Source organism: Hordeum vulgare, chromosome 5H (assembly GCF_904849725.1).
Source record: "Hordeum vulgare subsp. vulgare chromosome 5H, MorexV3_pseudomolecules_assembly, whole genome shotgun sequence".
Lineage (NCBI taxonomy): Eukaryota > Viridiplantae > Streptophyta > Magnoliopsida > Poales > Poaceae > Hordeum > Hordeum vulgare.
In genome coordinates, this window is record NC_058522.1 from 460,336,328 (window position 1) to 460,408,416 (window position 72,089).

Genomic DNA, 72,089 nt, shown 5'->3' on the forward strand with positions numbered 1-72,089 from the left:
GATTTAACTATGAACTACATACGAAGTAAAATGAATGAATCTATATTTTAAAGTATGTCTATATACATTCATATATACTCCATAGCAAAAAAAAAAATCATCCCTCCCTACTAATAAAACACCTATTGCTTATGTGGTACGTCATTAAAATTGCCTTCAAAATTCTCTAATATTACCCACCAATGCCATTTATAAGTTATAAAAAACGTTTTGCAGGGAATCCTCGCATGGGCCGGCCCAAGTATAGGGACCAGCTATACTACGCTCTGCTCGCTGGAAAATAAACAGCACGCCCATTTAGGCCAGCCCATGGGCAGCGGCCTGTTTTTTTAGTTTTTTAATTATTATTTATCTGTTCTTTGTTATTTTTCTAATTCAAATAAATCAAAAAAACTTTCGAAATTAAAAAAATACATAAATGTTTGCGAATTCAAAAATTGTTCGGGATTTTTGAAAAAATGTTTGCATACGTAATTTTGAAGAAAACATTCGTGAATAAAAAAAAGTCTATCATTTTTAGCAATTTCTTTAATGCAATTAAAAAATGTTGGATAGTTCAAAAAATGAATTATTCGGCAATTCACAAGAAAATACTTGAAAACAGTTTGTAATATAAAATATTATTTGGAATTTTAAAAAAGTTTATAACTAGTAAAAAATGTTCTCGATTTTAAAAATGTTCCCGAATTTGTAAAAATGTTCACGAATGATCGAATGTATGCAGTTCAAGAGTAATGCTTCTGAGTCTTTCAGATTATATACCTGAGTGAATTTTGAAGAATTAATTGTCATGGTGGATCGGAATATTATACTATATTTTAAAAAATGTTTCTTGAAATTCAGAATCATTCTTTGAGTTACCAAGTTTTTGACAACCATGATATTTTTAAAAAAATATGAACATTGTTTCAACTTGTGAATTGTGAATAAAATTGAGAAAAGAAATATTTTCTTGCATTTGTGGACAAGTTTTCAAAATCATGCGATGAGATATGAACATAATATGGTCATTGTCATTGAAGATGGCGGTTTTTTTTCTCCTGTTGTGACGCACGGGCCCTTTTGCTAGTTTATATTAAAAAACGGAGAGACTGCATAGCAAAAAAAATGAAATACTTATATTAAAAAACGTAGAGAGTATATCACATTGTTTCTCAGGTTATCTAATTAATTAAAAAAATCTCACTTGTGAACTTATCTGCACAGGCATCATCTAATGTGTATGTATTGCTTGGCTGGGTTAAAAAAAAATTGAAAACTCGCTAGAAGGAGGGCTTGAACCTCCGACCTTGTGGTTAACAGCCACACGCTCTAGCCAACTGAGCTATTCCAGCTTTTGTTGCTTTCTTATGTTGAAAATATTTTTATAGCTAAGTTTTGTTATTTTGCATGATTTGCAAAGTTTACCATTCAACATTGACGACATAGAGACAAGCAACGCCGTGGCTCTTTCGAGAGTTCGTGGCCCTCTTGAAGTTTATGGTTATACATTCGATGCTTTTGATATGTAAGATTTAGATATCTTGCAACCTCTCTAATACCAGTTTTTCTGGCCTTCTTATTGTTGCTGCTGCCTCATTCTGGTTTGAATCCCTCTAGTTAATGAAATGGCTGCCCCTTTTCAGTGGAAAGAGGAGAGTAAAAAGAGGGAGATGAAAAAGTAAGTTTGTGATGGGGTCCAAGGCTGAATTGGCGAGCACATCTGGACAGTGGGCCGCGGACATTTGATGACTTCCGTTGGATGGCAAACAAATAAAATCCGGTCCAAACATTAAGGGGGTATTTGGTGATCCATGTTGAAGTTGCCCTAATAACAAAGTTAACAATTGAGAAAGAGCTAAGGAAAAGGAGGCAAGGCTGGTCCTGCAATTCGTGATGTCTGGCTTCTGAAGAGTGAGACGTTGTAAAAGCGTTCGGCCCGTACAATTCCGGCGACTAATTGGCTTGTTTTTTGGGCCAAATCAGACCTCGTATAGCCACCCCGGCCCGTAAAACGTTTACAGTGGCCCGGAAAAACACCCCTAAGTATATTAACGGGTTTGCGGCCGCTATATGGGGCGAAACCCTATTCCCCCATCGTCGTAATCCCCCCTTTCCCCTCCGATTCTCGCCGCCGGCAACCCAAATCCTCCGCCCCACTCCGCTACCGCCGACAGATCCGTCACCATGTGGCATGGGATGTCGGCGGTGGTGAGGACCCCGAGCGGAAGCACTGCATCACCACCGATGCGCCGAAGAAGTGGTCCGCCCGGCGGTACACCAACCGGGGCCTTGAGCCGGTGTCGTCCCTCCTCCACCCCGAGACGGAGGAGTGTGACAGAAGGCAGGCTCGGCTCTCCTCTAGCGCGAGCAATTTCGCTGCGTCGGCTAGCTTGCGTATGCCGCTCCTGCCGGTGAAGAGGGAACAGGAGGAGCTTCCGTCGCTCCGCACGATGAAGAGGGAGGTGGAGGCGGAGCGCTGGCATCGTCGAGCCGAAGGATCCCCCCTACCTATGCGGACGCCATCGAGGCGGCCATCCTCGCGCACAGTGCACGGGAGGAGGAGGCGCAGGGCCGCCGTCGGGGCAAGGAACTCGACGCCTTGTTGTACGAGTAAGGGCTTGCGAAGGCGCACGATTTTGACGACAACATGGCCGCGTGGCGCCGCGAAGGATGCCATCTTCGTCAACCTCACCTTCGACGATGACATTTGATGATCTCCGCCGCCGCATCCGATCTACTATATGTAGAAATGAACTATGTATGGATGCACCTAGTTCTACTGCTTCACGGCAAATTTTATTTTCAAATTTTAAAGGTCCATTTGAGGTTTCTGTTCTGCCGCAGCTACTTTTGGCCCTTAATTATCCGAGGGAAACCGCGAACTAAGGGGATCTGCTAGAGATGCTCTAAGGCAGACGGTATAGCCAGAACTGCAACGACATAGCCATAGGTTGGCTCATGATGACAATGGCTAATTGACCGTATCAGGGTGTTTTTTTTTCTTTCTTTTTGCTAATTTGTATGTAAGTTAAACTTTGTGTCTTGTTCTCTTTCTAATAGAATGGGCAGAGCTCATTTTTCGAATGAGAATGAGCAGAGCTCCTGCTGACCATTCAAAAGAAAAACCAACATCTTGTTACAGCACTGATAAACATAAGCAGATGGCAAGAAGATCAAAGAAGAGAAGAACATTGCTATGTGCCATCGCCCCGTGTGGATTATCTCTGCAACAAATTATTCATTGGAAAGCAAAAATAGCTAGTAGAGAAGCCGGACGGTACTTTGGAAAGAGAAATACACACTGCTACATAAATAAAAATGGCAAAAAATAGGAACACTGCTATAAGGTCTCAACTAATGGCCAGGAAAATACTACTCCCTCCGTCCTAAAATGTAAGACGTTTTTTACATTTTGGGACGGAGGGAGTAAGTAGTTACTTCACATGTCTTCATCGCTTCTTCTTTCTGTGTCCTCCGTATATATTGGCAAGCTTGCTACTCCGGCGCCATCATCGCCACTTCAAATGCAACACAAAAGTTAAGTAGATGAAGTAAGAATTCAATATACAAGCAAGCTAAAGAAAGACAAAATGCTGGCACAGATAACTAGTACTCCCTCCGTTCATTATATAAGAGCGTCTTTTGACGCTAGTGTAGAAAACACTCTTATATCGTGGGACGGAGGAAGTACTATTTAAACATGCCTTACTTTGAAGGGTGAATCAGTACATTTACCTTGCTGAACTTGAGTGTCGGCTTGTTGGGATTCATGCCGAGCGCTTCTCCTATTGCAGCCTCCGCAGCCTCCACCTCCCCGGGCTCGGGCTTGGACCACCTCCCAACATACACGTGCTCAAGCGAAGAGACGTTCTCCAGGCCGAAACCCAAATCGCCAAACTGATCCAGCGTATGCCGCACCGAGAACCGTAGCTTAAGGGTTTGGAGCTTCTGTGTGGCTCCCTGGGCAAACCGCAGCTCCATGACACGACTGGCGATCTTGAGGGTCGTTAGACAATGGAATGGATGGCCACTGTCGATCACCAACCTATCTTGTCTCTCTTGTGTGTGCTCGACGACCCATATGTCAAGATAACTCAACGCTGGTATGCTCCCAAGGACTCGAAGGTCCTCCACTCGCAGTGTTCTTAGGCCATGGATTACAAGGAATGAGAGGCAGGACAGAGAGGACATCCATCTTGGCAGTGCACAGTTGATGTTGTTGATCAGATGAATGGTCTGAATGTACCGAGGCCGCGGCGACAAATAGTCACTTCCGGAGTCTATGCCGAGATGGGCACCGATTATCTTTATCGTTTTAAGATTGACCAGATTCGAGAGACACCGGCAGAAAGGTCCCTCGTAGCTCTCGTTCCATTCATCAAAACTGATAAGAAGGTTTCTCAGTTTCGTCAGCTTCCCTACATCATGGAGCATCGATGCAGACGTGATAGTGGGGATAACTGGAAAATCTTGCAGAGATTTTAGACCCCCAAACTGATCTGGCAGCTTGGTCCACCTGTCAATATGCAGGTACACTAGTTGCGTTAGCCGAACAAATTCTGGCGGCAACGCTTCTATTCCAGTCTGACTTATGTCCAGTACCTGCAAGAACTGCAGATTCCCAATCTCTTCTGGGATCTCAGTTATGGATGTATTGCACAACCGTAAATACCTCAAGTGAAGCAGATTGCATATAATCTTGACATGATGGTTATCCACATCCAGACAGTAACTTAAATCCAATGCACGTATGACTGGAAAGCTTGAGAGGGCTGGAAGTAAATTGATATCTTGCCCAAATACAGAAAGTGATCTTACATGAGACAAGCCCATGGTTGCCAGCCTTTTTAAATCATCTTCATTCCTGGTTTGTACAGACAGTCGATGTATCTTACTTGATGTAGACACAGGCTGCAGACCACCTACTGTTGTTAGGAAGTTCTCTTCGCTTGAAAGGGAAGTGATGAGGTCAAGCACCATATCATGCACACGACAAGAACTCACTTTATTATCAGACCCAATATCTACAGGTTGAATCAAGCTTTTGTTAATAAGCTGAGCAAGGTATTCCTCTCCTACTTCATACAAGTTCTTCCCATGTTCTTCCTGAACAAAACCTTCACCAATCCATTGCCATATTAAATCTTCAGCTACAACGGTATAACCCTCTGGATACACACTGATAAACAATAAACATGTCTTTAGATGTGCAGGTAGGTCATAGTAACTGACTGACAATATCCTTCTCATGTCCTGCATATCAGAACTATCTTGTGGCCCGGAACCCATAGATTGGTACACCTTGGACCAATCATTTCCTCTTTTAGTAGCTAACATACTAGCTGTTGTCATGATAGCTAATGGTACTCCACCACATCTCTTTAGAATGTTCTCAGATACTTCAGCTAATTGAATCGGAGGATTTTCAACACCAAATATCCTTTGGTGGAATAACTTTCTTGAGTCGATAGGAGAAAGAGGCTTTAGGTCATAAACACTACCAACTTGTTTGGCAACATCAAAAATACGAGTTGTTGTGATTATTCTACTTCCACATCTGTTCTCAATGAAAGCATGTCTGGTTGTCTTCCATACAGAAATGTTCCATATGTCATCAATCACAATGAAATACCTACAAAAGGATACCAAAGGACCATACATTAGCAATCCATATATGAACTTCTCTTTTGACAAGCGCACACAAGTGAAAGCGTATCAACAGGAAAGGAAATAACTTAGTTCTGATGTAATGTCGGTATATAGTCAACATCTAATTGCTCACATATGAGAACCGAGTTAGAACAAAAGAAATTACGAATATCGGAAATAATGAAGATAGAAACTGAGGACAGACAGCATATGGGCTGCCTTGAATTGGATCCAATTGTTTACGGTTAAACTAAACCTCATTAGTACTCAAGGGGATATAATTATTTAGAAAAGAATATTAGTAAAGGATCATAATTTAAGAATGCTAAGAACACTAAAACCTGTGACATGCTTATTTGGGTGATATACTTATTGACTGAATATCTTTGATGAGAAAAGAAGTCAAGCAAATAATAGAAATATCTACTACTCCCTCCCCATAATATAAGATGTTATTACAACCAATCTATGAGAACATTGGTTGTAATAACATCTTATATTATAGGACGGAGGGAGTAACAACTTATGTAACATGGACTAGCTCTGTAAAACCTTTTAAGCCTAGTTCAACTCCTGTTATTCAAACCATTAAAAACTGCACTGAAGTTTAAAATTGAAGTTCAGATATGAAAGTTTTAACATACAAAGTAGAATTTTAATTTCTTATATCTTTATTTCTACAGGAACTTGAACCAAAGACCTCCTGAAGTTGTTCCACTGCTAGGAACATGGACCGCACCCAAAACTGGATATCAGTTGAGCAAGCATCGATGACATGCTAAACTCATAAAGTTTAACAAGTTAAATGGTAAAGTTGATGCTTAGATTCGTACCTCTTGTTTAGAAGAAAATCCCTTAGCTCGCCGATGAGTTGTGCTTCACCCCACATCGCTTCATTGATGCTACTATACCTGTGCTTGTCAAGTTGATGAAGAATGTTTTTGAAAATCTTCTCCATGTTCGGATTAAGAGACACGGAAACAAAAGCCCCGCAATCGAATTGTGATTTAAGCTTCTGATACACCGCATTAGCAAGAGTTGTCTTGCCTAACCCCCCGAAACCAACAATGGAGACAATCTTGAGCTGCTGCTTCGACGCCTCGTCCACCTCCTCGGTCATCGTCTCGACTAGCTCTCGGATCTTCTCTTCGGTGCCGACGAGCTCCGTCTCCGTTTTGTAGAGAGCCGACAGGCGAAGGCTATCAACGCTTGTGACGACAGGCTGTTCAACAGCCTTGTCAACCTTATACCTATCGCGCCGTGCGCTGACCTCCGTGATGCGGCTCTTGATGTGCCTGACCTCGGTGCCGATCTTGTGGCGCGTCTTGGCCCTCGTCAACAGGTCGATGCCCCTGTGGATGAAACCCATGAAGCTCTGCGCCTTCTCCTCCGCACGGCCGTCGAGATGCACCATGAATCTGTCGACGCTGTCCTCGATTTCGTACGACAGGTCCTTGACGTCCCTGGCCCAAAGCCTGACGAGTTTACTAGGGGGGTGGTCAACCGGGGCCTCTGAAACCTCGACGAGAGCGGCCTCCATCCTCTCCAGCTCGGCAGTGAGGAACAGGATCTCGCCCCTCACCTTCCTGTGCAGGTTGTACTCCTCCTTGAGCATGCTGCCCAGCTTGGGCAGGAGGGTGCTCATGGCCCCCGTCACGATCTCCATCCTCGATTGCTAGCTCGCGCTGGGCTGTGCGCCGGCGGCTCTCCGGGAGCACCTCCCTGCTCGGCTTCAGAGCTCAGAGTTCGGAGGGGAAGCTGCAAAATCCGAGGACGAAAACCCGAAATCAAACCATGGGGATAGGAGTATAGGCGCAACGGGCAACACGGAGATCGAAACCACCGGACCTGTGGCAAGTCAAGCGGAGGCGGCGACTCCTGGGAAGCTCACCGGCCTGCTGGCGAAGCTATCGGCGACGAAGCCACACACTGCAGCACCAGGATGGATGGATGGATGGATGGGTGGGAGGATGCGGGGAATGGCAATAAATGGCGCCACATCACCGGAGGAAGTCGACCCGCAGGCCGCAGTGGAGACGCGCGCGCGAGCAGTGCCGGCCGACGGCGACCGCATGGTGCGATCTGCCAGCCCACGCCACCGGCGCGGGGTCCAGTCCTGGGGCCCACCCAGTGAACCATGTCCCAAAGTCGGACAAATAGTCAAGTTTTTTCTTTCTTCGCTAGGTGGAAACACGAGAAAATAGTCGTGACGGAGAAAGCCCCCAGATCGAGCGCTGCTGAACCGTCTGATCTCTTCGCCCTTTCTTTCCCGACGAGCACCGGATCCCCGCGCGTTGCTGGCTTGCTGCCCGTCTCAACCATTTTCCTCGTCGTTGCGTCGTCATCGTCGGATCCCCGCCAAGCACGGCCATGGCTGACACGGCGCCTCTGCCGGTTGCATATCTTCCTCATGTGGTTGTAACATCGGGTGCGAGAGAAATTTTCAGGGTCATAGTTGAATATGTCTAAGAGTATCTATAGTCGAAGGTCTCAAACCCGTCTTAAACGTCCAAACAGATGACCTAATCATATTCGATCACAAAAAAGCAATCCAGACACGCTCTTCAAATGGACCTCAAGCATCTGGCCTTACCGAAATTCGATATATCCATCCCAAGGCGAGGATATGGGGCGCCCAAGCACGTTTGGACGTGTCCGTCATGCCGGACTAACGAAGGGGTCCTACGCGAAGTCGGCCGAAAACCGGACGGTCCGACGTACAACACCTTCGATGTGGGTGTGAACGCCATGTGACACCACGTCGGCTCGCCGTCCGAGGCCAAATCCAGCTATTTAACCGGTTGGCGTCCCCTAACCCTAGCCAAATCCACCTCCCTCTCCGTACCGCCAGCTCGAGCCCATCCACATCCTATCTTCCACTCCGCTGTTCATCCCACGTTGCCCGGCTTCGCAATCGCCCGACAGAAGAAGACTACACAAGAAATGCTCAAGTCGGAACGCCGCTTCCAGATCGAGGAGCAAAACCGGACGAGGCGTTCCGCCCTCATCACTGTCGGCCTGCCTACGGACTCGTCAGATCCGGAGTAAAAGAAGGAGGAGCAGCAGCAATATCCAGTTCCAATGAAGGACATGAATACGAGGAGGGACCTGGCTCCGGCTACGGGCTTCAACATGGAAGACGCGGAGGTGGAGTTCGCGGTCGCCCAAGCGGACGAGATGATGGAGTAGCATGCCATGCTATAGTCCATCTAGGATGAGGCCTATGTGGAGGCAAACCGGCACTTCATCCTGCAGGAGCGGGCGGCGAACGATGCTCTTTGTGTCGAACTCGACTCGGAGGCAGAGGAAGATGTAGAGAAAGCGGAGGCGGGGTAGCCTGAGCTGCAGCTGCCATCCATGTACCCGGAGCCGGGCACGAAGATAGCGGGCATCTCCAATGAGGATTAGGATAGTATAGAATAGTTGATCTACGTGCATGCTTTTATATGGATTTATGGTTTATCATATGAGGTATCTGAATGCAGATCATCAAATTTAAGACTTAAGATGTCAGTGTCCATGGATGCACGAGACAGTCTCCGATATCAGTTTTGCAAAGCCCTAATTTAGATACTCTAAGAGCATTTACAACCGTATTTGATAAATCCGACCACTCAAACGCATGCACAGTCCTCAAATAATGCATTTTACAACCGGTTGCCTTAAATTAGAAACTTCAAATCTATATTATTACATACAACATAAACCTAATACAAGCGGAGCTCATCTAATTCCGCCATGTCCATGCCCAGCAGCCAGCTTCGCCCCTTGTAGTGTCGGTCCGGTCACCGGTGAAGTAGAGTAGGACATGGAACACTAGCCGGCTCACGAGAGTCGAGCTCCTACCGTCTCCCATGCCTTACTCTTCCTCGTCGGAGCTCGTAACCCTGAAAGGAGAAGATGTCCATCATGATGTGGTTGCGGCGCCCGCCCGGTGCATTGTACGGAACGCGGAGAATGTGACTCCACCTCTCCAACGTCCATCGCCGCAATGGCTCCCGTCGCCTCCCATGTCTGATGCATGGCATAGTGGGCACTCCGCGCCATGATAGCGTCTGAGGACGCCCATGGTGCATCCTCGGCGCGCCAACAGAGGGGTTGCACGTCTGCCACAACGTTCGGACGCCAGATGGACCGCACCGTCTTCGGTGAGGCAGCGACGCCGGATCCAAGCATCGGTTGTGCTGATTCAATAGATTCCCGATGTTGTGAGTCCGAGTGTTGCCGTCGGGCGACCGCCTCCCGGGAACGGCGAAGCGCAAGCCGGACGACCATCTCCTCCTCGGGGTCGCGTGGGATGAGCTCGTGATAGATGGATCTGGAGATGAAGGACTCGGATCCGCTGCCCACCATGCCGAAGAAGTCCGGAGATCGCCAAAAATGAACTTGGGTGGCGTGTGGGAGTGGAGAGAAGGAAAGTAAAGTAGCTAGGGTTTGATCCGATGAGGGGATGAAGACAAATATATATAGGGTCAATGCGGACCATCGCGGACTAGACTGACGTGACGGGCATGCCCGAACGCCCCATATCCACCGCTCGAATGGCCCGTCGAGGCGTTTCAGACAGATATAAGGAGTCCGGCTGTAGATGCTCTACAACCGGAACTTGCAAATTTGGCCCCTCAAACTCCCACGGACATGACCGATCAGTGACCGGGCGTGTCCATTTTAAACCCTACTTTTTTTGTCTGCGCAGCCGCACCTCTCATATTTTTCCTCATATGTCCGATCACTTGTACGTGACTGGTGAAGAAGAAAAAAAGCGAAAAAAATGAATAAAGAAATAGAAAAGATGATCCGGGATGGGATCACATCCTACGTGACGGATTGACCAGGCGTGCGCGGATGCGTCTAAAAGGATTAACATCGTCCTCGTATCCCGAATATTTGAAACAAGTTTAAGAGGTTGGGTTGCTTTACCAATCACATTTTTATCACGTCCATTCCGCCGTTTCTGGCGGCACCGGGGCCGGGATTGCGCAAGTACCAAGGCAGGGCGTTTGCCGTGCGCGAGTACCAATCGAAGCCTCCTCGGTCGCGTTGACACGCATCCGCGCCGAGATGCTGCTGGACTGAGATCCCGTGCCCCGCTCAAGGCAGGGCACGCTGTGCCCTGAGGCCCACGATCCACCATCTGCTCCCCATCCGACGGACTACAGCGAGTCAACGAAAAATAGGACCAACCTGCTCGATCCGAAACGAAGCGACAGTGATCCGGGAACTGTCGTGGAGCTGTGCCGTCGTCGCCGCCGTGGGAAAGGGCGCCATGGGATCTCCGACAGCGGCCACTGGATAAACGGCGCTGACAATCCCCTCCGCCCCACGTCGTCTTCTCATCCCCGCCCCGCTCCGACGAGCTCCGACGATCGCTCCGCCCTCCCGCCCTGCTCCGACAACCGCGTCCGCCCTCCCGCCCCGCTCCGACGAGCTCCGACGACCACGTCCCCTCAAGGCTGGCGTCCCCTTCCTCTGTTCCACGCGCGACGACGCGAGGCGAGCTGCTGGTCCCGTCGCCAAGGGGAAGGGAGACGAGCTCCTCCGGCTGCTCCTCCAGGACATGTCTGTACAACACACTAACAGCAAATTCAGTTAGCAGTTAGCACCGGACAACTCCAGGATACAAAATTCAGTAAAATGAAAATAGAGACAGCATCAATAAAGTGTTTAATCTGCAGAATTTAGTACCGAAAATGAACTGAAGAAGAGTTGAACTGGGGCATTCGTTATACAATCAATTAGAAAATAAAATCAAAATGAATTGAACAATGTACAAACTTTGAGCATTAGTAACTCAAATTTGGCAACAACAATCTGTTCTTACATAATCCTTGAAGTACATAAATTAGGCCAATCTACTTGCACACTTAGGCCACGAAAGACTATAGTCAGCCCCCAAAATCCAAAATACTATAGTCATCTTTGTCCAAAATACTAGTCAAAATGTCCAAAATACCATCTAACAAGCTTATACATGTTAGAACAGATCTTCATCATAAAAACCACCAGGGGGAGCCATCAACAGTTGTGTGTAACTGATATTTGCTTGAGGTTGTACACCATCATCCTTCTCCACTCTTACTTGAGGCTGTGCACCATCATTTTTCTTTTGTTGCTATCATGAAAATTCCATTATTTAGTCTAGGAATGAGTGGTAACAATATATCATGTATAGATGGGAACATACCTTTGCTGCTTTTTTTGGGATGAGGCACCTTTAGTTAGTTTGCGCTTCCCCCTGAGTAACTTATCAAGCCAACCTTTCTTTCTCCTCAAGTTTTTTGATTGAACCTCCTTTTTCTTGAGCTTTGCGGCACTAAGAAACTCACTAGTTAGTTGCACATTTGGGTCAATATTTTCTTGGTCATCACATGGCTTGTTCGTAGCATCCATAGTTGCATTGAGTTTCTCCTCTAGTTGTGGACCAACGCTATCACGCCCAAGATGCGACCCTATCCTCAATTTGGCACGAAGGCCTCGTCAGGGATAGAAGCGCATCTTGTCGTGTCGCAAGAATGGATATCGTTACAAGTACATGTACTGAAAAGAAGAGATATATATACAGAGTTGGCTTACACTCGCCACAAGCTACATTAGAGTCACATCAGTACATTACATAAACATCAAGAGTAAGAGCAGGGTCCGACTACAGACGAAAACAAACGAGAAAAATAAGAACGACGTCCATCCTTGCTATCCCAGGCTGCCGGCCTGGAACCCATCCTAGATCGATGATGATGAAGAAGAAGAAGAAGCAACTTCAAATGAACAATCAACGCGCTCGCGTCAAGTAACCTTTACCTGTACCTGCAACTGGTGTTGTAGTAATCTGTGAGCCACAGGGGACTCAACAATCTCATTTCCAACGGTATCAAGACTAGCAAAGCTTAATGGGTGAGGCATGGTTAAGTGGTGAGGTTGCATCAGCGGCTAAGCATTTATTTGGTGGCTAACTTACGAGTACAAGAAATAAGAGGGGGGAAGATCTACGCATAACGGACGTGACTACTGATGATCAAATGAATGATCCTGAACACCTACCTACGTCAGGCATAACCCCACCGTGTCCTCGATCGGAGAAAGAACTCACGAAAGAGATAGTCACGGTTACGCACACAGTGGGCATATTTTAATTAAGTTAACTTCAAGTTATCTAGAACCAGTGTTAAACAAAGCTTCCACGTTGCCACATAACCGGGGCACGGCTTTCCGAAAGATTTAACCCTACAGGGGTGCTCCAACTAGTCCATCACAAATTACCACAAGCCGCATAGAAATCCTCAATCACGAAGCTCGCGATCTCGTCGGATTCCCTAGTGGAAAACCTCAACTCTGAGATTACCCAAAGCATCACCGGAATCCCGATGCACAAGATATCTCATCAAAGGTAAAACTAATCCAGCAAGGCCGCCCGACGTGTCGACGATCCCGATAGGAGTCGCGTACCTCATTCTCAGGACACGACGGATGACGGGGATATAGCCCTAGGGTAGGGTCATAGGTGTGACCAATACGTCCTACCCAAGGGCACCTCATTATTAGTTTAAGGACTACAAGGGAAATTCCTACTAGATCGTGACAACATCTAATCCACTCGGTACGGATCCACTCAGACAAGTACATTCCATCCACTCGGATGACAGTCAACTACTCGGCCGTATGACTCACTCGGTCATGCAAATACCAACAGTCGGCAAGACATCTGTAGTAGGCTGACGTTATGGCATCAATGCCTCATCTTGTAACATAAGAGGTGAGGGGGTGGCGCACTCTATATAAGCCACCCCCCTCCACATAGCTAGAGACATCTTCTTCTTCTTCTTCTCCCCCAGCGGGCTCATTCCTTGCCTGGAGCTCTGGCTCTCTCTATACCATGTAACTCATGTCCATGACAGACAAAACAAAGCCTCTCCGGAGCACGAGACGTAAGGTTGTTATCTCCACTATGAGAGGCCTGAACTCGCTAAAACCACCGTGTCACCCATGTGCATCTTGATAGATCATGCTCCGTTATCCTACCCTCTTTCTATTGTCGGAATCGTTACCACGACATTTGGCGCCCACCGTGGGGCATGGCGTCTATCGAGCCATGATGCAAATGGTTTTATTTTTTCAATCTTCGTCCGCTGATTAACAATCATCGATGGAGAATTTGATCCAGGATGTTCCGGACATCACTCCATCTACGGGAGCACAAAATATTCATCATACAGAAGAATCAGGGAGTTGTTCATCTCATCTCGTTCTCTTTACAATCAAACAATGATCTAACGATGGTTTGTTTCCTTCTGTATATACATGAGCTCATACAAACCCGGAGTAGAGTGGAGTGACAAACCTACAGGATGCCGACGATGGAACCTTGGCCCCCATCTTGGTGGCGGCTTCCGCAGAAGCTCGGCGACCCACCGCTCCTGCTACATCCCGGAGGCGCGGCGACTACCGCTGAAGCTCGGCCGCCCGGCTCTCCTGCTGCAGCGAGGAGGCTCCGGCTGAAGCTCGGCAGGGCGCGGGCTCCCGATAGTACGAGCAGACGCCGGCGGGATCCCAACTGAATCTCAAGGGAAGGTGGTGACCGGCGATGAAGCTCCTCTCATCACCGCCGCCGCCGTTGTTCCCCTCCACTGCCACCGTTTAGGTGGCTTGGTTCCGGATGATGAAACTCCGCCGCCCGCTCGTCGTGATCTCCGGCCTCATCTGTGACGGCGTCGCTAAGCGACCTCACATGCACAGCCGCGAACGCTCGGTCTTGTTCCTCGGCCAGCGAGCACGACGACCGGCGGTCGACCCGGTTCCTCGGGTGATAAGGCACGGCTACGACGCACAGCTCCGGCTCCCCGAGCAGTGAAACGCGACCATCAGTGGTCGCGTCGGCCTCGGCCTTAGCTGCGTCGGCCCTCAACTCCCACGCTTGGACTGCGCACGTGGCGAATCCTTCCTCCGGCATCAACGTCTCAGCAGCAAACTCCGCGAGGGAGGCGCAGGGAAAGCGCCCACCCGCATGTGGTGGCTCCTCCCTCGGGCTCGATCGTGGGCTGGGAGAGCTCTCGTCGCTGCAAACGTGTTTCAGGATCGAGAGAATCACGCATGTCGAGCTCACCAACCGCCCGTCCCTCTCGCTCGTGCATCCTCTATCATGCAACATGGGCGGGTCACCTCCCCGTTGATTAAGGGCACATCCAGGTGGCAGGAGAAGAAACAGAAGGGAGTAAATAATTCTACGAGGAGTTATTCGGCTGCCTTATTAAGCGCCTCATCAGGTGAGTCACCAGGTAATCCTACATGCATGCATAACGTTACGAGGAGTTATTTGGCTGCCTCATTAAGCGCCTCACCAAGTGGGCCAAAATAGCATCCGTGCATAACTTTACGAGGCGTTATTTGACTGCCTCATTAAGTGCCTCATCAAATGAGCCAAATAAAACGCCAGGTAATCATGCATGCATGCATGCGTAACGTCTTTAATCGTTACAAATTAGCATATGTACAGGACACTTAATCCATCCAAAAATATTCACAGCTACATTTGCTACTAATGGCCACTCGTCCGTCATTGTCTCCGAACAATAGTTTATTGAGACGGAATGTTCATTCGAGCTACTAACACGATGACACGCAGAAATTATTTCAGATGAATTTTGCATACAGATGACCAACATGCAGTGACTCGGCCGCCATGCATGCTGTCACTCAGTCGGACGCGTCGTCAGCGCTCGGCCGCCCTGCGCGCCGTCCCTCAGTCGGACCCGTCGTCAGCACTCGGTAGCTTCGCGCATCGCGAGTCAGCAAGACACGCCATCCTCACTCGGTTGGAGACTCCTTCGTCACTCGGCAGCTCCGCGTGCCGCCACTCGATTGGACGCTCCTTCGTCACTCAGCAGCTTCGCGCGTCGTCACTCGGCTGGAGGCTCCTTCATCACCTGGTTGCTCTACGCGTCGTCACTTGGCCGCCCCGCGTGTCGCCACTCAGATAGACGCGTCTTCATCGCTTGACCGCCCAACACGTCGCCACTCAGCCGGACGTGTCCACTTCGCTCGACCGCCCCGCACGTCATCAGGCAGCTAAGTCATTTTTTTCACAGACTGCATTCTATTAAATAATCGTTTCTACATTACCGAGTGTCGAGGAAGTCGCACATGACGTTCACTCGAAGGCCACGCCACTGAGTGTACCTCTGCACTCGGTTGTTTATTTTTATGTGGGAACACTTCACTTTCGCTTCGTTTGGGTCCAGTACTCAAACGAGTTCAGCCGGATCCTTCACTCTTTTAGACTCTTGCGGGTTCCGAACCAACAATCACGTGGCACACCCAGCGGGTGTCTATGGGTGCAATTTACACGAACTATTTCAGAAAAGATCATATTACTTTGATAATTTTTTATGCTTGCTTGTGCTATTTTTCATACACAGGTTACTCAACGCATCCGTGCGCCATCCTCGTCGCTGCTCAGGCTCAGTCGCCGCAACGATCATTCATGCGTTTTCACGTGTTCGGAAGCCCCCGCAATGACGTGGTGGACACGGCCGCCCCGCGTGCCGTCAGTGGGTCGGACGCCTCCTCGACATACATCACTTGGCTGCCCCACGCGTTGCCACTCAGCCAGAATCGTCTACCTCACTCGGATGCCATGCGCATCGCCACTCCGTGTGGCACGTCTTCATCATTCAGCTGCCCCGCGCGCCACCGCTCAGCTTAGCTACGACTCCATGTCGCCTAAGTTAAAACCACTTCGAGTACGGACACGCTCCACACTCGGGGACTTAGCTGCGACTCCGTATCGCCTAAGTTAAAAAGAAACTCCGAGTGCGGACATGCTCCACACTCGGGGACTTAGCTGCGACTCCGTATCGCCTAAGTTAAAAACAACTCCGAGTGCGGACATGCTCCACACTCGGGGACTTAGCCGCGACTCCGTATCGCCTAAGTTAAAAAATACTCCGAGTGCGGACATGCTCCACACTCGGGGACTTAGCTGCGACTCCATACCGCCTAAGTTAAAAACAACTCCGAGTGCAGACATGCTCCACACTCAGAGACTTAGCTGCGACTCCGTATCGCCTAAATTAAAAACAACTCCGAGTGCGGACACGCTCCACACTTGGGGACTTAGCTGCGACTCCGCATCGCCTAAGTTAAAAAGCAACTCCGAGTGCGGACACGCTCCACACTTGGGGACTTAGCTGCGACTCCGTATCGCCTAAGTTAAAAGCAACTCCGAGTGCGGACATGCTCCACACTCGGGGACTTAGCTACGACTCTGTATCGCCTAAGTTAGAAACAACTCCGAGTGCGTACATGCTCCACACTCGGAGGCTTAGCTGCGACTCCGTATCACCTAAGTTAAAAACAACTCCGAGTGCGGACATGCTCCACACTCGGAGACTTAGCTGCGACTCCGTATCGCCTAAATTAAAAACAACTCCGAGTGCGGACACGCTCCACACTTGGGGACTTAGCTGCGGCTCCGTATCGCCTAAGTTAAAAACAACTCCGAGTGCGGACATGCTCCACACTCGGGGGCTTAGCTGCGACTCTGTATCGCCTAAGTTAAAAACAATTCCGAGTTTGGACATGCTCCACACGCGGAGGCTTAGCTGCGACTCTGTATCGCCTAAGTTAAAACTACTCCGAGTACAGACACGCTCCACACTCGGGAACTTAGCTGCGACCCCGTATCGCCTAAGTTAAAAAATACACTCGGAGACTTGACTTTGATCCAGAAATCATATAATGCAGATTCAACAAACATTCAACATGACAAGCAGTGGAAGTCTTAAACCCTCTGCTAGACTCATCTAGTCCGACAGAGGCTCGGGGACTACACCCAGTGGGTGCACTGAGCGTGCCCCCACAGGAAGAGAAATACAAAAAAGAAACATTCTGCTTGGTCAGGTCCACCAACAACATCCAAGTTCAACAGATTCAACAGATTCCAACCGACTACCAGCAGTCAGTCAGAGTCTCAAGATCCTCTTGGTCACTCGGATCTACTTCAATTCTTAAGTTCACTCGGACGTACTACTCAGCGGAATCGATCAGGGCGAATGATGAAGACTTCAATCAACACATAATTTTACAAGGCCCTGAAGCACGTTCAAGTTCGGTCTGCTGCTACAAGATTTACATCGACACCTTCACCACTCGGACCCTGATCCATTCGGGGGCTAATGACGGGGATATAGCCCTAGGGTAGGGTCATAGGTCCGACCAATACGTCCTACCCAAGGGCACCTCATTATTAGTTTAAGGACTACAAGGGAAATTCCTACTAGATCATGACAACATCTAATCCACTCGGTACGGATCCACTCAGACAAGTACATTCCATCCACTCGGATGACAGTCAACCACTCGGCCATATGACTCACTCGGTCATGCAAATACCAACAGTTACCACAACAACGGATGAGCTAGACGTCGGGATCGCTAAACCTCCGGGTGACCAGAGGGGCGCCGGACATCGCTCAGGTGGGACCAACACTCATGAGGAGCACTGGCCCGGGGGTTGATTAAATTACTCCGCGGGTGCCGGCGGGTCCCTATGCATTATTATTAGGTTATTAGGCAAATGTAGTACCAAAGTTGGGCCTTGCCAGACCAGCTTTAATCTAAAACGAATTATCAAGGGGGTCCCCATAACAACCCCGATCGTGTTAGGAGCGCTCAATTATGGAACATAACACTGGTAGCCGAAAACTAAGGGGGCAAAGGTGGAACAAAACACCAGGCTAGAAAGGCCGAGCCTTCCACCTTTTACCAAGTATATAGGTGCATTAAATTAAATAGCATTTAATATGATGATATAACAAGGAACCCATGTTATCACATGGAAGCAACTGCACCTGCAACTAGCAACGCTAACAACAGGGTTAAGCGAGCAGTAACATAGCCAATCAGTGGTTTGCTAGGTTGAACAGGTTGAAGGTTTCATGGCATTGTTGAGAGGCTGATATTTAACAGGTGGTAGGCAACGAGACATAATCGACAGAAACGGTAAACTAGCATGGCAATGATAGTAATGGTATCTGAGGAAATGATCATTTGCCTGAGATCCCGCTTGGAAGAAGAATGCCTCCGTGAAGCAGACGAACCGACGTAGTCGAACGGGTCCTCACATCCGACACGCTTGCGGAACTCTATCGAGACGAAGCAAACCGGAAACACGAATTAACACACGAATTCACCACATGATGCACAACACATATGATGCATGAGCAGTTGAATACATGCAAGTCACGGCATGACAATCCACACAATCAAACACTACACATTAAGTGAAGTTCAATATGCAACGAGTTGCATATTGACGAAACTCCACGTTAATTATTTAGTTCTATACCGATTAGATACTCGGCCATATTAAATGTGGTTAAACATGGCAAGAGGTGAAGCGTAATTAAACTACCTATCTAGGCATTTTAAATGAGGCCGGAAATGACATATAGCACCTCCGAGACGACCTCACATGTTAATTTACAATTCTGTCCAGATCTGAACTAATGCATTTAATTGGTTGTTAAACAGCAAAACAAGTAGGTTCACGTGATTCTACGCGTCATTTCAAGCAACCTACACATAAAGAACATCTCCAACGGAGCTACGGATCAAAAGATACAAGCACCGCAAGATATGATGGCAAGAATGCAAAATGTGTGCAACGACGGCTACGAGCACTTCAAAACATCCAACCAGCAAGGGAAAAAGAAACTACACGAGATTCTATGCAAGTTTCATGTAAGACACGATAAAATCGGAGCTATGGTTCAACAACTACGAGCAAAATAAGAAATGACTACAATCTGCCAAAATCAGCCACATAGCATATTCTACGCCCCACAACTACGAGCTACACAACTCCGATAAAGTCAAGCAAGGCATGGCACGAAAGAGGGCAAGAAGCACTACTACAAACAACTAACAACAACTAGCATGGCAGCAAGGATCACTAGGAAAAGAAGACACAAAATGACATCTCACACACCATTTCAGACTTAGTGAAAATTACACCTCATTAAAGTGCAGTTTTCGATCTGAAGCAATATTGACAGCAGCAAAATCCTAAGCTACAGGTCTTCAAATGGCATGAAAATTTACAGCATGCTAGAGAAACACAAGGGGTACACATAACTCCATTGGACCAACCTCAAACGAGCTACAGATCACAAGATGCAAGCAAGACAAGACATCAACAAAATATAACAGAATTCCAGACTTAGAAATATTTCAGCTCCTCCAAAACAGCACTATTTCTAGCAACTTGAGAGCAAGCAAACCACACCTAAACATGCATTTCTATTGCAAACAAAAATACCAGGGGCTAAACAAAACATCTAAGAAGAACTCCCTAGTTGACAACTAATTCAAACGAGGCACGGAATAAATCCTACGAATTAAACAAAAGGGCATTTTAGCAAAATATCTCGCGAACTAACTTCCTCTAATGCTAAAACTAATTGCACAGAAAAATCCATGGGATTTTTCTACCCCAGAAACATATAAAATATATGGGGTTTGCGACACAAAATAATGCCGCACTTAAATGCGAGAAATATAACCTATACGCGGGAAAATAAATTACCGGCAAATCCCTACACGTAAAAAAACAATTGACCGCTCTAAAATACATGGATAAATAGTCCCTACAACATAGGCATTTTATCTAAGGCACTCGAGCAATCCGGTCCGCAAGAAAAATAAATACGGGACGGAACAAAATAGGACAGCACTTTAAACTAGGCGTTCGGCACGTAAAACTACGTCAAATAATTATGCAAGTTGTGAAATCATGTTCTACTCGCAAAACTACCCCAAAACCATATAAGATATGCCTCGGTCCGACTTACGGATTAAAAGATACGCGCGTTTGAATATCTATAACTCCCTGAAATTATCTAATTCGAAAACCTAAAATAAAAACCTATTAGGCCGAATCTACAGCAGATGCATGTGCGCACAGACTAACAAAGTAGTGCATGGGCGTGGAATAGCGGCTTGGGGGGGTGCTCTACCTGGGCCGGAAGGATCTGGAGCGGAGGCCGAGCTGGGTCGGAGGGGCGAAGCTGGGCCTGAACTGGGGCTGGCCAGCTCGCGAAGCGCCAGCTGGGCCGCTGTGAGGCGGTGCGCGCACAGGAACTGGGCCGCTGCGGGGCCCAGCCGGGGGTTGGTGGCGGCCTGCGCAGTCAACGGGGGAAGCCCGATCGAACTCGCGACGGGACGCAGGTCTGGGCGCTGTCGCTGCGTCGTTCTTCCTCCCGCGAACAGAGGCCATGGCGGCGCACGGGCTTCGGCGTCGCGGCTCCAGGCAGGTTCTCCGGCGAGGCGAGGAAGGCGGGGGAGGCCGGATCCATGACGGGGAGCTCCGGATCCGTCCATCCCCGGAGGTTTGAGGCGGCGCTGGCAGGGTGCTGGAGGCGGCTCGGGGAGCTTCGCGACGGCGACTGCTGGCGGTGCTGCAGGTCTCCGGCGGCTGCTGGTGCCTTGGTGCGCGGCTGCTGCCGGCAGCGAGGAGGCGGTGGCGAAGGGGCGAGGTTCCGGCGGCGGCGCAACGCGGCGGCGGGACGAGGCCACGGGATCCGGACGGCCTGCTGCCTCCGGGCGAGCTCGGGAGGAGCGGCGACGCGACCCGGGCCGGGCGGGCCCCGGATGGGCTTCGCGGGCCCGGCGGCTGGAGGGGAGAGAGAGAGGTGGGAGGCTAGGGTTAGGTTTTGCATGGATTTCGAGGTGGAGGAGGGTAGGCTGTCCCAAAATAATAGGAGGGTCTATTTATAGACAAATGGGGGGGCTAGGTTACCCGGAATTGCGTTCCGAATCCAACCGCGGGGTCGGATTCGGACGATTCCGCACGCGGGAATGGGTACGCGGCCGTGTAGGGTGGTTTACCGGAGACGAGGGGGAAACAGGCGGCGCGGCAACAATTTTTGAAACACCGATGACCGTCCGACGGTAGACCGAATACGGCACCGCTACGGTCGACCGTTCGGGTACCAGACGGTCTCCGATTGCGACGAAACTTGACAGCGGCCTACCTATATTAAAATAACACCGCACGTCAAATCTCAACCCGATCGGAGAAAGTTTAACGCACACTTTTAAAACAGGCTTTAAACGTTGTCGTGGGCGCGTGCGAGTGTGGTCGGGTTCAGAACGGACAACGACGAGAACAGACAACTAATAACGGATGCAAGTTTTGAAAACTGGCGGCAACGAGATGCTGGTGCAATGCAGATGATGCGCATGATGCGATGATGATGCGACAAATAAAAACAAACACAGGACGGAAACGGAATAGAAGGGGAAACTTCTGGAACGTCGGCAGCGGGCTGTCACAAACGCAATCAAGTGCATCTTCTAATATCAAACGCACTCAAGAGAGTTTGCTACTTTAGCTGCCATAGTGTGAAACTTGTGAGACACACCCCTGTACCAAAGTTGAGCTTCAAACTTTGGATTCTCTACCACATTCCTTCCTTGTCTATCTTGTATGCTTCCATTGCGTGCTTCTCTAGTCCATCTCTTTAAGACATAATGTGTTGGTAATGTCTTTATATTCATCAAGTCAAGAACTTTGAGACCATGTCCACACAATATTCATGTCCTACTGAACATTCCACAACTACATGAAGCTGTTTTGGTCAATGAATTGTTGAAGCTCTCACTAAGTTGTGTACTTCTCACTCCCAAACTGAACACATCTCTCATATAACATTCAGCCCATTTTTCTTTCAACTTGTAGATACTATCTAACCAAGTTTGCTTGTGCACTTTACTTCTCATATTGTTAAATGCCTCTTCAAACTCTACTTTGTCCTCATAGCCATACATGCATTCACCAAAATCTGTGAGAATATGAGACTCTTCCTCTTCATCTTCACCGCTGCCTTCACCCTCCTCTTCATCTTTTTCTTCACCCTTCAATGGACATAAATGCTTAACAACATTTTGCATTATATGAAAGGTGCACAACCCATGATATGATTCCGTGAAGACTTTCTCTATAGCTTTCCCCATTGCCGCATCTTGATCCGTATAAATAGTTCTAGGTTGCCTCCCATTATGTGTAGCTAGAAAAGTCTCAAAAAGCCATGTAAATGAGTCACATGTTTCATCAAATAGCAAGGCTGCACCAAAAATGGTGGTTTCTCTAAACTGATTGAGTCCAAGAAAAACACCAATGGCCTATATTCTTTATTTGTGCCAAATGTTGTATCAAATGTGACAACATCACCAAACTGTGCATAATCAAGAACCATTTTAGCATCAGCCCAGAATATGTTGGTTATATCTTCCTCACAATCCAACTGCAAAGAATATTGGAAAGATGGGTTCTCAATCATTTTGTCATGAAAATACTTCAACATACTACCGGCTTGACCGAAAGCCAACTCTCTTTGCCGCTTGATTCGCAAATAATTCTTTTGATCATGACAAGTGTAGCCGAGATTAAATGGTCCACCAACTCGACGACAAGCAAGCTCATGTGCAGCTTTGGGCATGATTCCAGAATCCTCGTCAGCTTCTATTTCAAAAGCTTGTAGTTCCGAAATCTTCCTTTGTGATGCCATAAAGTGACATGTTTGTGGCAATTGAAGGTAATGATTGTGTTCCAACACAAGATCTGTGACTTTGTAATTCATTGCTACTCGATCGAGTGATATAATCATGCGAGTTTTGCAATTTGTTCTTGTTTCAGCTCTAACACGCTTTGGCTCATGATCGATTGTTATCCCTTTCTTTCTTATACCCTCATTGGAACAAACAAATTTGCATGAAGTCACTTGACCATCCATCTTGCTTACATGTTTGTTTCTCTTCCTCACATCAAACCCAACACGGCCTCCATATGCAACCCAAAATAGCCAAGCTTCATCCGGTTTTCTAAACCTCATGCCAATTTAAGGCATCCCCTTGTCAATTTCCCCCATTGCAGAACACTTGCAAATGCACAACACTCACAATTGCATAGCACACTAATCAACAGGAATTCTGTAAAATAAGACATTAAACACATCAATCAAACCTCAGATTAATGCATGACAATGGAGACAATATAGGGTAAAGAAACACACAATCAGAAATTTTTCCAACACTATTTTCAATATTGAAGTAACAATCCAATGACATGGCTAATTTTCATTACTAAACTAACAAGTAAGCACAATTTTCAGTTTTGAAATATACATATACAGAGGACGGACAGAGATGACCTGCTCTGTACTGGAGTGGTCGCAGGGGCGGGAGCTCGTCGGAGCGGGTCGGAGCGGGGCGGAGCGGGAGGGCGGACGCGGTCGTCGGAGCGGGGCGGGAGGGCGGACGCGGTCGTCGGAGCGGGGCGGGGATGAGAAGCCGTGGGGCGGAGGGGATTGCCGGCGCCGGAGATCCCATGGCGCCCTTCCCCACGGCGGCGACGACGGCACAGCTCCACGGCAGTTTCCGGATCGTTGTCGCTTCGTCTCGGATCGAGCAGGCTGGTCCTATTTTTCGTTGACTCGTTATAGTCCGTCGGATGGGGAGTAGATGGTGGATCGTGGGCCTCAGGGCACAGCTGCTGTGCCCTGCCTTGAGCGGGGCACGGGATCTCAGTCCGATGCTGCTGCCTGCCTGTCCAAAGTCTTATCCGCGTATTCGGCTGCTGCGCGCACGGCAAACGCCCTGCCTTGGTCACTCGAGGTTCGTTGCGCAGTTGATGCGAGCACGTCGCCCCTGCCTGTGTGTCCCGGCCTCCTGGGACAGAACCAAAACGCCGATCGGAGGAGCACCCGATACACATGGACTTGGCTCCATCGACACAAGCAAGGAACAAAACACCCACCAACACGAGAAGCAACGAATAAACCCCGGCCTCACGGCAAATGGCGATTCCACGACGCCCAAACCCGGCGTCACGTCGGCATCAAACACCAGGGAGACGCCAACTGGGCGCACATCGTGCACACTACTGCGTCGCACGCCACTGCAGCTGTGGCACTCACTCGGAACGGGTCCCAACCTGCGGGCCACCAACCACCCCAGGATACAGCATTTTTTACACAGACAACTTCTGAAGACACTGCCGCCCAGCCGAGGCAAAACAACGCAGGGGTCGCAAGCCGGCAGCAACCCACAGCTGTTGTCTAGTCGTCCCGCGCTCATTGCAGTTCCCCCGATGATGGTCGTCCCGCGCCCCCTCCTCGCCGTCCTCCTCATCGGCCTCGGCCTCCATGTCCACGGCGCCGACGCTCTCTCAGGTGGAGTAATCGGGTCCTTATCTCAGGTTCTTGCTCGAGCCTGATCGGCATCCCATCATGGACCTCACCGGCATTCCTTCGTTCGCTCGCTCACGGCAGGGTACCAGATAAACTGCGGCGCGGGGGGCGAGCGCGCGGCCGGCAACGTGACATGGGTCACGGACGGGCCGTACGTCCGCGCCGGCAACGCCACCGGCGTCCCGTCCCCGCCGGGCGGCGGGATGCCACCGATGCTCTCCTCGCTCCGCTACTTCCCGGACGCGTCCGCCAGGAAGCACTGCTACGTGCTCCCCGCGGACAGGAAGGCCAAGTACCTGGTCCGCACCACGTACTACTACGGCGGGTTCGACGGCGGCGAGGTGCCGCCCGTGTTCGACCAGATCATCGAGGGCACGCGGTGGAGCGAGGTGGACACGGCGGCCGACTACGCCCGGGGCCGCGCCACCTACTTCGAGGCCGTCGTGCGCGCCACCGGCCGCCAGGTCAGCGTCTGCCTGGCCAGGAACGTGGGCACCAGGCCCACGTCCAGCCCCTTCATCTCCGCGCTCGAGGTCGTGCCGCTCGACGACTCGGTGTACAACTCCACCGACTTCTCCTCCTACGCCCTCAGCACCATCGCTCGCCACAGCTTCGGCCACGACGCCTCCGTCGTCAGGTAACCGTCACAAAGGTGATCACGATCACCATGGCCGCCATGTTCCTGTTCTCTGCTGTGATCCGCTACAGGTGTTCGATTCGACCATGAATTCATGATCACCCGAAATGCGCATTTTTTCCAGCCATACAGGGGATCAGTTCAACCGGTACTGGGAGCCGTACAGCGATGGCGGCCCGGTGGTGGAGAGCCAGGGGAGCGTGGCGACGGCGGCGTTCTGGAACAAGCCACCGGAGGACGTGTTCCGGCGAGGAGTGACGGCCAGCCGCGGGGATGCCCTCGAGCTCCACTGGCCGCCGGCGCCGCTGCCCGAGGCGAGCTACTACCTGGCGCTCTACTTCCAGGACAACCGGACGCCTAGCCCCCTGAGCTGGAGAGTCTTCGACGTCGCCATCAACGGCCAGGCCTTCTTCGCCGGGCTAAATGTCTCGACGGCGGGATCAATGCTGTACGGAGCCGCGTGGCCGCTCTCCGGGCAGACGAGGATCACGCTGACGCCCGCCCCCGGGTCGCCGGTCGGGCCGGTGATCAACGCGGCGGAGGTCATGATGGTTGTTCCGCTCGGGGGGAGGACCCATCCTAGAGATGGTAACAAGATCCGATCAGTGCAGAGGCAGCTTCCACGCGCCATGGATGGCTGATTCAGCCTTTCCTCGTGGCAACTCTGTAAATTATTCATGCATTTTTATCATTTTTGCTGCAGTGATCGGCATGGAGGGGCTCGCGAGAGGCTTCGCCAGCCCGCCATCGGACTGGAGCGGCGACCCTTGCTTGCCCGTGGGGAACTCATGGACCGGTGTTTCCTGCAGCCAAGGTCTACTTGCTCGAGTAACTGCACTGTAAGTTACTGGCTAGAATCACACTGTAAAATATATTCTCCTTTGTGCAACAAACAAGATCTGTATGTTTTTGCTGGAAAAAAGAAGATCAGTGTCTTTATTCCTTTCTCAATTTCTCAAACAATGGACGATGACCTTTGTGCATTTGCTGCTGCAGCAACCTCACCAATTTCAGTGTTGGAGGGTCGATATCTGACAACATTGCTAATCTGACTGCAATATCGAGCGTGTAAGCTTCTTTGGCACAAACTGATGTCAGATCTTCTCTGCGTGCTAAACTAAACGAAAAGTTAGGTTTCTGATTGGAGAAAGGCTTTTGTTGCAGCTGGCTTGCGGGGAACAATCTGACAGGGCCTATTCCAGTTATGAGCGCCCTGCATCATTTGTCATCTCTGTAAGTAGAAACATATATACACATGATTACTTGCACAAAATGATTTTCTGGAGGTTCATAATTACTACTACTGGTCGACAAAATGAAGATGCTGGCCGTTCCATTTCACTATAATTAATCCGGGTTGCATTTCTGACCTGAAGGCACCTGGAGGATAACCAGTTGTCAGGGCCGATTCCTCCGTCGCTGGGAGACCTTCCAAGGCTTCAGGAACTGTAAGTGGCTTCAACATGCAGTCCATACATTGCCAAGCTGTTGCTGCATTATCCAGTCATGATGTTGCTCAACTGACATACATGTTGCAATTGATGCTCTGTTGCAATTTCTGACAGCTTGGGTTCTTGTTCAACAGGTTTGTGCAGAATAACAATTTACAGGGCAGCATTCCAATCGGCCTCAATAGAACGAGCATTACATTCAAGTGAGCAATCAGAAAATTGTACTGCAGTATTATTATTTTGTGGGGCATTCTATTTTTGAGCTTGTGATACAATATAGTCTCACAATGAATGACGAATTCATACTTTGACAGGTATACACCTGGGAATAACCTTAACCAACAATAATGTCATGAGGAAACGAACAGCATATGTTCATGGGATAGTGAGAAGCCATCGACAAACAAGATTGTGAGAACGAGGACTGGGCATGCATATATAACTGGCAGACAATATTTCCCTTTTGGTATTGCCAATGTTTTTGTTCTTCCTTTTTATTCTCTTTTTGGGAGACAAAGGTGTTACTATTGTATATGCAAATGTACACTATGAACTGCATCGACGCTTGATTCCATTTATTTATGTGTATATGTATATATGTAAAATTTGTTAGAGAGGCAATCTGGAAGATAATTAGGGTATTCTTTTTGTCATGGTTGCGTGCATTGATCGATTTGGAAGCTAGAGGCAACCTCTCTATTTGAAGAAAGTTTTATGGCCTTGTTGTTTTCGCGATTGCAAGGAAGGCACATCCAGGCATACATGACACAAGCCACATATTGGTTCTCTCTACTCTGATGCAACTGGAATCGAAACGATCTGACCCCGTGTGTTGAGTAAATAGGCAATTTTCCGAGTAGATTAATCCATGAAATAATTACTAACATGGCATTGATTAGGTTCATGACATACTGATCACGAAGTATAGTAGCAAGTACTACGCATATAGCAGAAACATCTACGCATATAAGCAGTACTACTAGTGCAGACAGAAACAGGAGAGAGATAAACATATCATACCCTCCGATCGGCCAATTGGCCGTAGCAGCAGCGATGGCGGCGGCAGCATCCTCTGCCGCCTTCTTTTCGGCTTCGGCCTTCTCGCGGACGAGACGGTCAGCTTCGCTTGGTGAAGACATGGCGATGACGAGGGCGACGCGGACGTAGACGAAGCAGACGGACGAAGGTGAGCAGTCGAGTGATCGCTCCCCAAAAACCTAATAACACTCTTCCGTACAGGAACCGGAGAGGCGGGGTTTGAGAGGCCTGCTCTCCCGTCGACCGTGTACGCAGTAAACGGGACGGAGTTGCCGGCGGCAGCAGCAGCAAAAGGAACGAACATGTGAGGCAGATGTGATCTGATTCTCGTGACGGCTAGGGTAGGCGATAGCCTGCTTATAAAGACGGCTGGGTGGAGAGACGTGGGCCGAACCCACGTCCGAGTCGGTAACAGCCCACGATCCGACGTCTCGGATCGTGCCGTATCCGTTACGTATTCTCTGTTCCTAACCGGCAAAAATAAGCGCGTAGGTATGAGCTTGGCTCGTTCCCGCAACCCGCGTCATAGCGGAGCTCGACTCATTCCCGCGGGGTAGCGGAGGAGGAGTGCGCGAGGGCACCTTCCCTTCTCACTCTCCAATAGCATGTGGAAAAGAGACCCTTATAAAGCGGTCCAACTTCTCCTCCACTAGCGGGGTGGGACTAAACATCCCACCACCTTATCATGCCACCACCTACATGGGTCCTTTTAGATTTCTCTGAAATTCTCTAATGGGCCTAAAGCCCACTACCAATTTCAACAGTGTGCACATCTTCTTACGACACTCAATGCAGTATTGTATGGTTCATTCGGTTGAAATTTCTTCCACGCCATAGTCCGAAACGGAATGGCCTCCTTTGTAGGTACTTCCAACAGGGTGCTTGATTTTCTCGGCACATACATAGCAATTTTCCATGTCATGCTTATTTCCTGGGATGTACTTACAATCAACTTTTTGTTTACGGCCACCTATGAAAAAAATAACCGCGTTAGGTTTCCCAGAAGTAAATACAACCAGTCATACCAAACGTTCCATCAATTGTACTCTACAAGGAAATGGTATTGCTTTCATGACAATTAGGTACAAAAAAAGGATCTACTTCATTCCAAACATAAGTAGCAAACATACAGTCAGAAACATAATAATAATTAGTACAAGAACAATGCATATTGCAGAGTTTCTGGAAATAAAAATAAAAATAACATGATGGCATCAAAGCCTGCGAATAAAAAAGCAAAGGGGCTTACCAGCACAGTTATCATCAACAATCTCGGATGCACTGACGCGATAAAATCCATTGGAGGCATCTTCGTTACTATCTATTTCTGCCATCAACTCAGAGAAGATTTCTTTCACACGGCATCCACAGTTTCTGGCGCCGTTAGGTATTGGACGCCCGTAATACTACTGAACGTCAGGTAGGTGACGACGGTACCTATAGAGGCCCGAGGGTGTGTGGACGGGGAGATAAGCGGCTTAGAACATCTCTAGTATAACCCTCGAACCCTCAAACCCTTAAAAATAACCGTTTTTTTACAGTTTTCATCGGAAAAACGGCGTAGACTAGAACCCTTAAACCCGTAAAAAAATTAGAGGTCGAACCCTCAAACCCCTTCCCAGCCTGTAGAAAATAAGCCCGTAATACCATCGTGTCGTATCCGTTACGTATTCTCTGTTCCTAACTGGCAAAAATAAGCGCGTAGTTATGAGCTTGGCTCGTTCCCGCAACCCGCGTCATGGCGGAGCTCGACTCGTTCCCGCGGCGTGGCGGAGGAGGAGTGCGCGAGGGCACCTTTCCTTCTCACTTTTCAATAACATGTGGAAAAGAGACCCTTATAAAGGGGTCCAACTTCTCCTCCACTAGCCGGGTGGGACTAAACATCCCACCACCTTATCATGCCACCACCTACATGGGTCCTTTTAGATTTCTCTGAAATTCTCTAATGGGCCTAAAGCCCACTACCAATTTCAACAGTGTGCACATCTTCTTACGACACTCAATGCAGTATTGTATGGTTCATTCGGTTGAAATTTCTTCCACGCCATAGTCCGAAACGGAATGGCCTCCTTTGTAGGTACTTCCAACAGGGTGCTTGATTTTCTCGGCACATACATAGCAATTTTCCATGTCATGCTTATTTCCTGGGATGTACTTACAATCAACTTTTTGTTTACGGCCACCTATGAAAAAAATAACCGCGTTAGGTTTCCCAGAAGTAAATACAACCAGTCATACCAAACGTTCCATCAATTGTACTCTACAAGGAAATGGTATTGCTTTCATGACAATTAGGTACAAAAAAAGGATCTACTTCATTCCAAACATAAGTAGCAAACATACAGTCAGAAACATAATAATAATTAGTACAAGAACAATGCATATTGCAGAGTTTCTGGAAATAAAAATAAAAATAATATGATGGCATCAAAGCCTGCGAATAAAAAAGCAAAGGGGCTTACCAGCACAGTTATCATCAACAATCTCGGATGCACTGACGCGATAAAATCCATTGGAGGCATCTTCGTTACTATCTATTTCTGCCATCAACTCAGAGAAGATTTCTTTCACACAGCATCCACAGTTTCTGACGCCGTTAGGTATTGGACGCCCGTAATACTACTGAACGTCAGGTAGGTGACGACGGTACCTATAGAGGCCCGAGGGTGTGTGGACGGGGAGATAAGCGGCTTAGAGCATCTCTAGTATAACCCTCGAACCCTCAAACCCTTAAAAATAACCGTTTTTTTACAGTTTTCATCGGAAAAACGGCGTAGACTAGAACCCTTAAACCCGTAAAAAAATTAGAGGTCGAACCCTCAAACCCCTTCCCAGCCTGTAGAAAATAAGCCAGTAATACCATCGTGTCGTATCCATTACGTATTCTCTGTTCCTAACCGGCAAAAATAAGCGCGTAGTTATGAGCTTGGCTCGTTCCCGCAACCCGCGTCATGGCGGAGCTCGACTCGTTCCCGCGGCGTGGCGGAGGAGGAGTGCGCGAGGGCACCTTCCCTTCTCACTTTTCAATAGCATGTGGAAAAGAGACCCTTATAAAGGGGTCCAACTTCTCCTCCACTAGCGGGGTGGGACTAAACATCCCACCACCTTATCATGCCACCACCTACATGGGTCCTTTTAGATTTCTCTGAAATTCTCTAATGGGCCTAAAGCCCACTACCAATTTCAACAGTGTGCACATCTTCTTACGACACTCAATGCAGTATTGTATGGTTCATTCGGTTGAAATTTCTTCCACGCCATAGTCCGAAACGGAATGGCCTCCTTTGTAGGTACTTCCAACAGGGTGCTTGATTTTCTCGGCACATACATAGCAATTTTCCATGTCATGCTTATTTCCTGGGATGTACTTACAATCAACTTTTTGTTTACGGCCACCTATGAAAAAAATAACCGCGTTAGGTTTCCCAGAAGTAAATACAACCAGTCATACCAAACGTTCCATCAATTGTACTCTACAAGGAAATGGTATTGCTTTCATGACAATTAGGTACAAAAAAAGGATCTACTTCATTCCAAACATAAGTAGCAAACATACAGTCAGAAACATAATAATAATTAGTACAAGAACAATGCATATTGCAGAGTTTCTGGAAATAAAAATAAAAATAATATGATGGCATCAAAGCCTGCGAATAAAAAAGCAAAGGGGCTTACCAGCACAGTTATCATCAACAATCTCGGATGCACTGACGCGATAAAATCCATTGGAGGCATCTTCGTTACTATCTATTTCTGCCATCAACTCAGAGAAGATTTCTTTCACACAGCATCCACAGTTTCTGACGCCGTTAGGTATTGGACGCCCGTAATACTACTGAACGTCAGGTAGGTGACGACGGTACCTATAGAGGCCCGAGGGTGTGTGGACGGGGAGATAAGCGGCTTAGAGCATCTCTAGTATAACCCTCGAACCCTCAAACCCTTAAAAATAACCGTTTTTTTACAGTTTTCATCGGAAAAACGGCGTAGACTAGAACCCTTAAACCCGTAAAAAAATTAGAGGTCGAACCCTCAAACCCCTTCCCAGCCTGTAGAAAATAAGCCAGTAATACCATCGTGTCGTATCCATTACGTATTCTCTGTTCCTAACCGGCAAAAATAAGCGCGTAGTTATGAGCTTGGCTCATTCCCGCAACCCGCGTCATGGCGGAGCTCGACTCGTTCCCGCGGCGTGGCGGAGGAGGAGTGCGCGAGGGCACCTTCCCTTCTCACTTTTCAATAGCATGTGGAAAAGAGACCCTTATAAAGGGGTCCAACTTCTCCTCCACTAGCGGGGTGGGACTAAACATCCCACCACCTTATCATGCCACCACCTACATGGGTCCTTTTAGATTTCTCTGAAATTCTCTAATGGGCCTAAAGCCCACTACCAATTTCAACAGTGTGCACATCTTCTTACGACACTCAATGCAGTATTGTATGGTTCATTCGGTTGAAATTTCTTCCACGCCATAGTCCGAAACGGAATGGCCTCCTTTGTAGGTACTTCCAACAGGGTGCTTGATTTTCTCGGCACATACATAGCAATTTTCCATGTCATGCTTATTTCCTGGGATGTACTTACAATCAACTTTTTGTTTACGGCCACCTATGAAAAAAATAACCGCGTTAGGTTTCCCAGAAGTAAATACAACCAGTCATACCAAACGGTTCCATCAATTGTACTCTACAAGGAAATGGTATTGCTTTCATGACAATTAGGTACAAAAAAAGGATCTACTTCATTCCAAACATAAGTAGCAAACATACAGTCAGAAACATAATAATAATTAGTACAAGAACAATGCATATTGCAGAGTTTCTGGAAATAAAAATAAAAATAACATGATGGCATCAAAGCCTGCGAATAAAAAAGCAAAGGGGCTTACCAGCACAGTTATCATCAACAATCTCGGATGCACTGACGCGATAAAATCCATTGGAGGCATCTTCGTTACTATCTATTTCTGCCATCAACTCAGAGAAGATTTCTTTCACACAGCATCCACAGTTTCTGACGCCGTTAGGTATTGGACGCCCGTAATACTACTGAACGTCAGGTAGGTGACGACGGTACCTATAGAGGCCCGAGGGTGTGTGGACGGGGAGATAAGCGGCTTAGAGCATCTCTAGTATAACCCTCGAACCCTCAAACCCTTAAAAATAACCGTTTTTTTTACAGTTTTCATCGGAAAAACGGCGTAGACTAGAACCCTTAAACCCGTAAAAAAATTAGAGGTCGAACCCTCAAACCCCTTCCCAGCCTGTAGAAAATAAGCCAGTAATACCATCGTGTCGTATCCATTACGTATTCTCTGTTCCTAACCGGCAAAAATAAGCGCGTAGTTATGAGCTTGGCTCGTTCCCGCAACCCGCGTCATGGCGGAGCTCGACTCGTTCCCGCGGCGTGGCGGAGGAGGAGTGCGCGAGGGCACCTTCCCTTCTCACTTTTCAATAGCATGTGGAAAAGAGACCCTTATAAAGGGGTCCAACTTCTCCTCCACTAGCGGGGTGGGACTAAACATCCCACCACCTTATCATGCCACCACCTACATGGGTCCTTTTAGATTTTTCTGAAATTCTCTAATGGGCCTAAAGCCCACTACCAATTTCAACAGTGTGCACATCTTCTTACGACACTCAATGCAGTATTGTATGGTTCATTCGGTTGAAATTTCTTCCACGCCATAGTCCGAAACGGAATGGCCTCCTTTGTAGGTACTTCCAACAGGGTGCTTGATTTTCTCGGCACATACATAGCAATTTTCCATGTCATGCTTATTTCCTGGGATGTACTTACAATCAACTTTTTGTTTACGGCCACCTATGAAAAAAATAACCGCGTTAGGTTTCCCAGAAGTAAATACAACCAGTCATACCAAACATTCCATCAATTGTACTCTACAAGGAAATGGTATTGCTTTCATGACAATTAGGTAAAAAAAAGGATCTACTTCATTCCAAACATAAGTAGCAAACATACAGTCAGAAACATAATAATAATTAGTACAAGAACAATGCATATTGCAGAGTTTCTGGAAATAAAAATAAAAATAATATGATGGCATCAAAGCCTGCGAATAAAAAAGCAAAGGGGCTTACCAGCACAGTTATCATCAACAATCTCGGATGCACTGACGCGATAAAATCCATTGGAGGCATCTTCGTTACTATCTATTTCTGCCATCAACTCAGAGAAGATTTCTTTCACACAGCATCCACAGTTTCTGACGCCGTTAGGTATTGGACGTCCGTAATACTACTGAACGTCAGGTAGGTGACGACGGTACCTATAGAGGCCCGAGGGTGTGTGGACGGGGAGATAAGCGGCTTAGAGCATCTCTAGTATAACCCTCGAACCCTCAAACCCTTAAAAATAACCGTTTTTTTTACAGTTTTCATCGGAAAAACGGCGTAGACTAGAACCCTTAAACCCGTAAAAAAAATTAGAGGTCGAAACCTCAAACCCCTTCCCAGCCTGTAGAAGTGAGGGTTGGGGGGAAAAATGCCCCCAACCCGCACTCATTTTCCCTCCTCGCGCGGGAGGCAGTTGGTGCCCCCGCGCGAGAGGAAATAGCTCGGCCGCATCTCGCCCCGCCGCCGGCCTGCGCTCCGGCCGCCGCCCCTCCGCCCCCGGCCGTTGACCCGCCGCCCCTCCGCGCCCCGCGCCCCCGCCGTGGCCTCGTCGACCCGCCGCCCCGCGCTCCGGCCGCCGCCTCGCGCTCCGGCAGCCGCCCCTCCGCCCCTCCGCGACTCCGCGCCCCGGCCACCGCCCCGCCGCGCCCCGGCCGCCGCCCCTCCACGCCCGCCGCCGTCCGCATCTCGCCTCGCCGCTGCCCCTCCGCCCCGGCCGCCGCCCCTCCGCTCCGGCCGACGCCCCGTCGTCCCCACGCTCTGGCCGCCGTCCTGCCGCCCCTCCGCGCCCCGCCGCCCCTCCGCTCACCGGTGAGTTTTTTTTTTACTTTTTTAGTTTTAAATTTTTGATTCGGACATTGAATTTGTGATATGTCATATGATGAAATGTGATGGAATGTGTGATATATGAATGACAGTTTTAAGGTTTGGGGTTGGGGCAAAGACTAGAATCCTCAAACCCAACCCTTATAACGGAATACGGAATATTTCATTATAAGGGTTGGGTTTGAGGGTTCTAGTCTTTGCCCCTGTTTTTCAACCCTTAAAAGTGTCGAAAATGTGCAATTCTCAACTCTTAAAACTGGTTTTTGTTTTAAGAGTTCTACTAGAGATGCTCTTACACGGAACGGATCACCGACGGAGACGTTTCCCGGGCACGCTTAGACTGCAGTCGGGCGCTCCTGAGAAGTTCAGTTGTTGTAGTTTTGGATTAATCCTTGTTTATCTATTGACAGAAGGGAGTTATTTTAAGATACACATAGTCAATAATTGTAAAATCTGAACTTCTCCGAATATCTTTCGGGGCATTAGGATTGCACACGTGATACTGGTAGATGTGAGTGAAGTCTGAAACAAACCCTGTGGTTGTAGGCACAGTCGCAAATGAACCCCCACCTCCAAATCCCTGAAGTCCATGCCCTGAACTCTCTAATCCCGGTTTTTTTCATCCTTGTGTGCTTAGCCAAACGCCGGGATTCCTATATGGCTCGGGAAAGGCCGGGAACAGGCTGATTCGGCACCTGCAGGTGGGTCTCAGACCATTACCTGGTCGAGCCGGACTAGCTCGGCTCTGTTCGTCTTCTACTCCCTCCGCGCCTCTGTTCCTCCTCCTCTGCGCGAACCCCGATGCGCCTCTCTTCCTCCTCCTCTGCGGCGACGGGGACGACCAGTTGATGATCGCGGCGCCTTCCTCCCGCAACGCCTGCAGTAAATCGCCGGCTCGTAATCCATCGGCTGCTCACGATAGGCCACCGGCGACCTGGCCGCAACGCCCCTCCGTCGAATCCCTCGTGAAGCGGCGGAACCAACGGACAAGGACGACATAGCCGCCCTCTCTTGCTCGCCCTCTGGGCCCCTCTCGCGCCCTCTCTTGCTCGCCCTCTCGCGCCCTCTCTTGCTCGGAAGAACCCTAGAAATCCCCACCTGCGCCCCCTGTTAGAAGAAAAGGAGCTGCCCGAGCACTATTCGCAATCCTGGCGCCACGTCAGCAAATCCTGGTATAAAACGAGCTTACGGATTAAAAAATCCGGGATTAGAGAGTTCAGGGCATGGACTTCAGGGATTTGGAGGTGGGGGTTCATTTGCGACTGTGCCTACAACCACAGGGTTTGTTTCAGACTTCACTCTAGATGTAGATATATCTAAAGTATTTCCTCTGCAAACTTCTATAAGACTTTTTAGTAGGCGGTAACATTAATTAAGTTACTGAATTCACTTTTTTTTCTTGTAGGCGGTCTTTATAACACAAATGTTGATGTAGGACAGAAGAGGCAGAGATCACTTCATTGTTATGCATGCGAGGGTGAAATGAAGCATCCAACCAGCGGATTTTCAGCTGGGTGTCGTGCTGATGCTTGCTACGACTGAGCGTTATGTGCAGATGATGACAACACTCTCCCTTTAGCAGCTTAAAATGGGAGGCCTTATTTGCGGGATTCTTATGCTTTGCTAGACATTTGGATTCGAGCTAATTAACCTATATATGTTCATGTGCCAAATGATGAAACTAGTGTATTATTATATGCAATGACTATACCACATTAGCAATTCAGAGGCTCTTTAGTCGCGACGATGAATTACCATGCATGGATGATTGTTCAAAACTCATGTTAACAATTGTTAAGAATTCATTAAAGCATCTCCAACTGTGGCTGTAAAAAACCCGCGCGTGGAAAAGTTGCATTTTAGCGCGGAGCGGTTGAGCGCGCTCGAGCGGGCGCAAAAAATCCCGGCGCACCGGAAAAATTTGTGCGCGCGAAAAAAGGCGGCCGAGGCTCGCTAGATTAGACATGCACTATAAATCCAGCGCCTCTTTCACGCGTCCTTCCACCGCTCCCATGCGTCCCTCGCCTCGCCACACGTCCCGTGCCGCTCTCTCGGCTCGCCTCGCCGCCGCTGCGCCGCCACGGAACTTCGGGCTACCGCGACGTCCGCGCGCGCCCCTCCTACACCTTCTACACCGACATCCGTTCCGACGACTTGTGCCTCGGCCTCTGCACTTTCGACATCGTCGACGATGTCGCCCGCGCGTACGACGCGACCGCGTGGCGCCTCAACCGGCCTCGTAGGGACATGAATTTTCCCGAGGTGATGACGCGGGAGTGGGCGCAGCGGCTTACGCCTCCCCCCGGGTTGTCACCGAAGAGGACCGTCGCCGGAACCGAAGGCGAGAGCGTCTCCTCGGCATCGCTGAGATGGACGAACATACCATGGCGGAGTGACGCCAACAGTTTCCGCAGGACGTCCTCCATAGGGCGGAGCAAGCCTCCTATCGTGAGGACAGGCGTACGTGGAAGCAAGCCGCACCCTTCAAGATGGAAGCTCAAGAAAGCATCAACTTGGTCCTCCAGCGATGAACGATGGGCTGACGATTTCATCACCACGAAGGAGTCGAACACCATCGTGCCGGAGGAAGGCAGCGATGAGTAGTTTATCGTTTTTTATTATGTACTACTTCTTTCGTTCCTAAATATATGTCTTTTTAGAGGTTTCACTAAAATACTACTCACTGATGTATGTAGACATACTTTAGAATGTAGATTCATCTATTTTGCTTCGTACGTAGTCCTCTAGTAATATCTTTAAAAAGACTTATATTTAGAAACGGAGGGAGTAAATGAACTATCGATGAGGAGTAGTTTCTATCTATGTGAACTATCTATACTATCCATCGTCTTTTATCTTGTATTTACGATAGAATGTGCAAGTCGAATTTTTATTGTGTCGAACTTTTAGCTCTTTTGCTGGACCGGCACGCGTTTTTTTTTTCAAACGGTCGCTGAAGCCAGCGCTCTGTGGCGCGAAAATATATATTATTCCCGCGTTGTAAAGTTTTTTTACGCGCCGTGCGTTGTGCACTGAAAATATATTATTCCACTTGGTCGTAACTGCCATGCTGTTACCCTTCCGAAGCATGGATGCGACTAGATGGACATATTTTCTTGACTTCATGTTTTTGCACCCTAGGACGTGCTTCGATCGTAGTCCACGTAGCACTATCTGGAATTAAGATTCTGGTGACCTTTAATTTCCTTCCCTGAAGTTAAGTTTTCGTTTCAATTTCCGAGCCTTGGTAAGGCCGCTCATCATTGCACAGGAGGTACTACTTTTATTGGAAGCCTCCAATCTAAGTACTAGTAGTATCGTCTCATGTTTGCTGAATGCTGATTGCCGTATCTTTCGAAGCCAACGCCGATGTACCACACCACATGCGATGCAAGAGCGCAGTCTTCGGTTCTCCAACTGTCCTACTACTAGTTAAAAGCACTCCTTGACTGAATCCTCAAGCACTCTGCCGTCAAAGCTCTGGCCGTCGGCTCTCTGACTTATGCACAGTCCCACACATTATCTGCGTCTCTGAATTGCGGCATGCTGTATCGATTTGCAGTGCTGAGTATATCACAGATCACAATCCACGCATCATGGCCGTAGGCTGGAGCGTTGTCGACAATGTGGACCGCAGTGGAGCACCGGAGTGCTCGGCCGGTCCCTCCCAGCGACTCAGCGGATGCCAATGCTTTGGCATCCAGTTCTCTTTCCCTTTTGGTCGTGTAGCCAGTCGTGCGTGCGTGCGTGCCTTTATATATTCGGTGGTGCGATATTCTGTCTTTAGCTCTTCCAAGTGGAACAAAAAACTGCTTTGGATGGAAAGATATCTACAGAAGAAGAAACAACATTAGCAGTGGGAAAACAGATTCGCCACAAAGGCATTACCATTTTCCATTTCTGCTCTTCTTCTTCTCTGAACTTTATTTCTGCTCTTCTGAAACATCATGGGGACCAAAGCTAAACTAACTAACTAGTATATCATGATCATGTTGGGTGAAGCTCTGGGGATCAGAAAGTAGATACATGTGAGTTATTGATATCACGGTTACTCTGACAAGTTCTTCCAAGGAGAAGAACAACAAGATCACAACAGCACTCTCAAGTCTCAAATCAAGGAGGAGGCCAAAGACACCTGAAATAGATATTCGTCACACATCTCGTACCCCTGTATATAGATTATTAGGTGTGATTTTCATGTGCTTCCCGGTATTAGGTGCAAGGTTAAACCAAATACCGACGAGCACATAGAAAATACCCCAGTCTTAGCTAAGCAGGTCGGTGTGTCTGCTAACGAACGGGCGGCTCAATTATAAACTTGTTGCTTGTTAATGGCGGCGCCGCCGCTTAACTCGTTGTGATCTTGTTGTGACTGTACGCAGGACGCGGACTCGCGGCCAGGTTGCGGCCGCTGCTCTGCTTGCGCCATTTCCACGAGTCGGCCGGCGTGCTGGGCAGCGGCGGCACGGCGGGGCGACGGCACAGCCCGAACGGCCACCCCTCGCAGTTCCTGAAGCCGTCCCACGTCGCCGGCGGGTCCATGTCCGTCAACGACGCCACGGTCGCCGCCCTGCTCGTGCTGCGCGTGAAGAAGCTCTTCACCGAGAAGAAGGCCTCGCTCTCCACGTCGCCGGCGTCGCTGCCCGCCTCCGCCTCTGCCCCTTCCTTCTCCTCCCCCACCAGGACGTGCTTCTCAGGGCTCGACACCTTCTCCAGAACGCTCCTCGGGTCGAGCGGGGTGAAGAACCAGATGAAGGCGCTGGACAGAGCCGGCGAGTCCACGCTGCACCTCGACTCCTTCCTCAGCTGCCGGTTCCTAATCTCGTTGAGTATCACCTGCGGCACCAACGCAAGACATCTTGATCACTCTGCTGTTACTCATGGCCTCGAGTAAACTGAGCAAGAACATGCTCGTCCGTTACCTGCTTCGTGTCGAGCGCGTCGTCGTCGTCGTCGTCGTCGGAGCTCCACCCGGCGCCGGGGATCCTGATGCAGGGGACATGGCAGTGCGCGTAGGTCTCCCTGATGAGGCAGGAGAGGGACTTGCAGTGGTTAGCGGCCGGGAGCCTGGGGTGGTGGTGGTGGTGCGCCAAGCAAGGCATTGCTACTCCTTGGTGTGCGATCGATCTGGTCGAGTTGCTTGTGAAATGCTCATGCGATCGGTGATGGATGCTTGTATGTATGTGGCATCTGGTGAAGAGCGAGCGAGCGGTGCGTATAAATAACGGGATCTTGTCGCCGTGGCCGGCGAATGGGGTTTTTCTTGGGCTGAGCGGGGATGGATGTGGACGCGCATGACAAGCGCCCCGCAACTTAAAAGATGGCTAGGCTCTCCATTGTATCGGAGGTCCGTAGCTACTAGCGAGTTCATAATCTTTGGGTTCAAGCCTAAGTAACAAATATTCGAGCTCGACAGTGTACTAGACATTGACTGACTTTTTTTTCAGTTAGGCTAAGCAGGGCTTTTGGCACATAAATACATATTTTTAAAACCCTGATAAGTGTCACACGTATGGCACAAATATATGATAACTACGAACGTTTTTTATGGTAAGTTCAGTGATGCAAGGATGCCAACTTTAGTTGTAAAGTTATATAGTAAAAAAGAAACTTTAGTGGTAAAGTATGACAACTTTCTGTGTGAGTTTAAATTTTTTTTGGAGGGTGGTAATTACAGTTGTAAGAAACGTCCGGACTAGATTGCTTCATGCCACACATATGACACTTATCATTTTTTTAAACAAAGATAAAAGGTTTGTCTCATCCATGAATTAAGTAGAAGAAATTTGTCCAACTAATTAATGAAAAAAAATGGACAAAGCCCATCATAATTCGCTGAGTGGCGCACACATGCCACATCAAACACACAGACATGATACATCAAGCACACGCCTCTGTGAAGACCGTCTCGTCGAGATAGCACACATACGTCATCGTCATCGTTTCTTTTTAACCATGCGGCACTCTCTGCGAAGCCTTTGGTTTAGCGTATCTATCGGTCGACAACAATGAAGGACCGAAACCACATCGTTTGTACGTCATCAGCGCACGCCAGACCGAGCGTCGACGATTGCACAAACCGTAGCTCCACAACTACAACCACAGCTCGTTGTTTATAACACACAAGGTTTCCTGACCCGATCGAGGTACGGTACCAACCAAACCGGTAAGTATGGGTGCTCTTTTCGGGTGAAACGTCGCTGTTGAGATAAACCGGCCGTCTTGACCACACGATCGACACGCGCGTGAGCGCGTATGCATGTAATACTAGTATGTATGTGGGTTTTCAGTTGCGGCGGCAGCGTCAGATCATGCGTCCACCGGCCGGTCCAAGCCGCCAGCACTACATATGAATACTACTCCGCCTCCATCGTGCCCTCGCCGGTGCAGCGCCGTCTTGAAGCAAACGCCAACACCAACCTCGCACCCACTCGACTCGAACTCGATGATGCCGGTCGACCAAAAAAACGAAGAACATGTATATATGCATCGATCCTTGACGTAGATGGGATTTCTGTTGGCGGTTTGACGTAGCTTTCGGGGGCATGTGGGAGGATCAAAGATTACGACGCGCGGAGAGTGATCTTGTTTGCCATCGGTCGTTCCTGAGAAGGAAATGCTTAGGTCAGCCCGAGACAAAATGGGAGGCTTACCGGTCACACGAGGCGGTTCCGTTTCTGCATAGCAGCACGGTGCCAACAAAGTACCGCCTGAAAGTTTGATTGCAGCCAGGACGGCAGCTAGCTAGTTAGGATTTCATTTGTTGCTGCAAGGGACTTTTTTAGACAAAAAACGCCCCAAGTCGAGGAAATAAGCAGCAAGCATTCATTTCAGCTGCTGGCTGTACGGGGACTCATAAAACAGGTGAGCATGAGGACAAGTGACTGGTGGCAGCACCAAGTCATGGTCACTAAACAACATTGACGAAAAGAGATGTACAACTTTCAAGTAGCAGCCCATTAGAAGATCTACAGCCATACCCTTCAAATCGGGACCCTTCCCGCGGACACCGGATGCGTCCGCAGGCACTGACCGATCACGACTCAAGTAATTCATTATGCATCCGGATATCTCATATTAGGATTCTCAAATCCATAAAAAAAAACATGCAAGATATGAAACCTACGTACTACGCAAACCTATCTACTCCTTGTGGGAGATGTCCACGATCTCCGTGCCCTCTGACGGATAAATGGCTGCATGCCGCTACTCCGCTGCGGCCTCCTCCACCTCAATCTCCACTCCAGCTCGTCGAAGAGGGTGCCGGCGTTCGCCTGCCTCTGCCGGATGAGCCTGTGGTTGGCCTCCACCTCGGCCTCGTCCCGAATGGAATCGAGGAAGGCCTGCTGCTCCGCCATCTCCTCCGATTAGATCAGGTGAACTCCGCCTCTGCTGTCATGCTCAAGCCATGAGCCTCCTCCTGCATGACCTCTGGCTGCTCCTCCTCTTGCTGATGATGCTGCTCGTCCTCCTCCTCCTCCTTCTCCGTCTTCGGCGAGTCTGGAGGGAGACCCGCAACTTTGCGACGGTGCGGCGAGCTTGGATCTCCGCCTCGATTTGAAGGCATTGCTCCGGAGAGAGCTGCGCGTAGGTGGTGATGAGCCACTGGACCATCCTAACAGAGAGGGAACTGCGAGAGGAGGCGGACGGGCTCGGGTGGCAACGGAGAGAAGGAGGAGACAGATGAGCTACAGCTGGGGGAGCCGGCCGACTTAAATAGCTGGCCTCGACCTCAGGTGGGGAGCCGGAGCGGCGCCACGCAGTGTTCACACCACGCCGACGGTCGAAAGCGCCCGTCGGACCATCGGGTTTCTTGACGAGTCCGCGTGGGATCAAGCCGTCAGGCCGACGTGGTGGGCACGCCCGAGTTGCCCCCATATCCGCCCTATATTTGGGCTGGAAATGGGGGGTGTCGGTCAACCCGGACGTTTGAGGCCGGTTCAAGAGGCCCGTGTGAGTCGATCTTTTGTGACCAGGCGACCTGCCCGGGCATTTGAAGAAGGTTTGAGGGGGACGGCTGTAGATGTTCTTATAAGCACATTTTAATCCAGCTGTTTATATATACTAGATTATGGCTCGTGCTTTTCTGTGAGACTTTGTAGCGGATTTTTGGAGTAACATCAACATATGAATATGAAAGAAAAAACAGATAATACGATGGATTTCACAAATAAGCAGTGATTCAAAAAATTAATGGTGGATAATCTTCTCTGCATACTGATTAGACTTAATTTCATGACATGTTTAAAGCATCCCGACTTTATAGTGTCACCCTAGAAATGCAAAAACTTCACTTGATGGCACATAAAGCAAATGCAGTTGACAAGTAAATAGAACGCGTTCAAGCACCTGTCATACCATTTTCTTTCAGCAATGGACAATTTGAGAAAATATGTAGAGATCTAATTAAGATCAAATCTTCAAAGATCATCTTAAAATTCATATCACAAAGCAAGGGTTGTTCAGAAATTTCAGGCCACCTGCACGACACGAGGGCACTGCATTTTGCGAGCAAACAAGAAAAGGGGATAAAAAATAGTTGAATTATAATCCGACCAAACATTTGTTGAAATTAGCAGGCAATAATTCTTAGCAATTTTTTAGCGGAAATCTCAGAAGTTCATATATATGACACATTCATGCATGATAAGGGATGTGAAAAGTTTAATCCCACGAGCTATTGGACGGTGTGGAAAACGAACATACAAGGCGGGTTGCTCCAAACACCACTAAGAGTTTGAGAAGAGAGCACATACACACACGCTGCTCGACTGCCCGCCTTGCTATGCCTTGCTTCGCCTCGCCTAGCATGTGTGTTATCTTTTGTGACTGAGCTGAGTCGCGTGCACTAGGACTTAACGACATGTACATTCATCGCAGACTATTTCTCTTCCTCTTCCTAGTGTGCCAGCTTTGATACCTTTATAAGAGGTCATTCTATTTCCCTGAATGGAAAACATCTTCATCTCCTATGTGTGTGCCTCCTGGTTCTGAAAATTTAGGCCGCCTATCACTATCCCATTTCGCTTCTCGGCACGTGAGACATTAGGCCTCCAAAATCATGTCTCTTACGATCATGTACGGGAGAGAGGCAATCAAAGTTTTGGACAAACTAAGCACGAGGTGGTCAATGACTTCCTTGCTGACATGTTGAATGGCGTGACTGCATTTTCTTCCACCACAGTACATGTGTTATTCTCCTTTTTAGTGTTTGTGTCAGGCCTACTACTTTTATTATAGACCAACAAATGTGCATATATGTTTCAACGGGAGGAAGAAAAGAGCCCATATATTACGATAGAGCATACATAATCTATTTTTTATGGATACCGTGTCGACACTTCATGCCTAGTGCGGGAGGTTGGCACGACACTACAAAGCAAGAAGTGTTTAACCATTGTGTTTCTTCTCCTCATTCGCACGTGGTGAGAGGGTGTGTAGTGAGAACATGAGTGAGAACGAATTGTTAGGTGTGAGTAATAAGAAGACTCGAAGAATGACCCGTCGGTGGTATCTATCAACCAAAACACATTCACTCCCTAGACCCCTGAAATCTCACAAAATAGATGGAGGGATGGATGAAAAAATGTAGGAAGATAGATAATGACAAGCATAGCATTTTCATCATATTAATCCTATGAATTAAATGACAATATTAAAAAAATGTGGAATTATAATCGTCTAAAATTTATATGAAAATTGTTTGTAAACTTGACAATATTTAAAATCGAATTATTCTAAAATCTCAAGCAACCACTAACATGGCAAGTACCTAAACAATTGAGCCATTTGAAGACACATGATCGGATTATTAATCACCTCATGTACCTTTATTTTTCTTGTTATTTATTTTCTACTCCCTCTGTTTTTAAATATAAGTCTTTTTTAAAGATTCCACTATGAATTACCTACGAAACAAAATAAATAAATTTATAATTTAAAATATGTCTATATACATATGTAAGTAGTTTTTAATTAAAAATTAAAATGACTTGTATATAATAACAAAGTGAGTAGTCACCAGCCGGGAAAACTGAATCTCCATCACCCCTTATTATATGTAACTAATTACAGGCACGCTTCATCTTTATGATGCAACTTGCGGACAAATTGAATCTCTAACCTAAAATCAACCGGGCAACCATTAACTTAGTAGCGGTAACCATTAACTTAGTTGGTACAGCCGTATAGGTTCAAATTCAGAGCTCCTGCTCGACGCCCATGCGCGTCCAATTGAGGAGCTTTCGATGAAGGCAGGCGCGAAATGGGCGGGCCCATTCTTCCTGTGAGTTATTTTTTTGGTTGATTTTTATTTCGAACACATCTTTAAATATCTTTTTTATAAAATATTAATTTTTTCAAAGTGAAAAATGGGAAAGTGTGAACAAAAGTTTTCATAAATGCATTTTTTAATTACGAACAAAATTTGCATTACATTTTTTGAATTCTGATTTTTTTTCTTAGAATTCCAAAAACGTGATTTGTTATGGAAACTTAAACTTTTTGAAATTTTGAACAACTATTTTCGATTAGCAAACAAAATTTTAAAAAGCGAACAAAATTTGAAAAACATGAAAAGAAAAATTCAATACATTATCTGTAATTGCCAATATAATTTTCTAAAGGGAACATTTTTTAAACATGAAAAAATGTGATCAATTTTGGAAATTATGATTTACTTTGGAAGAAGAACAATTTTTTAATTTCCAAAATATTTGAAATATTAGAAAAATATTTTAAAACAGAAAAAGTAAAAATAAAATATAACAGAAACTAAGAAGGAAACATAAAAAGGGAAAAGGTAAAAGGAAAATAAAAACAAAGAACAAAACAAACATAACAAAAGCAGCTAGTTAAGTGTGGCAGCCCAAGCAGATTAGGCCCAGAAAAAGGCGAAAAGTTTTTCTGTCACTTAAAAATGGATTGTATTTCTCAAAAAAGAAACCCTTATAAATGGATTGTGGATTGATTACACAAAATATTAGTTTTTTTTGTAAAATAGAAAAATAGACATACAAAAAAGCTCCATAATTTATTGGTAGGTATAGATTTGGATATGATGTCCATGTGTTATGTACCAATCGCATGTCTATTTACATAACTTTGTTACTTGATACAATTATCATCTCAACTATGATTGTCATATTTTTATCCATCATTTTTCTGCATTAAATTTAGCGTAAACTTTATTTTTTCAACAATCCAAAAACCTGATATATATGGAGGCTATTTTCTTCAAAACAAATGTTGTGGCTCTCAAACCTCCTCTCTTTGAGGGTGTGAATTACAAGAGATGACGTGCTAGGGCTGTTCTTTGGCTAACCACCATGAATTGTTTTCACGCCTTCAAGGGCAAGCCAAAGGACTTTCGTTTCTTGAATATGAGCAAGCATTCGAGGCTACTAACACCTCTACGTAGGTGTTATTCTCAGTGTTCTTGGAGACACGGTCGTCGATCCTTGCACAATCGTTGATGTTGGTAACGATATGTGGGATGCACTCAAGGCCAAGTTTGAGGTCTCCGGCATGGGTAGTGAGTTGTATCTCATGAAACAATATCACGACTACAAGATGGATGATGACCAAGTTCATGAGATTCGATCTCTCACTCAAGAACTTAAGCATTTCAATTGTGTGTTGTCGGCTAAGTTTATTATCGAAATAATTTTGCTACTTCTCTAGAACACAAGAATTCTATGTTCTCCATCTTATTGGCACTCTTGTTGCGTAGACCCTTGATAAGAAAGGAAAATGGCATGCCTGCGATGCAGATGATCATTGGGCTTCAACATGCATTGACCTCTTTGACATGTGTGAGCATGAGAATGGCAGAAAGACCTCTAATGTTTTTATTGGTAATGTTGAGATGAAAGATGTTGGGTACCAAGAACTACATTTGTGTTGATGGGAACGGGTCACATGCTTGTGTTCGTGGTGGTGGCACAGTCCCTATGAATTTTTTTCGGGAAAGATCTTGCGGCTAAAGAATTTGCAACCCGCCCCTTATATAAAAAGAAGTCACATTAGCGGCTATCTCTTGTGTCGACCATTGAGATGGCAATAAATTGGTATTTCAGTCCAGTAAGGATGTAGTATCAAGACATGGACAATTTGTTGGAAAAGGATATGAGTGCAGAGGCTTAATCCACCTATCTTTATCTCCTAGATAATCCAAGTTGAAAGAATAATTTATTAGTGGTTCATAAAGGCATATCATTTCTCACTTCCCTTCGTCTCACATTCCCCCTATTTCATGAGAGTTCATAGTAGTCCTCTAGTCTATCTACTTTTGCACCGATAAGGTCGTTGGCCCGAGTGGAATGGATGAGCGGATCAGATCGCCATTGTAGATAGTAGGTTTAGGTGTAGTTAGGGATGGCTTTATAGGCTACTAGCATTATGCTGCTAAGGAGGTTGGCACTCGTACTCGCAAGCCACACCCTTCACGGCCATATGCCATTTCGTTCATCATTCGTGGTGGATGGCTACTTCTAGAGGTGGATCCGACAATGGCTTCATTAATAATCCCGAGAAGATACTATATCTTGGGTAGTGGGAGGAGTCGAAGTGGTAAAACTAGATCTGACCCTCGCAGATTCGATGAGCCCTAGGAAGACAAGCCAACTTCGATGTTACTTTGTGAAGATCTTCCACTTTCCCAACCTCCTTTGTTGGGGCTACAAGTCAATCAACAAAAAGGACATATCGAGTTGTGATGAAGGCTTATGGTGGACCGATGACCTCTTTAGGGTAGCGAAACCTTGTTGTTGTAGACAATTGGAAAGTTGTCTTGCTAAGTCCCTACGTGATCAATGTGCCATAACACTAATCATGGTCGATGGAGATAAACATAGATCAACAGTATCAAACAAAGAGACAAATGAACGTAGATGAACGAATACGAGACCCAGGTGGATCCACGTAAGACAAACGTTGTCCGGATTCTATGAGATCCACCAGAGACAAACCTCCACACGCCATCCTACCATTGTAGAAGCACCACCAGGCTGGGGCCTAGTCGAGGATAATCTTGTTCCATACCCAGAGATCCGCCGCCACCACGCCTCTTTGAGCAAGTCACAAAACCTAACAAAACTAAAAAACATCAAAAAGGATGCCCCGCACCGGTAAGGGCCGGAATCCACCGCGTTCCAATGGTGCTAAGGACGCATGAGGCAAGACAGACCGACAATGGTGCTGATGAGAGGCATGAGAAACCCTAGTGAAGGGGTGTCCTTGCGTACGAGTGAAGGGACAGTTTCCACGAATGTCATTTTAAGTATAATATTGGTTATTGTAGGGGAAAATTTAATTTAATACATTTTGAGTCCCACGGGAGAGTTCGAAGAGACTGACCCCAAGGCACACAAGATGCAAACAATTGGTGCACACATCTCGATGGGAGGACACAAGAGGGGACATTTCAACCCTTCTTCATCCGGTCAAAATCAGGTACAAGGTATAAACCCTAAAGCTAAAAACAAAGTTTTAACTGAGCAAATCAGGGAGATGGAGGTTAACCTTGCTGCCAAAACTCGCGAGGCGCTGAATAGAAGAATGAGAATCATCGCGAGCCAAGATGAAACACTGGACATGTATCGGTCTCACATCACAGGTTTGGAGGTCGCCAACAAGCTCCTTATCGATGCACTCACCGACGTCACCAACATCCCGTGAGAGGAAAACACTGCTATCAACAAAAAAGAGACTAAATGAATCCAACCGGCTTAGCGTGTTAAGCTTGGGGGGATTTTGAGGCCCTTTGTATCCCCTACTACTCTCTTAGTTTTACTTTTGATGCAAATTTTAATTTTAGTTGAATTCAAATTAATGAGGAAAATCATATTTTATTATCAGAGGAAAGAATGAGTGAAATGCGTCAGTAGTCCATCAACTCAAACTAATTGCACACTTTAGGCCAACAACTCAAGACGTGATCAGATTTAGACCGTAAACTCATTGATTTGATCAAATAAGGCCAAAACCGGCCCGGGAGTTCAAAAACCGACCACGTGGATGCCATGTCATCATTCTGTTAATCACTCATGACTTCACTATATCTTACAGGGGACTATTTGCAAATTGGACGTTTTTTTCTCAAAGACCAGATTAAGGGCGTTTGGGATGAAAAAATATTTAAAAACTTGCATCACATAGGATTTGAACCTCGGCCGTTTGGATTATGGAATGAATCACTGAACACCGAACCAACACCGGACTTGTACAATATGTTAGGGAACGTCGCATGGGAAACAAAAAATTTCCTACGCGCACGAAGACCTATCATGGTGATGTCCATCTACGAGAGGGATTTCAGATCTACGTACCCTTGTAGATTGTTAGAGCATATATCTCCATATGTGGTTTTGGTAATTGATGAGTCCATCTGTTGGGTTCAAGGAGTTTATATGATGACCAAGGTGGTATTCAAGGTATTATCCAAAGAATGGTCATAGAGACACAAGGTTGATCAAGATCATCAGACAAAGAGTAAATCAAGATGATCAACACACAAAAGCGTACAAGATGTATCGAGAGGGATCAAGTGATCCCATGGTTATGGTAAGCAGTGTCCAGTACGTATTTGTGTACTAACCCATGGTCTTTGCGAGAGTTCTATGTGGGGGTTAGGTGTGTTTCCATGGGCTTGCGTCTAGAGGAAGATCTCATACAACCCATGAAGGATGACGTCAAGTGGTGATCGTCATCAAGATTGCGGTGTGCAAGTTCAAGAGGATCAACACGAATATATCGTGCTTGAAGCTTGCCGTCCATTGTGGTGGCAATGGACTTGTGAAGATATGCTGAAGAGTGGCTCACCCATAGTAAGTATGGGGGAGCAATCAACTAGTCTTCATCAAGCCAACGCAATCAAGAAAGGTGGTCCATCTTGAGGAAGCCAAGATCATCATCATCTAGCTCAAGAGGACGAGGTGCAAGGTATAGGTTTGCCCTTGATAGGTTTTCTGGTTAGGATAGATTGATGTACTATCAAGGGGGGCTCTCCAGTGAGTAGCTTGATCGTATCGTTCGTTGAGAGCTCAAACCATTTGCATCCTTGCATCATATTTCTTGGTTCTTGTTTGGTGTTTCTCTTTGTGAGTTTTAGAGCTTATGGTCATCTTCGTGACAAGCTCGAGTTCATCGAAAACGGAGTCCATATGCATCTACTATGATGTTTTCGATGTTGGAGTTTTTGCCGGTTTTTCATTCATAGAGGACTCACATATCTATATCATTGGCATTTTCATATTTGCATGGTCTTAAGATTTCCAACAAGCTTGGGTTTGCTCGATTCGGAGCTCGTATGCGAAAGTTATGGCTGTTTCAGTGACGAGCGGTAGTACCGCTGGACCTAGCGGTAGTACCGCTAGAGTTGGCGGTAATACCGCTGGCCCTAGCGGTAGTACCGCTAGAGCTAGCGGTAGTACCGCTGTCCCAGTGGTAGTACCGCTCCAAGATTTTAGTACCGTAATCTTTGCGGATGTACCGCGTCGGACATTTTTGCGAAGACTTTCTTGGCGGTGGTTGGCCCGGTAGTATGTTTGCGCTACCATGGGCTCAGCGGTAGTACCGCTACGGCCAGCAGTAGTACTGCTAGAGGGTCAGCGGTAGTACCGCTGCAGCCAGCAGTAGTACCGCCGGAGGGTCAGCGGTAGTACCGCTGCAGCCAGCGGTAGTACCGCTGGGCTCGGGCTGTAAGTGGGGGTAACGGTCTGATTCCTTCCCCCACTATATAAAGGGGGTCTTCTTCCCCCTTGGTCTTATCCATCTGTTGAGCTCTTGTTCTACCTCCATTGTTGACATTCTTAGAGCTTGCTAACTCTCAATCCCTCCAATTATTCTTGCTTATTCTTGAGGGAAAAGAGAGAGGAGATCTAGATCCACATCTCCACGAGTCACTTTCTCCTCTATGTGAGGGGAACCCCTTGGATCTAGATCTTGGAGTTCTTTGTGAGCTCCTTGTTCTTCCTCTCATATTTCTCCATAGCTTTCGTTGTTGTGGAGGGATTTGAGTGTGAGGGACTTGACCACTTCGTGTGTTCTTGCCATTGCATTAGTTGCATCAGTTTGAGTTCTCCATGGTGATACGTGGAAGTGAGAAGTTGAGAAGCTTATTACCTTTGGTACTTAGTACCCTAGATATTGTTCTTCGTGGATGCTTTGGCGTCCTAGAAGCTTGGTGGTATCTCGGAGCTCAATCATTGTGGTGTGAAGCTCCGGGCAAGCGTCGGGGTCTCCAATTAGGTTGTGGAGATTGCCCCGAGCAATTTGTATGGGTACCGGTAACCGCCCCCAAGGGTTGCCACGTGTACGGGTTCGGTGACCGCCCCGAAGGTTTGCCATTTGTACGGGTTCGGTGACCGCCCTCAAGGGTCCCTTAGTGGAATCACGGCATCTTGCATTGTGCGAGGGCGTGAGGAGATTACGGTGGCCTTAGTGGCATCCTGGGGAGCATTGTGCCTCCACACCGCTCCAACGGAGATTAGCATCCGCAAGGGTGTGAACTTTGGGATACATCATTGTCTCCCCGTGCCTCGGTTATCTCTTACCCAAACCCTTTACTTATGCACTTTACTTTGTGATAGACATATTGTTTATTGTAATATATCTTGCTATCACTTAGTTGTTTATCTTGCTTAGCATAAGTTGTTGGTGCACATAGGTGAGCCTAGTTGTTTGTAGGTTTTGTGCTTGACATATTAAACGTTAGTTTTATTCCGCATTTGTTCAAGCCTAAACCTTAATTATTTTAAAGCGCCTATTCACCCCCCCTCTAGGCGACATCCACGTCCTTTCATAGATCGCACAGCAGGAAGCGTTAAGAAACGCGGTTGATATATTGGAACATCCTCACATCCCTCGATCCACCCCGCGAACCGTCCCGCGATCCGTCCCACGATCCGCTCCGATCTAATGCCGAACGGACGGCACCTTCGCGTTCAGCACACGTACAGCTCGACGATGATCTCGGCCTTCTTGATCCAGCAAGAGAGATAGAGAGGTAGATGAGTTCTCCGACAGCGTGACAGCGCTCCGGAGGTTGGTGGTGATCTTATTCCAGCAGGGCTCCGCCCGAGCTCCGCAGAAACGCGATCTAGAGGGAAAACCGTGGAGGTATGTGGTCGTGCTGCCGTGGCAAAGTTGTTTGAAATCAGCCCTAATACCTTAGTATATATAGGAGGGAGGGGAGGGACCTTGCCTTGAGGCTCAAGGAGCCCCAAGGGGTCGGCCGAAGTGGGGGGAGGAGGATTCCTCCTCCAATCCTAGTCCAACTAGGATTGGAAGGTGGAGTCCTCTATTTTCCCACTTCCCCCTTTTTTTTCTTTTCTCTTTGATTTTCTTTCTCTCCTACGCAGGGGCCTTCTTGGGCTTTCCCACCAGCCCACTAAGGGCTGGTGCGGCACCCCTAAAGCCTATGGGCTTCCCCGGGGTGGGCTGGCCCCCCCGGTGAACATCCGGAACCCATTCGTCACTCGCGGTACATTCCCGGTAACGCCGAAAACTTTCCAGTAATCAAATAAGGTCATCCTATATATCAATCTTTGTCTCCAGACCATTCCGGAAACCGTCGTGAAGTCCGTGATCTCATCCGGGACTCCGAACAAAATTTGGTAACCAACCATATAACTCAAATACGCATAAAACAATGCCGAACCTTAAGTGTGCAGACCCTGCGGGTTCGAGAACTATGTAGACATGACACGAGGGACTCCTCGGTCAATATCCTATAGCGGGACCTGGATGCCCATATTGGATCCTACATATTCTATGAAGATCTTATCGTTTGAACCTCAGTGCCAAGGATTCATATAATCCCGTATGTCATTCCCTTTGTCCTTCGGTATGTTACTTGCCCGAGATTCGATCGTCAGTATCCGCATACCTATTTCAATCTCTTTACCGGCAAGTCTCTTTACTCGTTCCGTAATACAAGATCCCGTGACTTACACTAAGTCAGATTGCTTGCAAGGCTTGTGTGTGATGTTGTATTACCGAGTGGGCCCCGAGATACCTCTCCGTCACACGGAGTGACAAATCCCAGTCTTGATCTATACTAACTCAACGGAAACCTTTGGAGATACCTGTAGAGCATCTTTATAGTCACCCAGTTACGTTGTGACGTTTGATACACACAAAGCATAAACTTCAAGCATCTTTATAGTCACCCAGTCGGGAGGTTGTGACGTTTGATACCTGTAGAGCATCTTTATAGTCACCCAGCCGGGAGGTTGTTTAACATAAACTTCCTCCTCAATTTCGTCATTTAGAAAATTTGATATCCATTTGGTAAAAAGTAATAACATGGTGATTGGCATAACTAAGAATTATACGAATGGCCTCAAGTCTAGCAACGGGGGTGTAAGTATCATTGTAGTCCATACGTTTGACTTGAGTGTAACCTTGAGCTAAGATACACGCCTTGTTCCATATCACTTGGCCATCTTCATATTGCTTGTTCCGAAACACCCATTTTGTACCAATGATGTTGTGCTCGTCCTTGGGATTCTCCACTAGTGTCCACACTTCATTCCTCTCAAATTTGTGTAGCTCTTCGTGCATGACATTTACCCAATCCGGGTCTTCAAGTGCTTCTTCTATATTCATAGGCTTAATGCTAGAGATAAATGAGTAATGCTCACAAAAGTTAGCTAAACGAGTTTTAGAGTTAGTGATTCTCCCGGTTTGTATGTCACCAAAGATTTGATCTAGTGATGGTTCTTGTTCACTTGTGCTCGACCTCGTGATGTATTTTTCTTGTTGGATGGTGGAGCTTCCTCGTCATCATCTTCTTATTTGTTGTCATTGAAGGTGACGTCTCCTTGAGGTAGTGGTGAAGGAGGTCGAGGTGGATCATCACGATGTACTTCTTACTCCTCTTCATCTTGTCATGTACCGCTTGTGGATGCATCCATCTTGTTTTGTGGTTCGCCTTGATGCGAAGTAGGATCTTCCACTTGTTTTGATGAAGTACTTTCCATCACCTCATTGGGAAGATTCGTGCCAATGGAAAAGTCTTGAATGGCTTCTGAAGGTTCCTTATCTCCTACATCATTTGGCAATTATTTGACTTGTGAACCATTAATTGCATTAAAATTAAACTCTACTATCTCTTCAACTTTTCGAGTGAAGTTGTTGTAGACATGGTAAGTGTGAGAGTTTGATCCATAACGAGTACGAAACCTTCATGAGATTTAGGAGCAAATTTAGAATGGCGATGCTTATCGAGAATGTAGCACTTTGAGCCGAATAACCGAAAGTATCCAACTTGGGTTTTGTTACCTATGAGTAGCTTGTATTCCGTTTTACTAAGGAGCTTGTGAAGGTAGAGTCAGTTTGTGGCATGACAAGTTGTTTCCACGGCTTCTGCTCAAAAGTGTATTGGCGTCTTGTATTCGTCGAGCATCGGTCTAGCCCTCTTTATGAGAGTTCGGTTGTGCCTCTCAACAACTCCATTTTATTGAGGTGTGTATGTAGCCGAGAACTCATGTGAGATACCTTATTCTTCAAGAAAGGTATCCACATTAGTGTTCTTGAACTCCAATCCGTTGACGCTCCAAACTTTCTTGATCTTCACTTCAAACTGATTTTGGGCTTTTCGAGCGAAGTTCTTGAAGATCTTTTGAATCTGCGACTTTTCACCAGGAAAGAATAATCACGTAAATCTAGAAAAAACATCAACTATAACTAGACCAAGAGAATTACCACCAAGGACCTTGTAAGCATTGGGACCAAAGAGATCCATGTGAAGCAGCTCGAGTGGTCTACTAGTGGTTATGATGTTTTTTACGGGATGACTACCACCCACTTGTTTTCCTGCTTAACAAGCACTACAAAGTCTATCTTTGTCAAAGATAACATCTTTAACACCAAGTATACAATCACCATTGATGAGCTTGTCTAGATTACACAATTCTACAGGTCCTAGCCTTTTATTCCATAGCCAACCTTTAGATGATTTTTCAATAAGACAAGTACGAGGTTTGACTCTTTTAGTGAAAACGACAATGTATAGATCACCTCTACGAAAACCGGTAAAGACCATGTTATGATTATTGTGTTGGAAATATGCCCTAGAGGCAATAATAAATTAGTTATTATTATATTTCTTTGTTTATGATAGTCGTTTATTATCCATGCTATAATTGTATTGATTGGAAACACAGTGCATGTGTGGATACATAGACAAAACACTGTCCCTAGTAAGCCTCTAGTTGACTAGCTCGTTGATCAAAGATGGTAAAGGTTTCCTGACCATAGGCAAGTGTTGTCACTTGATAACGTGATCACATCATTAGGAGAATCATGTGATGGACTAGACCCAAACTAATAGACGTAGAATGTTGATCGTGTCATTTTGTTGCTACTATTTTCTGCGTGTCAAGTATTTGTTCCTATGACCATGAGATCATATAACTCACTGACACCGGAGGAATGCTTTGTGTGTATCAAATGTCGCAACGTAACTGGGTGACTATAAAGATGCTCTAAGGTATCTCCGAAGGTGTTCGTTGAGTTAGTATGGATCGAGACTGGGATTTGTCACTCCGTGTGACGGAGAGGTATCTCGGGGCCCACTCGGTAATACAACATCACACACAAGCCTTGCAAGCAATGTGACTTAGTGTAAGTTGCGGGATCTTGTATTACGGAACGAGTAAAGAGACTTGCCGGTAAACGAGATTGAAATAGGTATGCGGATACTGACGATCGAATCTCGGGCAAGTAACATACCGAAGGACAAAGGGAATGACATACGGGATTATATGAATCCTTGGCACTAAGGTTCAAACGATAAGATCTTCGTAGAATATGTAGGATCCAATATGGGAATCCAGGTCCCGCTATTGGATATTTACCGAGGAGTCACTCGGGTCATGTCTACATAGTTCTCGAACCGGCAGGGTCTGCACACTTAGGGTTCGACGTTGTTTTATGTGTATTTGAGTTATATGGTTGGTTACCGAATGTTGTTCGGAGTCCCGGATGAGATCACGGACGTCACGAGGGTTTCCGGAATGGTCCGGAAACGAAGATTGATATATAGGATGACTTCATTTGGTTACCGGAAGGTTTTCGGGCATTACCGGTAATGTACCGGGAATGACGAATGGGTTCCGGATCTTCACCGGGAGGGGGGACCACCCACCCGGGAGGGCCCAAGGACCTTGGGGGTGGTGCACCAAGTAGGAGGGGTCAGCCCAAGGCTGTCTTGCGCAAGAGAAAGAAAAAACCAAAAGAAGAGAAAGAAAAAAAAGGAAAGGTGGGAAAACAGAGAAGGACTCCACCTTCCAATCCTAGTTGGACTAGGATTGGAGGACTCCTCCTCCTCCCCTTGGTGGCGCAGCCCTTGGGGTTCCTTGAGCCTCAAGGCAAGCCTCCCCTCCCTCCTCCTATATATATGGAGCAATTAGGGCTGATTTGAGACAACTTTCTCAAGGCAGCCCGACCACATACCTCCACGGTTTTACCTCTAGATCGTGTCTGTGCGGAGCTCGGGCGGAGCCCTGCCGAGATTAGATCATCACCAACCTCCGGAGCGCCGTCACGCTGCCGGAGAGCTCATCTACCTCTCCGTCTCTCTTGCTGGATCAAGAAGGCCGAGATCATCGTCGAGCTGTACGTGTGCTGAACGCGGAGGTGCCGTCCGTTCGGCACTAGATCGTGGGACGGATCGCGGGACGGTTCGTGGGACGGTTCGCGGGGCGGATCGAGGGACGTGAGGACGTTCCACTACATCAACTGCGTTTCTTAACGCTTCTGCTGTGCGATCTACAAGGGTACGTAGATCGTAAATCCCCTCTCGTAGATGGACATCACCATGATAGGTCTTCGTGCGCGTAGGAAATTTTTTTGTTTCCCATGCGACATTCCCCAACAGTGGCATCATGAGCTAGGTTCATGCGTAGATGTAATCTCGAGTAGAACACAAAAGTTTTTGTGGGCGGCGATGTGCGTCTTGCTGCCCTCCTTAGTCTTTTCTTGATTCCGCGGTATTGTTGGATTGAAGCGGCTTGGACCGACATTACTCGTACGCTTACGAGAGACTGGTTTCATCGCTACGGGTAACTCCGTTGCTCAAAGATGACTGGCAAGTGTCGGTTTCTCCAACTTTAGTTGAATCGGATTTGACCGAGGAGGTCCTTGGATAAGGTTAAATAGAAATTCATACATCTCCGTTGTGGTGTTTGCGTAAGTAAGATGCGATCCTACTAGATACCCATGGTCACCACGTAAAACATGCAACAAAATTAGAGGACGTCTAACTTGTTTTTGCAGGGTATGCTTGTGATGTGATATGGCCAATGATGTGATGTGATATATTGGATGTATGAGATGATCATGTTGTAATAGTTAATATCGACTTGCACGTCGATGGTACGGCAACCGGCAGGAGCCATAGGGTTGTCTTTAAACTAACATTTGTGCTTGCAGATGCGTTTACTATATTGCTAGGACGTAGCTTTAGTAGTAATAGCATGAGTAGCACGACAACCCCGATGGCGACACGTTGATGGAGATCATGGTGTGACGCCGGTGACAAGAAGATCGTGCCGGTGCTTTGGTGATGGAGATCAAGAAGCACATGATGATGGCCATATCATGTCACTTATGAATTGCATGTGATGTTAATCCTTTATGCACCTCATCTTGCTTAGAACGACGGTAGCATTATGAGGTGATCTCTCACTAAAATTTCAAGACTAAATTGTGTTCTCCCCGACTATGCACCATTGCGACAGTTCTTCGTTTCGAGACACCACGTGATGATCGGGTGTGATAGACTCAACGTTCACATACAACGGGTGCAAAACAGTTGCACACGCGGAACACTCGGGTTAAGCTTGACGAGCCTAGCATGTGCATACATGGCCTCGGAACACATGAGACCGAAAGGTCGAGCATGAATCGTATAGTTGATATGATTAGCATAGAGATGCTTACCACTAAAACTATTCTTGACTCACGTGATGATCGGACTTGAGATAGTGGATTTGGATCATGTACCACTCAAATGACTAGAGAGATGTACTTTTTGAGTGGGAGTTCTTAAGTAATATGATTAATTGAACTAATTGTCATGAACATAGTATAATGGTCTTTGCGAATTACGATGTAGCTTGCGCTATAGCTCTACTGTTTTTATATGTTCCTAGAGAAAATTTAGTTGAAAGTTGATAGTCGCAAACTTTGCAGAGGATTGTCCTCATTGTTGCGCAGAAGGCTTATGTCCTTAATGCACCACTCGGTGTGTTGCACCTCGAGCGTCGTCTGTGGATGCTGTGAACATCCGACATACACATTTCTGATGGCTATACGATAGTTCAGTGCAAAATACTTAATGGCTTAGAAGCAAGGCGCCGAAGACGTTTTGAAACGTCACGGAACATAAGTGATGTTCTAAAGAGATGAAATTGTGATTTCATGCTTGTGCCCTTGTTAAGAGGTACGAGACCTCCGACAAGATTCTTTGTCCACAAAGTAAAGGAGAAAAGCTCAATCGTTGAGCATGTGCTCAGATTGTCTGAGTACGACAATCGCTTGAATCAAGTGGGAGTTAATCTTCCAGATGAGATAGTGATGGTTCTCCAAAGTCACTGCCACCAAGCTGTGAGAGCTTCGTGATGAACTATAACATATCAAGGATAGATACAATGATCCTTGAGCGATTCGCGATGTTTGACACTGCGAATGTAGAGATCAAGAAGGAGCATCAATAGTTGATGGTTAGTAAAACCACTAAGTTTCGAGAAAGGCAAGGGCTAGAAGGGATACTTCGTGGAACGACAAAGCAGTTGCTGCACTAATGAAGAGACCCCAGATTAAACCCAAGCCTGGGACTAAGTGCTTCTATTATGAGGGGAACGGTCACTGAGGCGGAGCAACTCTAGATACTTGGTAGATAAGAAGGCTGGCAAAAGTCAAAAGAAGTATATTTGATATACATGATGTTGATGTGTACATTACTAGTACTCCTAGTAGCACGAGGGTATTGGATACCGGTTCGGTTGCTAAGTGATTAGTAACATGAAATGAAAGCTACGACATAAACGGAGACTAGCTAAAGGCGAGCTGATGATACGTGTTGGAAGTGTTTCCAAGGTTGATATGATCAAACGTCGCACACTCCCTCTACCATCGGGATTGGTGTTAAACCTAAATAATTGTTATTTGGTGCTTGCGTTAAGCATGAACATGATTGGATAGTGTTTATTGTAATACGATTATTCATTTAAAGAGAACAATGGTTACTCTATTTGCTTGAATAGTCACCTTCAATGGTTTATTGAATCTCGATCGTAGTGTTACACATGTTCATGATATTGGTGCCAAAAGATACGAGGTAATGATGATAGTACCACTTACTTGTGGCACTGCCGCTTGAGTCATGTTGGTATAAATTGCATGAAGAGGCTCCATGCTGATGGATCTTTATACTCACTTGATTTTGAATCACTAGTGACATGCAAATCATACCACATGAGCAAGGCCTTGTTTTCATTGAGATGAAACAAGATAGTAACTTGTTGGAAGTGATACATTTTGATGTATGCAGTCCAATGGGTGCTGAGGCACGCAGTGGATATCATTATGTTCTTACTTCAATGACGATTTGAGCAGATACAAGAGTATTTACTTAATGAATCACAAGTCTGAAATATTGAAAGGTTCAATTCTGTTTCAGGAGTGAAGTTTGTCGTAACAAGAGGATAAACTGTCTACGATATGATCATAGAAATGAATATCTGAGTTACGAGTTTTGGTACGCAGCTAAGACAATGTGGAAATTGTTTCGCAGTTCATGCCACCTGGAACATCATAGTGTGATGATGTGTCTGAACGTCATAGCCACGCACTATTTGGTATGAGGCATGCTATGATGTCTCTTATCGAATTACCACTATCGTTTAGGGGTTATGCATTAGAGACAACCTCATTCACTTTAAATAGGGCACCGCGTATTTCCGTTGAGATGACACAGTATAGACTGAGGTCTAGAGAAATCTGAACTGTCGTTTCTTGAAAGTTTGGGGCTTCGACACTTATGTGAAAAAGTTTCAGTCTGATAAGCTCGAACCCAAAGCGGATAAATGCATCTTCATAGGATATCCATGTTGGAATTATGCCCTAGAGGCATTAATAAATATATAGTTATTATTATAATTCCTGTATCAAGATAATAGTTTATTATCCATGCTATAATTGTATTGAATGAAGACTCATTTACATGTGTGGATACATAGACAAAACACCGTCCCTAGCATGCCTCTAGTTGGCTAGCCAGTTGATCGATGATAGTCAGTGTCTTCTGATTATGAACAAGGTGTTGTTGCTTGATAACTGGATCACGTCATTGGGAGAATCACGTGATGGACTAGACCCAAACTAATAGACGTAGCATGTTGATCGTGTCATTTTGTTGCTACTATTTTCTGCGTGTCAAGTATTTATTCCTATGACCATGAGATCATATAACTCACTGACACCGGAGGAATGCTTTGTGTGTATCAAACATCGCAACGTAACTGGGTGACTATAAAGATGCTCTACAGGTATCTCCGAAGGTGTTAGTTGAGTTAGTATGGATCAAGACTGGGATTTGTCACTCCGTGTGACGGAGAGGTATCTCGGGGCCCACTCGGTAATACAACATCATACATAAGCCTTGCAAGCAATGTAACTTAGTGTAAGTTGCGGGATCTTGTATTACGGAACGAGTAAAGAGACTTGCCGGTAAACGAGATTGAAATAGGTATGCGGATACCGACGATCGAATCTCGGGCAAGTAACATACCGAAGGACAAAGGGAATGACATACGGGATTATACGAATCCTTGGCACTGAGGTTCAAACGATAAGATCTTCGTAGAATATGTAGGATCCAATATGGGCATCCAGGTCCCGCTATTGGATATTGACCGCGGAGTCTCTCGGGTCATGTCTACATAGTTCTCGAACCCGCAGGGTCTGCACACTTAAGGTTCGACGTTGTTTTATGCGTATTTGAGTTATATGGTTGGTTACCGAATGTTGTTCGGAGTCCCGGATGAGTTCACGGACGTCACGAGGGTTTCCGGAATGGTCCGGAAACGAAGATTGATATATAGGATGACCTCATTTGATTACCGGAAGGTTTTCGGAGTTACCGGGAATGTACCGGGAATGACGAATGGGTTCCGGGAGTTCACCGGGGGGGGGCAACCCACCCTGGGGAAGCCCATAGGCTTTGGGGAGACACACCAGCCCTTAGTGGGCTGGTGGGACAGCCCCAAGGGGGCCTATGCGCCAAGAAAAAGAAATCAAAGGAAAAGAAAAAAAGAGGGAGGAAGTGGGAAGGGAGGGGGACTCTTCTCACCAAACCAAGTCCAACTCGGTTTGGGGGGGGGAGTCCTCCCCCCCTTGGCTCGGCCGACCCCTTGAGGGTCCCTTGGACCCCAAGGCAAGGTCCCCCTCCCTCCTCCTATATATATGGAGCTTTTAGGGCAGATTTGAGACGACTTTCTCACGGCTGCCCGACCACATACCTCCATAGGTTTTCCTCTAGATCACGTTTCTGCGGAGCTCGGGCGGAGCCCTGCTGAGACAAGGTCATCACCAACCTCCGGAGCGCCGTCACGCTGCCGGAGAACTCTTCTACCTCTCTGTCTCTCTTGCTGGATCAAGAAGGCCGAGATCATCGTCGAGCTGTACGTGTGCTGAACGCGGAGGTGCCGTCCGTTCGGTACTAGATCGTGGGACTGATCGCGGGATTGTTCGCGGGGCGGATCGAGGGACGTGAGGACGTTCCACTACATCAACCGCGTTCTCTAACGCTTCTGCTGTACGATCTACAAGGGTACGTAGATCACTCATCCCCTCTCGTAGATGGACATCACCATGATAGGTCTTCGTGCGCGTAGGAAAATTTTTGTTTCCCATGCGACGTTCCCCAACAGTGGCATCATGAGCTAGGTTCATGCGTAGATGTCTTCTCGAGTAGAACACAAAAGTTTTGTGGGCGGTGATGTGCGTTTTTCTGCCCTCCTTAGTCTTTTCTTGATTCCGCGGTATTATTGGATTGAAGCGGCTTGGACCGACATTACTCGTACGCTTACGAGAGACTGGTTTCATCGTTACGAGTAACCCCCTTTGCTCAAAGATGACTGGCAAGTGACGGTTTCTCCAACTTTAGTTGAATCGGATTTGACCGAGGAGGTCCTTGGATGAGGTTAAATAGCAACTCATAGATCTCCGTTGTGGTGTTTGCGTAAGTAAGATGCGATCCTACAAGATACCCTTGGTCACCACGTAAAACATGCAACAACAAAATTAGAGGACGTCTAACTTGTTTTTGCAGGGTATGATTGTGATGTGATATGGCCAACAATGTGATGTGATATATTGGATGTATGAGATGATCATGTTGTAATAGAAATATCGACTTGCACGTCGATGGTACGGCAACCGGCAGGAGCCATAGGGTTGTCTTTATACTAACGTTTGTGCTTGCAGATGCGTTTACTATTTTGCTAGTATGTAGTTTTAGTAGTAATAGCATAAGTAGCACGACAACCCCGATGGCAACACGTTGATGGATGATCATGGTGTGGCGCCGGTGACAAGAAGATCGTGCCGGTGCTTTGGTGATGGAGATCAAGAAGCACGTGATGATGGCCATATCATGTCACTTATGAATTGCATGTGATGTTAATCCTTTTATGTACCTTATTTTGCTTAGAACGACGGTAGCATTATGAGGTGATCTCTCACTAAAATTTCAAGACGAAATTGTGTTCTCCCCGACTGTGCACCGTTGCTACAGTTCGTCGTTTCGAGACACCACGTGATGATCGGGTGTGATAGACTCAACGTTCACATACAACGGGTGCAAAACAGTTGCGCACGCAGAACACTCGGGTTAAGCTTGACGAGCCTAGCATGTGCAGACATGGCCTCGGAACACATGAGACCGAAAGGTCGATCATGAATCATATAGTTGATATGATTAGCATAGGGATGCTTACCACTGAAACTATACTCAACTCACGTGATGATCGGATTTGGGATAGTGTAAGTGGATCATGAACCACTCAAATGACTAGAGAGATGTACTTTTTGAGTGGGAGTTTAGCATATACTTTGATTAAGTTAAACTCGAATTATCTTGAACATAGTCTAAGTCCACTTTGAATATATTTGTGTTGTGGATCATGGCTCACGCGAGTGTCATCCTGAATTTTAATACGTTCCTAGAGAAAGCTAAGTTGAAAGATGATGGAAGCAACTTTGTAGACTGGGCTCGTAATCTTAAGCTAATCTTACAAGCTGGGAAGAAGGATTATGTCCTTAATGCTGCGCTAGGACATGAACCACCCGCTATGGCTGATCAGGATGTTAAGAACGCTTGGTTAGCGCATAAGGAGGACTACTCAATAGTTCAATGTGCAGTCTTGTATGGCTTAGAACCAGGACTTCAACGTTGCTTTGAGCGTCATGGAGCATTTGAGATGTTCCAGGAGTTGAAATTTATCTTTCAGAAGAATGCCCGGATCGAGAGGTATGAGACCTCCGATAAATTCTATGCTTGCAAGATGGAGGAAAACTCGTCTGTCAGTGAACATGTGCTCAAAATGTCTGGGTACTCAAACCGTCTAGCTGAACTGGGGATTGAACTCCCGCAAGAAGCTATCACTGACAGAATCCTTCAATCACTGCCGCCAAGCTATAAAGGCTTTGTGTTGAACTACAACATGCAAGGGATGAACAAGTCTCCCGGCGAGTTGTTTGCGATGCTGAAAGTCGCAGAGTCTAAACTCCGTAAAGAGCATCAAGTGTTGATGGTGAGCAAGACCACTAGTTTCAAGAGAAACGACAAAGGCAAGAAGGTCAATTCGAAGAAGAGCGGCAAGCCTATTGCCAATCCGTCGAAGAAACCCAAGGCTGGACCTAAGCCTGAAACAGAGTGCTTCTATTGCAAGGGTATGGGTCACTGGAAGCGCAATTGCCCCAAGTATCTGGCAGATAAGAAGGCGGGCAAAGAAAAATCAGGTATATTTGATATACATGTTATTGATGTGTACTTAACCGGCTCTCGTAGTAGTGCCTGGGTATTCGATACCGGTTCTGTTGCTCACATTTGCAACTCGAAGCAGGAACTGCGGAATAGACGAAGGCTGGCGAAAGACGAAGTGACGATGCGCGTAGGAAACGGTTCCAAGGTTGATGCAATCGCCGTCGGCACAGTGTCACTTCAGCTACCATCGGGATTAGTGATGAACTTAAATCATTGTTATTTAGTGCCTGCGTTGAGCATGAACATTATATCTGGATCTTGTTTATTGCGAGACGGTTACTCTTTTAAGTCTGAGAATAATGGTTGTTCTATTTCTATGAGTAACATCTTTTATGGTCATGCACCGAATGTGAGAGGATTGTTCATATTGAATCTTGATAGCGATACGCATATACATAACATTGAGACCAAAAGAGTTAGAGTGAACAATGATAGCGCCATATTTTTGTGGCACTGCCGCTTGGGTCATATTGGTGTAAAGCGCATGAAGAAACTCCATGCTGATGGACTTTTGGAGTCACTTGACTTTGATTCACTTGACACGTGCGAACCATGCCTCATGGGCAAGATGACTAAGACTCCGTTCTCCGGAACAATGGAGCGTGCAAGTGACTTGTTGGAAATCATACATACCGATGTGTGTGGTCCAATGAGCGTGGAGGCACGCGGCGGATATCGTTATTTCCTCACCTTTTTTTTTTTGACCGGCTACTGTAGGGAAAACCCCCCACAGCCATTTTCTGTATTGCAACGATGAAAACTGTATGTACAAGAGGTGGTATAGAATGTACCGAGAGGGGGGGGGGAGCAGAGAGATACAGACCTCAAGGAGGCAAAAAGGAAATCCACTTAAGGAGATCATCCCTGAAACTAGCCTTAATTCTATGAGCTAATAAAGAAATATCATGGATAAATCCAGCTCTCCATTTCCTGAACTTTGGTTGTTCCTGGTTGAAGACTTTTGCATTTCTGGTGGTCCAGATATTCCAACAGGCAGTGAAAACAACCTCAGCAAAGAACGGATGGGGAAGTTCTTTCTAGCTGCAGTAGTAGCAGTCCACATAGAAGACCCCTGCCAAGTGATCTGTAGGTAGTTCCAAACCCTGTTACTGAACAGGCATGTGAAGAATAAATGATCTCTGTCTTCCTTGACTCTGGCATGACATAACACACAGAGATTAGAATCAGAAACCTTCCAGTGACGCCGTTCCAGCATGTCCTGTGTGTTCAGCCTATCCATAATGAGCATCCAGGCAAACATCTTAACTTTCATGGTACAACAACTTTTCCAGATCCAGTTAAGCAGAGGGTTAGGCACAATACTGCTATGAACATGAGCATAGTAGGCCTTGGGTGTATATCCCTTAGCATCCTTGCACCATACCCATCTGTCAAAGGCATGGTGATCCAGATCCAGATCCAGAACTAAAGATTGGACAGCAGACAGTTCCTGATAAGCTTGAGTAGATAGTGGAAGGTGAAACAGAGAGAGCAGATGATCCTCAGAAAAAGCAGCAAAAACTTCTTGAGCTGTGCAAAAAGGATCAGCTACAAAGGAGAACAATCGCTGGAATCGAACTGCCAAAGGCATAGTGGAGTTGCCAAGTAGCCAGGAATCAGACCAGAACAAGAAGGAATCACCCTTATTAGGCAAGACATAAGTAACAGCTCTGAATTGGTCAAGACGCTTGCATATGTCCTTCCACCAAAAGGAGCCACAAAGTGCAGTGCCCTGAGGTACAGTGTGGTGGTAGTAAGTGTTCCAAATCAGATGAACCCAAGGGATATCAGCATGATTAAGGAATTTATCAGCATGTTTGAGCAGAAGAGCTTCATTCTGAACGGCTAAATTCACAATCCCTAACCCCCCTTTATTCTTAGGCCTGCACACCAGTGGCCAAGCAGCAAGAGAGGGTGCATGATCATTCCCATTTCTTCGCCATAGGCATTGACGTTGAATCCGCTCCAATTGCTTCAGAATCCCTGGTGGCAGAGCCAGACTGCATAAGAAGAAGAGGGGAACAGCAGACAATGCTGAGTTGACATATTGCAATCTGCCCCCCTGAGCAAGAAATGAGGAACTAGCACTGAGCCTTCTTTCCATTTTATCCACCAGAGGCATGAGATCGATGATTCGGGGTTTAGTGATTCCAACAGGCAGTCCCAGATATGTGAAGGGTAGAGTTCCCACTTTACAGCCAATGGAATCCGCTAGATCCTGTAGATGCTGAGAAGGAATGTTGACAGGTAAGAGTGCAGATTTGTGATAATTGACCTGTAACCCACTGGACTGAGAGAAAAGCAAAAGCATTTCCTTAAGCTGCAATAATTATGATTTGTCAGCTGGTAAGATGATGAGAGTATCATCAGCATATTGCACTATAGGGTAATCTGTATCATGGGTAGGAATGGGCAGCTGAATCAGTCCATCCACCCGCAGTTTATTGACCAGAGTTTGTAGAAAATCAGCAGCAATAGCAAACAGCAAAGGGGACAAAGGATCTCCCTGTCTGACACCTTTTTTGCACATGAACTTCTTCCCAGGCACACCATTGATTAGAACTGAAGAAGATCCAGAGGCTAGAAGCTGCTTGACCCAAAGGATCCATCGATCATTAAAGCCCTTGGCACGAAGAATCTGGAAGATGAATGCATGCTCCACAGAATCAAATGCCTTTTCAAAATCCAACTTAAGGATAACTATAGGTTTCTTGGATTGATGACATTGATGCAGGCACTCGAGAGTCCAGCCCACACAATCCTGAATAGTTCTGGATTTGATAAAACCATATTGATTCTTGTGAAGACATTTAACAATCTGCAATTGTAGCCGATTGGCAAGCATTTTGGACAAAAATTTAAGACCCATGCCCGTAAGAGATATCGGTCTATAATCTCCCACCTGTTCAGGTGACCTGGTTTTGGGAATGAGTGTAATATAGGAAGAATTCATGTTTACTAGCTGAGCCTGGCCAGCATGAAATTCAGCAGCAAGTTGATAAAACTCAGGGGAAATAATGTGCCAGCATTTTTTGAAAAAAAGTCCATTGAAACCATCAGGTCCAGGGGCTTTGTCAGTAGGCATATGATGCACAGTTTTATCCATCTCAGATTTGGAAAAGGGCTCTGTGAGAATGTCAAGACCCTGAACTTCCTCCAGCAGGGAGTCAAGGTCAAAAGCCATATTAATTCCAAGAGAAGTTCCCATTCGATCCTTGAAAGATGCCCAGAAGCATGCAACAATTTGATCATGATCAGAGATAATAGACCCATCAGTTAACTTGAGAGAGGCAATAGAATTCTTCCTGTACCTTTCAGTGGCCATAGCATGAAAGAATTTGGTATTTTCCTCACCAACCTTGATGAATCGAATAGTGGCCCTCTTCTTCCAGTATAAACATTGAAGGCGTAGTAGATGTTCCAAATGCAATTTAACTAGATTCCTGAAGTTAGCTTCCGGCCTGAATAAGTACCTCAGCTCTTCCAGCTCATCCAAGCATAGCACCACTTGGTTACATCTGGAAATAAGGTGCTTTAACTGAGATAGGGACATCTGCCATTTCTTCAGAGCCTGGCGAAGATGCTTCATCTTATCCATGATAATAGGAGAGATGTGAGTCTTTCGTGAAGGAATGAGCCACGATTGCTGCACACATTCCATGAAGCCCTCCATTTCAATCCAGTAGTTCTCAAAACGAAATAAGTTGCATTTGGGGATGGAGGTGTTGACAGAGACCACACAGGGCACATGATCAGATGCAGTCTTTGCCAGAGGGAGCACTTGGGTGAGAGGATAAGAAGAGATCCAATTGGTGGATGTAAAGAACCAATCCAACTGCTCCAGAAGAGGATTGTCTTGCATATTGGACCAAGTGTAGGATCTACCTTTGATGGGAAGCTCCAATAGTCCCAAATGCCCAATAATTTCATTGAAGATGAACATGTCATTTACATCAGCTCCAGGGAGGTTTCTGTTGTCAGGGGATCTAATGAAATTAAAGTCCCCAAGAAGTAGCCAGTTAGCCCCAGTGGGTATATGAAGATTGTAAAGCCAACTCACAAAAAGATCCCGGGCCTCCCCATGACATGGTCCATAGACATTAACCAAGGTCCATGATTCACTTGTGTGCTTAGAGGTAAAGGAGATGACTAAGCCATATGGGGTGCACTGTACTAAGTGACCAGTGAGAATGGAGGAGTTCCAAAGGGTAATGAGCCCTCCTGATGCACCCCTGGAGGGGGAATAAGCAAATTGATCAAAGCGTTTGGGGCAGAAACCTTTAACTGCTCGAAACTCAATAGACTGCATCTTTGTTTCCTGCAGGCACACCACCGTAGCAAGGCTCTCATCGATTTTGTTATGGACCGCCCGTTGTCTATGATCGGAATTGAGGCCACGCACATTCCAGCAAAACACACGCCAACTCCTTGTGGAACGACTATCCATTGCAGAATAGAGATATAGCAAAAGCAAGGCTATGTAATAGCCACTGCAACCGAAGTTTGAAGCACCAAACTACAGCAGAAGTTCGACAATACATAAAAACAGTACAGTAGCAGCTTAATATGAGCGGATTAAACATCAGAAGATTTGGGTGCAGAGTCATCAGGATCTTCCATAAGACGATCCACCGTGAGCTTCTCCGGGGCAATGCCCAATGACTGCCCTACTTCTTGGAGTACTGGGATAGGAGTGGCCGGAGGTACATCTTCTCACCTTCACTGACGATTTAAGTAGATATGGTTATGTCTACTTGATGAAGCACAAGTCTGAAACATTTGAAAAGTTCAAGCAATTTCAGAGTGAAGTGGAAAATCATCGTAACAAGAAGATCAAGTTCCTGCGGTCTGATCGTGGGGGTGAATATCTGAGTTTCGAGTTTGGTGCTCACTTAAGACAATGTGGAATTGTTTCACAGTTAACACCGCCTGGAACACCATAGCGTAATGGTGTGTCCGAACGTCGTAATCGTACTCTATTAGAGATGGTGCGATCTATGATGTCTCTTACTGATTTGCCGTTATCATTTTGGGGCTATGCATTAGAAACATCTGCATTCACTTTAAATAGGGCACCATCAAAATCCGTTGAGACGACACCATACGAACTGTGGTATGGCAAAAGGCCAAAATTGTCGTTTCTTAAAGTTTGGGGATGTGATGCTTATGTCAAAAAGCTTCAGCCTGAAAAACTGGAACCCAAAGCGGAAAAGTGCGTCTTCATAGGTTACCCAAAAGAGACAGTTGGGTACACCTTCTATCTCAAATCCGAGGGCAAAGTGTTTGTTGCTAAAAACGGAGCTTTTCTCGAGAAGGAGTTTCTCTCGAGAGAATTGAGTGGGAGGAATATAGAACTTGACGAGGTTGTCGAACCTCTCATCCCTCTGGATGGTGGCGCAGGGCAGGGGGAAACCTCTATCATTGCGACGCCAGTTGAGGAGGAAGTTAATGATGATGATCATGAAACTCCAGTTCAAGTTTCTGTTGAACCACGCAGGTCGACGAGATCACGTGCTGCTCCAGAGTGGTACGGTAATCCCGTCTTGTCAATCATGTTGTTAGGCAACAATGAACCTGCAAATTATGAAGAAGCAATGGTGGGGCCAGATTCCAACAAATGGCTAGAAGCCATGAAATCCGAGATAGGATCCATGTATGAGAACAAAGTGTGGACTTTGGAGATACTACCTGAGGGCCGCAAGGCTATTCAGAACAAATGGATCTTTAAGAAGAAGACGGACGCTGACGGCAATGTGACCGTTTATAAAGCTCGACTTGTGGCAAAGGGTTTTTCACAAGTTCCAGGAGTTGACTACGATGAGACTTTCTCACCTGTAGCGATGCTTAAGTCCCTCAGAATCATGTTAGCAATAGCTGCATTTTTCGATTATGAAATCTGGCAGATGGATGTCAAAACGGCGTTCCTTAACGGTTTCCTTAAGGAAGAGTTGTATATGATACAGCCCGAAGGTTTTGTCGATCCTAAGAATGCTAACAAGGCGTGCAAGCTCCAGCGATCCATTTATGGACTGGTGCAAGCATCTCGGAGTTGGAACAAACGCTTTGATGAGGTGATCAAAGCATTTGGGTTTATACAAGTGGTTGGAGAATCTTGTATTTACAAGAAAGTGAGTGGGAGCTCTGTGGCGTTTCTAATATTATATGTGGATGACATATTACTGATTGGAAACAACGTAGAGTTTTTGGAGAGCATAAAAGGTTACTTGAATAAAAGTTTCTCTATGAAGGACCTAGGAGAAGCTGCTTACATTCTAGGCATTAAGATCTATAGGGATAGATCAAAACGCCTGATAGGACTTTCACAAAGCACGCACCTTGATAAAGTTTTGAAGAGGTTCAAAATGGAACAGTCCAAGAAAGGGTTCTTGCCAGTTCTACAAGGTACGAGATTGAGTAAGACTCAGTGCCCAGCAACTGATGAAGATAGAGAGCATATGCGCTCCGTCCCCTATGCTTCAGCCATAGGTTCTATCATGTATGCGATGCTATGCACTAGACCGGATGTTAGCCTGGCCATAAGTATGGCAGGTAGGTTCCAGAGTAATCCAGGAGTGGATCACTGGACAGCGGTCAAGAATATCCTGAAGTACCTGAAAAGGACTAAGGAGATGTTTCTCGTATATGGAGGTGACGAAGAGCTCGCCGTAAAAGGTTACGTCGATGCAAGTTTTGACACAGATCCGGACGACTCTAAGTCGCAAACCGGATACGTATTTATTCTTAATGGGGGTGCAGTAAGCTGGTGCAGTTCCAAGCAAAGCGTCGTAGCAGATTCTACATGTGAAGCGGAGTACATGGCTGCCTCGGAGGCGGCTAAGGAGGGTGTCTGGATGAAGCAGTTCATGACGGATCTTGGAGTGGTGCCAAGCGCACTGAATCCAATAACCTTGTTCTGTGACAACACTAGTGCCATTGCCTTAGCAAAGGAACCACGGTTTCACAAGAAGACCAGACACATCAAACGACGCTTCAACCTCATCCGCGACTACGTCGAGGGAGAGGACGTGAATATATGCAAAGTGCACACGGATCTGAATGTAGCGGACCCGCTGACTAAACCTCTTCCACGGCCAAAGCATGATCAACACCAGAACTGTATGGGTGTTAGATTTATCACAATGTAATTCACATAGTGATGTGAGGGCTAGATTATTGAATCTAGTGCAAGTGGGAGACTGTTGGAATTATGCCCTAGAGGCAATAATAAATATAGTTATTATTATAATTCCTGTATCAAGATAATCGTTTATTATCCATGCTATAATTGTATTGAATGAAGACTCATTTACATGTGTGGATACATAGACAAAACACCGTCCCTAGCAAGCCTCTAGTTGGCTAGCCAGTTGATCAAAGATAGTCAGTGTCTTCTGATTATGAACAAGGTGTTGTTGATTGATAACTGGATCACGTCATTGGGAGAATCACGTGATGGACTAGACCCAAACTAATAGACGTAGCATGTTGATCGTGTCATTTTGTTGCTACTGTTTTCTGCGTGTCAAGTATTTATTCCTATGACCATGAGATCATATAACTCACTGACACCGGAGGAATGCTTTGTGTGTATCAAACGTCGCAACGTAACTGGGTGACTATAAAGATGCTCTACAGGTATCTCCGAAGGTGTTAGTTGAGTTAGTATGGATCAAGACTGGGATTTGTCACTCCGTGTGACGGAGAGGTATCTCGGGGCCCACTCGATAATACAACATCATACATAAGCCTTGCAAGCAATGTAACTTAGTGTAAGTTGCGGGATCGTGTATTACGGAACGAGTAAAGAGACTTGCCGGTAAACGAGATTGAAATAGGTATGCGGATACCGACGATCGAATCTCGGGCAAGTAACATACCGAAGGACAAAGGGAATGACATACGGGATTATACGAATCCTTGGCACTGAGGTTCAAACGATAAGATCTTCGTAGAATATGTAGGATCCAATATGGGCATCCAGGTCCCGCTATTGGATATTGACCGAGGAGTCTCTCGGGTCATGTCTACATAGTTCTCGAACCCGCAGGGTCTGCACACTTAAGGTTCGACGTTGT

The 72,089-nt window shown here is 46.8% G+C and overlaps 3 protein-coding genes and 1 non-coding gene across 4 annotated transcripts; 1 reads left to right on the forward strand and 3 right to left on the reverse strand.

Annotated features, from left to right (window-relative positions):
- Positions 1-1,260: 1,260 nt before the first annotated feature.
- TRNAN-GUU lies at positions 1,261-1,334 on the reverse strand. Its single transcript has one exon. It is a non-coding gene; the product is annotated as a tRNA-Asn (tRNA).
- Positions 1,335-3,157: 1,823 nt separating this feature from the next.
- Positions 3,158-7,723, reverse strand: LOC123398679 (disease resistance protein RGA5-like). Its single transcript, XM_045093127.1, has 4 exons — positions 7,480-7,723; positions 6,465-7,389; positions 3,718-5,614; positions 3,158-3,500 (listed from the first exon to the last, which is right to left on the reverse strand). Exons 2-4 carry the CDS (start codon positions 7,295-7,297, stop codon positions 3,492-3,494), a joined length of 2,739 nt encoding a protein of 912 aa, XP_044949062.1. The 5' UTR covers positions 7,298-7,389; positions 7,480-7,723; the 3' UTR covers positions 3,158-3,491.
- Positions 7,724-24,617: 16,894 nt separating this feature from the next.
- Positions 24,618-27,601, forward strand: LOC123395627 (probable LRR receptor-like serine/threonine-protein kinase At1g67720). Its single transcript, XM_045090656.1, has 9 exons — positions 24,618-24,854; positions 24,954-25,509; positions 25,634-26,097; positions 26,213-26,348; positions 26,506-26,577; positions 26,674-26,742; positions 26,886-26,957; positions 27,095-27,163; positions 27,275-27,601. Exons 1-9 carry the CDS (start codon positions 24,773-24,775, stop codon positions 27,306-27,308), a joined length of 1,554 nt encoding a protein of 517 aa, XP_044946591.1. The 5' UTR covers positions 24,618-24,772; the 3' UTR covers positions 27,309-27,601.
- Positions 27,602-39,066: 11,465 nt separating this feature from the next.
- Positions 39,067-40,241, reverse strand: LOC123395815. The gene is made up of 2 exons (XM_045090850.1): positions 39,881-40,241; positions 39,067-39,794 (listed from the first exon to the last, which is right to left on the reverse strand). Exons 1-2 carry the CDS (start codon positions 40,058-40,060, stop codon positions 39,306-39,308), a joined length of 669 nt encoding a protein of 222 aa, XP_044946785.1. The 5' UTR covers positions 40,061-40,241; the 3' UTR covers positions 39,067-39,305.
- Positions 40,242-72,089: the final 31,848 nt, after the last annotated feature.

Excerpts from the sequence above, each read along its gene's own strand:
- LOC123395627 (XM_045090656.1), top strand. The coding sequence starts at position 24,773 with ATGATGGTCGTCCCGCGCCCCCTCCTCGCCGTCCTCCTCATCGGCCTC. Across the intron at positions 26,958-27,094 it reads CTTCCAAGGCTTCAGGAACT|GTTTGTGCAGAATAACAATT; the intron begins GTAAGTGGCTTC and ends CTTGTTCAACAG. Across the intron at positions 27,164-27,274 it reads AGAACGAGCATTACATTCAA|GTATACACCTGGGAATAACC; the intron begins GTGAGCAATCAG and ends ATACTTTGACAG.
- LOC123398679 (XM_045093127.1), bottom strand. The coding sequence starts at position 7,297 with ATGGAGATCGTGACGGGGGCCATGAGCACCCTCCTGCCCAAGCTGGGC. Across the intron at positions 5,615-6,464 it reads GATTTTCTTCTAAACAAGAG|GTATTTCATTGTGATTGATG; the intron begins GTACGAATCTAA and ends ATCCTTTTGTAG.
- LOC123395815 (XM_045090850.1), bottom strand. The coding sequence starts at position 40,060 with ATGCCTTGCTTGGCGCACCACCACCACCACCCCAGGCTCCCGGCCGCT. Across the intron at positions 39,795-39,880 it reads ACGCGCTCGACACGAAGCAG|GTGATACTCAACGAGATTAG; the intron begins GTAACGGACGAG and ends TTGGTGCCGCAG.